Raw genomic sequence first — 72,089 nt, 5'->3', positions numbered from 1 at the left:
TTAGTCTATGGGCAATGTTAGTCTATGGGTAATGTTAGTCTATGGGTAACGTTAGTCTACGAGCAATGTTAGACTATGGGTAATGTTAGTCTATGGGTAATGTTAGTCTATGGGCAATGTTAGTATATGAGTAATGTTAGTCTATGGGCAATGTTTGTCTATGGGTAATGTTAGTCTATGGGTAATGTTAGTCTATGGGTAATGTTAGTCTATGGGGAATGTTATTATATGAGTAATGTTAGTCTATGGGCAATGTTTGTCTATGGGTAATGTCAGTCTATGGGTAATGTTAGACTATGGGCAATGGTAGACTATGGGTAATGTTAATCTATGGGCAATTTCAGTATATGGGCAATGTTAGTCTATGAGCAATGTTAGTCTATTTGTAATGTTAGTCTATGGGTAATGTTAGTATATTGGCAATGTTAGTCTATGGGCAATGTGAGTATATGGACAATGTTAGTCTATTGGCAACGTTAGTATATGGGCAATGTTAGTCTATGGGTAATGTTAGTCTATGGACAATGTTAGTCTATGGGTAATGTTAGTCTATGGGTAATGTTAGACTATGGGCAATGTTAGACTATGGGTAATGTTAATCTATGGGCAATTTCAGTATATGGGCAATGTTAGTCTATGAGCAATGTTAGTCTATGGGTAATGTTAGTCTATGGGTAATGTTAGTATATGGGTACTGTTAGTCTATGGGCAATGTTAGACTATGGGCAATGTTGGACTATAGGCAATGTTAGACTATGGGCAATGTTAATCTATGGGCAATGTTAGTCTATGGGCAATGTTAGTCTATGGGCAATGTTAGTCTATGGGTAATGTTAGACTATGGGTAATGTTAGACTATGGGCAATGTTAGACAATGGGCAATGTTAGACTTTGGGCAATGTTAGACTATGGGCAATGTTAGACTATGGGCAATGTTAGACTATGGGCAACGTTAGACTATGGGCAATGTTAGACTATGGGCAATGTTAGACTTGGGCAATGTTAGACTATGGGCAATGTTAGACTATTGGCAATGTTAGACTATGGGTAATGTTAGACTTTGGGCAATGTTAGACTATGGGCAATGTTAGACTATGGGCAATGTTAGACTATTGGCAATGTTAGACTATTGGCAATGTTATACTATGGGTAATGTTAGACTATGGGTAATGTTAGACTATGGGCAATGTTAGACTATGGGTAATGTTAGACTATGGGCAATGTTAGACTATTGGCAATGTTAGACTATTGGCAATGTTATACTATGGGTAATGTTAGACTATGGGTAATGTTAGACTATGGGCAATGTTAGACTATGGGTAATGTTAGACTTTGGGCAATGTTAGACTATGGGCAATGTTAGACTAAGGGTAATGTTAGACTTTGGGCAATGTTAGACTTTGGGCAATGTTAGTCTATGGGTAATCTTAGACTATTGGCAATGTTAGACTATGGGCAATGTTAGACTATTGGCAATGTTAGACTATGGGTAATGTTAAACTATGGGTAATGTTAGTCTATGGGCAATGTTAGTATATGAGTAATGTTAGTCTATGGGCAATGTTAGTCTATGAGCAATGTTAGTCTATGGGTAATGTTAGTCTATGGGTAATGTTAGTCTATGGGTAATGTTAGTCTATGGGCAATGTTAGACTATGGGCAATGTTAGACTATGGGCAATGTTAGACTATGGGCAATGTTAGACTATAGGCAATGTTAGACTATGGGCAATGTTAATCTATGGGCAATGTTAGTCTATGGGCAATGTTAGTCTGTGGGCAATGTAAGTCTATGGGTAATGTTAGATTATGGGTAATGTTAGTCTATGGGTAACGTTAGTCTACGAGCAATGTTAGACTATGGGTAATGTTAGTCTATGGGTAATGTTAGTCTATGGGCGATGTTAGTATATGAGTAATGTTAGTCTATGGGCAATGTTTGTCTATGGGTAATGTTAGTCTATGGGTAATGTTAGTCTATGGGCAATGTTAGTCTATGGGTAATGTTAGTCTATGGGTAACGTTAGTCTACGAGCAATGTTAGACTATGGGTAATGTTAGTCTATGGGTAATGTTAGTCTATGGGCAATGTTAGTATATGAGTAATGTTAGTCTATGGGCAATGTTTGTCTATGGGTAATGTTAGTCTATGGGTAATGTTAGTCTATGGGTAATGTTAGTCTATGGGGAATGTTATTATATGAGTAATGTTAGTCTATGGGCAATGTTTGTCTATGGGTAATGTCAGTCTATGGGTAATGTTAGACTATGGGCAATGGTAGACTATGGGTAATGTTAATCTATGGGCAATTTCAGTATATGGGCAATGTTAGTCTATGAGCAATGTTAGTCTATTTGTAATGTTAGTCTATGGGTAATGTTAGTATATGGGCAATGTTAGTCTATGGGCAATGTGAGTATATGGACAATGTTAGTCTATTGGCAACGTTAGTATATGGGCAATGTTAGTCTATGGGTAATGTTAGTCTATGGACAATGTTAGTCTATGGGTAATGTTAGTCTATGGGTAATGTTAGACTATGGGCAATGTTAGACTATGGGTAATGTTAATCTATGGGCAATTTCAGTATATGGGCAATGTTAGTCTATGAGCAATGTTAGTCTATGGGTAATGTTAGTCTATGGGTAATGTTAGACTATGGGCAATGTTAGACTTTGGGCAATGTTAGACTATGGGCAATGTTAGTCTTTGGGCAATGTTAGACTATTGGCAATGTTAGACTATAGGCAATGTTAGACTATTGGCAATGTTAGACTATGGGTAATGTTAGACTATGGGCAATGTTAGACTATGGGCAATGTTAATCTATGGGCAATTTCAGTATATGGGCAATGTTAGTCTATGAGCAATGTTAGTCTATGGTAATGTTAGTCTATGGGTAATGTTAGTCTATGGGTAATGTTAGTCTATGGGTAATGTTAGTCTATGGGTAATGTTAGACTATGGGCAATGTTAGACTATGGGTAATGTTAATCTATGGGCAATTTCAGTATATGGGCAATGTTAGTCTATGAGCAATGTTAGTCTATGGGTAATGTTAGTCTATGGGTAATGTTAGTCTATGGGTAATGTTAGTCTATGGGCAATGTTAGACTATGGACAATGTTAGACTATGGGCAATGTTAGACTATGGGCAATGTTAGACTATAGGCAATGTTAGACTATGGGCAATGTTAATCTATGGGCAATGTTAGTCTATGGGCAATGTTAGTCTATGGGCAATGTTAGTCTATGGGTAATGTTAGACTATGGGTAATGTTAGACTATGGTCAATGTTAGACAATGGGCAATGTTAGACTTTGGGCAATGTTAGACTATGGGCAATGTTAGACTATGGGCAATGTTAGACTATGGGCAATGTTAGACTATGGGCAATGTTAGACTATGGGCAATGTTAGACTTTGGGCAATGTTAGACTATGGGCAATGTTAGACTATGGGCAATGTTAGACTATGGGTAATGTTAGACTTTGGGCAATGTTAGACTTTGGGCAATGTTAGACTATGGGCAATGTTAGACTATGGGTAATGTTAGACTTTGGGCAATGTTAGACTTTGGGCAATGTTAGTCTATGGGTAATGTTAGACTATGGGCAATGTTAGACTTTGGACAATGTTAGACTATGGGCAATGTTAGTCTTTGGGCAATGTTAGACTATTGGCAATGTTAGACTATGGGCAATGTTAGACTATTGGCAATGTTAGACTATGGGTAATGTTAAACTATGGGCAATGTTAGACTATGGGCAATGTTAATCTATGGGCAATTTCAGTATATGGGCAATGTTAGTCTATGAGCAATGTTAGTCTATGGGTAATGTTAGTCTATGGGTAATGTTAGTCTATGGGTAATGTTAGTCTATGGGCAATGTTAGACTATGGGCAATGTTAGACTATGGGCAATGTTAGACTATGGGCAATGTTAGACTATAGGCAATGTTAGACTATGGGCAATGTTAATCTATGGGCAATGTTAGTCTATGGGCAATGTTAGTCTGTGGGCAATGTAAGTCTATGGGTAATATTAGATTATGGGTAATGTTAGTCTATGGGTAACGTTAGTCTACGAGCAATGTTAGACTATGGGTAATGTTAGTCTATGGGTAATGTTAGTCTATGGGCGATGTTAGTATATGAGTAATGTTAGTCTATGGGCAATGTTTGTCTATGGGTAATGTTAGTCTATGGGTAATGTTAGTCTATGGGCAATGTTAGTCTATGGGTAATGTTAGTCTATGGGTAACGTTAGTCTACGAGCAATGTTAGACTATGGGTAATGTTAGTCTATGGGTAATGTTAGTCTATGGGCAATGTTAGTATATGAGTAATGTTAGTCTATGGGCAATGTTTGTCTATGGGTAATGTTAGTCTATGGGTAATGTTAGTCTATGGGTAATGTTAGTCTATGGGGAATGTTATTATATGAGTAATGTTAGTCTATGGGCAATGTTTGTCTATGGGTAATGTCAGTCTATGGGTAATGTTAGACTATGGGCAATGGTAGACTATGGGTAATGTTAATCTATGGGCAATTTCAGTATATGGGCAATGTTAGTCTATGAGCAATGTTAGTCTATTTGTAATGTTAGTCTATGGGTAATGTTAGTATATTGGCAATGTTAGTCTATGGGCAATGTGAGTATATGGACAATGTTAGTCTATTGGCAACGTTAGTATATGGGCAATGTTAGTCTATGGGTAATGTTAGTCTATGGACAATGTTAGTCTATGGGTAATGTTAGTCTATGGGTAATGTTAGACTATGGGCAATGTTAGACTATGGGTAATGTTAATCTATGGGCAATTTCAGTATATGGGCAATGTTAGTCTATGAGCAATGTTAGTCTATGGGTAATGTTAGTCTATGGGTAATGTTAGTATATGGGTACTGTTAGTCTATGGGCAATGTTAGACTATGGGCAATGTTGGACTATAGGCAATGTTAGACTATGGGCAATGTTAATCTATGGGCAATGTTAGTCTATGGGCAATGTTAGTCTATGGGCAATGTTAGTCTATGGGTAATGTTAGACTATGGGTAATGTTAGACTATGGGCAATGTTAGACAATGGGCAATGTTAGACTTTGGGCAATGTTAGACTATGGGCAATGTTAGACTATGGGCAATGTTAGACTATGGGCAACGTTAGACTATGGGCAATGTTAGACTATGGGCAATGTTAGACTTGGGCAATGTTAGACTATGGGCAATGTTAGACTATTGGCAATGTTAGACTATGGGTAATGTTAGACTTTGGGCAATGTTAGACTATGGGCAATGTTAGACTATGGGCAATGTTAGACTATTGGCAATGTTAGACTATTGGCAATGTTATACTATGGGTAATGTTAGACTATGGGTAATGTTAGACTATGGGCAATGTTAGACTATGGGTAATGTTAGACTATGGGCAATGTTAGACTATTGGCAATGTTAGACTATTGGCAATGTTATACTATGGGTAATGTTAGACTATGGGTAATGTTAGACTATGGGCAATGATAGACTATGGGTAATGTTAGACTTTGGGCAATGTTAGACTATGGGCAATGTTAGACTAAGGGTAATGTTAGACTTTGGGCAATGTTAGACTTTGGGCAATGTTAGTCTATGGGTAATCTTAGACTATTGGCAATGTTAGACTATGGGTAATGTTAATCTATGGGCAATTTCAGTATATGGGCAATGTTAGTCTATTAGCAATGTTAGTCTATGGGTAATGTTAGTCTATGGGTAATGTTAGTCTATGGGTACTGTTAGTCTATGGGCAATGTTAGACTATGGGCAATGTTGGACTATAGGCAATGTTAGACTATGGGCAATGTTAATCTATGGGCAATGTTAGTCTATGGGCAATGTTAGTCTATGGGCAATGTTAGTCTATGGGTAATGTTAGACTATGGGTAATGTTAGACTATGGGCAATGTTAGACAATGGGCAATGTTAGACTTTGGGCAATGTTAGACTATGGGCAATGTTAGACTATGGGCAATGTTAGACTATGGGCAACGTTAGACTATGGGCAATGTTAGACTATGGGCAATGTTAGACTTTGGACAATGTTAGACTATGGGCAATGTTAGACTATTGGCAATGTTAGACTATGGGTAATGTTAGACTTTGTGCAATGTTAGACTATGGGCAATGTTAGACTATGGGCAATGTTAGACTATTGGCAATGTTAGACTATTGGCAATGTTATACTATGGGTAATGTTATACTATGGGTAATGTTAGACTATGGGCAATGTTAGACTATTGGTAATGTTAGACTATGGGCAATGTTAGACTATTGGCAATGTTAGACTATGGGCAATGTTAGACTATGGGCAATGTTAGACTATGGGTAATGTTAGACTATGGGCAATGTTAGACTATGGGTAATGTTAGACTTTGGGCAATGTTAGACTATGGGCAATGTTAGACTAAGGGTAATGTTAGACTTTGGGCAATGTTAGACTTTGGGCAATGTTAGTCTATGGGTAATCTTAGACTATGGGCAATGTTAGACTTTGGGCAATGTTAGACTATGGGCAATGTTAGTCTTTGGGCAATGTTAGACTATTGGCGATGTTAGACTATGGGAAATGTTAGGCTATGGGCAATGTTAGACTATGGGCAATGTTAGTCTTTGGGCAATGTTAGACTATTTGCAATGTTAGACTATGGGCAATGTTAGACTATGGGCAATGTTAGACTATGGGCAATGTTAGACTATGGGCAATGTTAGTCTTTGGGCAATGTTAGACTTTGGGCAATGTTAGACTATGGGCAATGTTAGACTATTGGCAATGTTAACTATGGGTAATGTTAGACTTTGGGCAATGTTAGACTATGGGCAATGTTAGACTATGGGCAATGTTAGACTATTGGCAATGTTAGACTATTGGCATAGTTATACTATGGGTAATGTTAGACTATGGGTAATGTTAGACTTTGGGCAATGTTAGACTATGGGTAATGTTAGACTTTGGGCAATGTTAGACTATGGGCAATGTAAGACTATGGGTAATGTTAGACTTTGGGCAATGTTAGACTTTGGGCAATGTTAGTCTATGGGTAATGTTAGACTATGGGCAATGTTAGACTTTGGGCAATGTTAGACTATGGGCAATGTTAGTCTTTGGGCAATGTTAGACTATTGGCAATGTTAGACTATGGGCAATGTTAGACTATTGGCAATGTTAGACTATGGGTAATGTTAGACTATGGGCAATGTTAGACTATGGGCAATGTTAATCTATGGGCAATTTCAGTATATGGGCAATGTTAGTCTATGAGCAATGTTAGACTATGGGTAATGTTAGTCTATGGGTAATGTTAGTCTATGGGTAATGTTAGTCTATGGGCAATGTTAGACTATGGGCAATGTTAGACTATGGGCAATGTTAGACTATGGGCAATGTTAGACTATAGGCAATGTTAGACTATGGGCAATGTTAATCTATGAGCAATGTTAGTCTATGGGCAATGTTAGTCTATGGGCAATGTAAGTCTATGGGTTATGTTGGATTATGGGTAATGTTAGTCTATGGGCAATGTTAGACTATGGGTAATGTTAGTCTATGGGTAATGTTAGTCTATGGGTAATGTTAGTCTATGGGCAATGTTAGTCTATGGGTAATGTTAGTCTATGGGCAATGTGAGTCTATGGGTAATGTTAGTCTATGGGTAATGTTAGTCTATGGGCAATGTTAGTATATGAGTAATGTTAGTCTATGGGCAATGTTTGTCTATGGGTAATGTCAGTCTATGGGTAATGTTAGACTATGGGCAATGCTAGGCTATGGGTAATGTTAATCTATGGGCAATTTCAGTATATGGGCAATGTTAGTCTATGAGCAATGTTAGTCTATGGGCAATGTTAGTCTATGGGCAATGTGAGTCTATGGGCAATGTTAGTCTATTGGCAATGTGAGTCTATGGGCAATGTTAGTCTATGGGTAATGTTAGTCTATGGACAATGTTAGTCTATGGGTAATGTTAGTCTATGGGTAATGTTAGACTATGGGCAATGTTAGACTATGGGTAATGTTAATCTATGGGCACTTTCAGTATATGGGCAAAGTTAGTCTATGAGCAATGTTAGTCTATGGGTAATGTTAGTCTATGGGTAATGTTAGTCTATGGGTACTGTTAGTCTATGGGCAATGTTAGACTATGGGCAATGTTAGACTATAGGCAATGTTAGACTATGGGCAATGTTAAACTATGGTACAATGTTAGTCTATGGGCAATGTTAGTCTATGGGCAATGCTAGTCTATGGGAAATGTTAGACTATGGGTAATGTTAGACTCTGGGCAATGTTAGACAATGGGCAATGTTAGACTTTGGGCAATGTTAGACTATGGGCAATGTTAGACTATGGGAAATGTTAGACTATGGGCAATGTTAGACTATGGGCAATGTTAGACTTTGGGCAATGTTAGACTATGGGCAATGTTAGACTATTGGCAATGTTAGACTATGGGTAATGTTAGACTTTGGGCAATGTTAGACTATGGGCAATGTTAGACTATGGGCAATGTTAGACTATTGGCAATGTTAGACTATTGGCATAGTTATACTATGGGTAATGTTAGACTATGGGTAATGTTAGACTTTGGGCAATGTTAGACTATGGGTAATGTTAGACTTTGGGCAATGTTAGACTATGGGCAATGTTAGACTATGGGTAATGTTAGACTTTGGGTAATGTTAGACTATGGGCAATGTTAGACTTTGGGCAATGTTAGACTATGGGCAATGTTAGTCTTTGGGCAATGTTAGACTATTGGCAATGTTAGACTATGGGCAATGTTAGACTATTGGCAATGTTAGACTATGGGCAATGTTAGACTATGGGCAATGTTAGTCTATGAGCAATGTTAGTCTATGGGCAATGTTAGTCTATGGGCAATGTGAGTCTATGGGCAATGTTAGTCTATTGGCAATGTGAGTCTATGGGCAATGTTAGTCTATGGGTAATGTTAGTCTATGGACAATGTTAGTCTATGGGTAATGTTAGTCTATGGGTAATGTTAGACTATGGGCAATGTTAGACTATGGGTAATGTTAATCTATGGGCACTTTCAGTATATGGGCAAAGTTAGTCTATGAGCAATGTTAGTCTATGGGTAATGTTAGTCTATGGGTAATGTTAGTCTATGGGTACTGTTAGTCTATGGGCAATGTTAGACTATGGGCAATGTTAGACTATAGGCAATGTTAGACTATGGGCAATGTTAAACTATGGTACAATGTTAGTCTATGGGCAATGTTAGTCTATGGGCAATGCTAGTCTATGGGAAATGTTAGACTATGGGTAATGTTAGACTCTGGGCAATGTTAGACAATGGGCAATGTTAGACTTTGGGCAATGTTAGACTATGGGCAATGTTAGACTATGGGAAATGTTAGACTATGGGCAATGTTAGACTATGGGCAATGTTAGACTTTGGGCAATGTTAGACTATGGGCAATGTTAGACTATTGGCAATGTTAGACTATGGGTAATGTTAGACTTTGGGCAATGTTAGACTATGGGCAATGTTAGACTATGGGCAATGTTAGACTATTGGCAATGTTAGACTATTGGCATAGTTATACTATGGGTAATGTTAGACTATGGGTAATGTTAGACTTTGGGCAATGTTAGACTATGGGTAATGTTAGACTTTGGGCAATGTTAGACTATGGGCAATGTTAGACTATGGGTAATGTTAGACTTTGGGTAATGTTAGACTATGGGCAATGTTAGACTTTGGGCAATGTTAGACTATGGGCAATGTTAGTCTTTGGGCAATGTTAGACTATTGGCAATGTTAGACTATGGGCAATGTTAGACTATTGGCAATGTTAGACTATGGGCAATGTTAGACTATGGGCAATGTTAGACTATAGGCAATGTTAGACTATGGGCAATGTTAATCTATGAGCAATGTTAGTCTATGGGCAATGTTAGTCTATGGGCAATGTAAGTCTATGGGTAATGTTGGATTATGGGTAATGTTAGTCTATGGGAAATGTTAGACTATGGGTAATGTTAGTCTATGGGTAATGTTAGTCTATGGGTAATGTTAGTCTATGGGCAATGTTAGTCTATGGGTAATGTTAGTCTATGGGCAATGTGAGTCTATGGGTAATGTTAGTCAATGGGTAATGTTAGTCTATGGGCAATGTTAGTATATGAGTAATGTTAGTCTATGGGCAATGTTTGTCTATGGGTAATGTCAATCTACGGGTAATGTTAGACTATGGGCAATGCTAGACTATGGGTAATGTTAATCTATGGGCAATTTCAGTATATGGGCAATGTTAGTCTATGAGCAATGTTAGTCTATTTGTAATGTTAGTCTATGGGTAATGTTAGTCTATGGGCAATGTTAGTCTATGGGCAATGTGAGTCTATGGGCAATGTTAGTCTATGGGTAATGTTAGTCTATGGGCAATGTTAGTCTATGGGTAATGTTAGTCTATGGGTAATGTTAGACTATGGGCAATGTTAGACTATGGGTAATGTTAATCTATGGGCAATTTCAATATATGGGCAATGTTAGTCTATGAGCAATGTTAGTCTATGGGTAATGTTAGTCTATGGGTAATGTTAGTCTATGGGTAACGTTAGTCTATGGGCAATGTTAGACTATGGGCAATGTTAGACTATGGGCAATGTTAGACTATGGGCAATGTTAGACTATAGGCAATGTTAGACTATGGGCAATGTTAATCTATGGGCAATGTTAGTCTATGGGCAATGTTAGTCTATGGGCAATGTTAGTCTATGGGTAATGTTAGACTATGGGTAATGTTAGACTATGGTCAATGTTAGACAATGGGCAATGTTAGACTTTGGGCAATGTTAGACTATGGGCAATGTTAGACTATTGGCAATGTTAGACTATGGGCAATGTTAGACTTTGGGCAATGTTAGACTATGGGCAATGTTAGACTATGAGCAATGTTAGACTATGGGTAATGTTAGACTTTGGGCAATGTTAGGCTATGGGTAATGTTAGACTTTGGGCAATGTTAGACTATGGGCAATGTTAGACTAAGGGTAATGTTAGACTTTGGGCAATGTTAGACTTTGGGCAATGTTAGTCTATGGGTAATCTTAGACTATGGGCAATGTTAGACTTTGGGCAATGTTAGACTATGGGCAATGTTAGTCTTTGGGCAATGTTAGACTATTGGCGATGTTAGACTATGGGAAATGTTAGGCTATGGGCAATGTTAGACTATGGGCAATGTTAGTCTTTGGGCAATGTTAGACTATTTGCAATGTTAGACTATGGGCAATGTTAGACTATGGGCAATGTTAGACTATGGGCAATGTTAGACTATGGGCAATGTTAGTCTTTGGGCAATGTTAGACTTTGGGCAATGTTAGACTATGGGCAATGTTAGACTATTGGCAATGTTAACTATGGGTAATGTTAGACTTTGGGCAATGTTAGACTATGGGCAATGTTAGACTATGGGCAATGTTAGACTATTGGCAATGTTAGACTATTGGCATAGTTATACTATGGGTAATGTTAGACTATGGGTAATGTTAGACTTTGGGCAATGTTAGACTATGGGTAATGTTAGACTTTGGGCAATGTTAGACTATGGGCAATGTAAGACTATGGGTAATGTTAGACTTTGGGCAATGTTAGACTTTGGGCAATGTTAGTCTATGGGTAATGTTAGACTATGGGCAATGTTAGACTTTGGGCAATGTTAGACTATGGGCAATGTTAGTCTTTGGGCAATGTTAGACTATTGGCAATGTTAGACTATGGGCAATGTTAGACTATTGGCAATGTTAGACTATGGGTAATGTTAGACTATGGGCAATGTTAGACTATGGGCAATGTTAATCTATGGGCAATTTCAGTATATGGGCAATGTTAGTCTATGAGCAATGTTAGACTATGGGTAATGTTAGTCTATGGGTAATGTTAGTCTATGGGTAATGTTAGTCTATGGGCAATGTTAGACTATGGGCAATGTTAGACTATGGGCAATGTTAGACTATGGGCAATGTTAGACTATAGGCAATGTTAGACTATGGGCAATGTTAATCTATGAGCAATGTTAGTCTATGGGCAATGTTAGTCTATGGGCAATGTAAGTCTATGGGTTATGTTGGATTATGGGTAATGTTAGTCTATGGGCAATGTTAGACTATGGGTAATGTTAGTCTATGGGTAATGTTAGTCTATGGGTAATGTTAGTCTATGGGCAATGTTAGTCTATGGGTAATGTTAGTCTATGGGCAATGTGAGTCTATGGGTAATGTTAGTCTATGGGTAATGTTAGTCTATGGGCAATGTTAGTATATGAGTAATGTTAGTCTATGGGCAATGTTTGTCTATGGGTAATGTCAGTCTATGGGTAATGTTAGACTATGGGCAATGCTAGGCTATGGGTAATGTTAATCTATGGGCAATTTCAGTATATGGGCAATGTTAGTCTATGAGCAATGTTAGTCTATGGGCAATGTTAGTCTATGGGCAATGTGAGTCTATGGGCAATGTTAGTCTATTGGCAATGTGAGTCTATGGGCAATGTTAGTCTATGGGTAATGTTAGTCTATGGACAATGTTAGTCTATGGGTAATGTTAGTCTATGGGTAATGTTAGACTATGGGCAATGTTAGACTATGGGTAATGTTAATCTATGGGCAATTTCAGTATATGGGCAAAGTTAGTCTATGAGCAATGTTAGTCTATGGGTAATGTTAGTCTATGGGTAATGTTAGTCTATGGGTACTGTTAGTCTATGGGCAATGTTAGACTATGGGCAATGTTAGACTATAGGCAATGTTAGACTATGGGCAATGTTAAACTATGGGCAATGTTAGTCTATGGGCAATGTTAGTCTATGGGCAATGCTAGTCTATGGGAAATGTTAGACTATGGGTAATGTTAGACTCTGGGCAATGTTAGACAATGGGCAATGTTAGACTTTGGGCAATGTTAGACTATGGGCAATGTTAGACTATGGGAAATGTTAGACTATGGGCAATGTTAGACTATGGGCAATGTTAGACTTTGGGCAATGTTAGACTATGGGCAATGTTAGACTATTGGCAATGTTAAACTATGGGTAATGTTAGACTTTGGGCAATGTTAGACTATGGGCAATGTTAGACTATGGGCAATGTTAGACTATTGGCAATGTTAGACTATTGGCATAGTTATACTATGGGTAATGTTAGACTATGGGTAATGTTAGACTTTGGGCAATGTTAGACTATGGGTAATGTTAGACTTTGGGCAATGTTAGACTATGGGCAATGTTAGACTATGGGTAATGTTAGACTTTGGGCAATGTTAGACTTTGGGCAATGTTAGTCTATGGGTAATGTTAGACTATGGGCAATGTTAGACTTTGGGCAATGTTAGACTATGGGCAATGTTAGTCTTTGGGCAATGTTAGACTATTGGCAATGTTAGACTATGGGCAATGTTAGACTATTGGCAATGTTAGACTATGGGCAATGTTAGACTATGGGCAATGTTAGACTATAGGCAATGTTAGACTATGGGCAATGTTAATCTATGAGCAATGTTAGTCTATGGGCAATGTTAGTCTATGGGCAATGTAAGTCTATGGGTAATGTTGGATTATGGGTAATGTTAGTCTATGGGAAATGTTAGACTATGGGTAATGTTAGTCTATGGGTAATGTTAGTCTATGGGTAATGTTAGTCTATGGGCAATGTTAGTCTATGGGTAATGTTAGTCTATGGGCAATGTGAGTCTATGGGTAATGTTAGTCAATGGGTAATGTTAGTCTATGGGCAATGTTAGTATATGAGTAATGTTAGTCTATGGGCAATGTTTGTCTATGGGTAATGTCAATCTACGGGTAATGTTAGACTATGGGCAATGCTAGACTATGGGTAATGTTAATCTATGGGCAATTTCAGTATATGGGCAATGTTAGTCTATGAGCAATGTTAGTCTATTTGTAATGTTAGTCTATGGGTAATGTTAGTCTATGGGCAATGTTAGTCTATGGGCAATGTGAGTCTATGGGCAATGTTAGTCTATGGGTAATGATAGTCTATGGGCAATGTTAGTCTATGGGTAATGTTAGTCTATGGGTAATGTTAGACTATGGGCAATGTTAGACTATGGGTAATGTTAATCTATGGGCAATTTCAATATATGGGCAATGTTAGTCTATGAGCAATGTTAGTCTATGGGTAATGTTAGTCTATGGGTAATGTTAGTCTATGGGTAACGTTAGTCTATGGGCAATGTTAGACTATGGGCAATGTTAGACTATGGGCAATGTTAGACTATGGGCAATGTTAGACTATAGGCAATGTTAGACTATGGGCAATGTTAATCTATGGGCAATGTTAGTCTATGGGCAATGTTAGTCTATGGGCAATGTTAGTCTATGGGTAATGTTAGACTATGGGTAATGTTAGACTATGGTCAATGTTAGACAATGGGCAATGTTAGACTTTGGGCAATGTTAGACTATGGGCAATGTTAGACTATTGGCAATGTTAGACTATGGGCAATGTTAGACTTTGGGCAATGTTAGACTATGGGCAATGTTAGACTATGAGCAATGTTAGACTATGGGTAATGTTAGACTTTGGGCAATGTTAGGCTATGGGCAATGTTAGACTATGGGCAATGTTAGACTATTGGCAATGTTAGACTATTGGCATAGTTATACTATGGGTAATGTTCTGACTATGGGTAATGTTAGACTTTGGGCAATGTTAGACTATGGGTAATGTTAGACTTTGGGCAATGTTAGACTATGGGCAATGTTAGACTATGGGTAATGTTAGACTTTGGGCAATGTTAGACTTTGGGCAATGTTAGTCTATGGGTAATGTTAGACTATGGGCAATGTTAGACTTTGGGCAATGTTAGACTATGGGCAATGTTAGTCTTTGGGCAATGTTGGACTATTGGCAATGTTAGACTATGGGCAATGTTAGACTATTGGCAATGTTAGACTATGGGTAATGTTAGACTATGGGCAATGTTAGAATATGGGCAATGTTAATCTATGGGCAATTTCAGTATATGGGCAATGTTAGTCTATGAGCAATGTTAGTCTATGGGTAATGTTAGTCTATGGGTAATGTTAGTCTATGGGTAATGTTAGTCTATGGGCAATGTTAGACTATGGGCAATGTTAGACTATGGGCAATGTTAGACTATGGGCAATGTTAGACTATAGGCAATGTTAGACTATGGGCAATGTTAATCTATGGGCAATGTTAGTCTATGGGCAATGTTAGTCTATGGGCAATGTAAGTCTATGGGTAATGTTAGATTATGGGTAATGTTAGTCTATGGGTAACGTTAGTCTACGAGCAATGTTAGACTATGGGTAATGTTAGTCTATGGGTAATGTTAGTCTATGGGCAATGTTTGTCTATGGGAAATGTCAGTCTATGGGTAATGTTAGACTATGGGCAATGCTAGACTATGGGTGATGTTAATCTGTGGGCAATTTCAGTATATGGGCAATGTTAGTCTATGAGCAATGTTAGTCTATGGGCAATGTTAGTCTATTGGCAATGTTAGTATATGGGTAATGTTAGTCTATGGGTACTGTTAGTCTATGGACAATGTTAGTCTATGTGTAATGTTAGTCTATGGGTAATGTTAGACTATGGGCAATGTTAGACTATGGGTAATGTTAATCTATGGGCAATTTCAGTATACGGGCAATGTTAGTCTATGAGCAATGTTAGTCTATGGGTAATGTTAGACTATGGGTAATGTTAGACTATGGGCAATGTTAGCCAATGGGCAATGTTAGACTTTGGGCAATGTTAGACTATGGGCAATGTTAGACTATGGGCAATGTTAGACTATGGGCAATGTTAGACTATAGGCAATGTTAGACTATGGGCAATGTTAATCTATGGGCAATGTTAGTCTATGGGTAATGTTAGACTATGGGTAATGTTAGACTATGGTCAATGTTAGACAATGGTCAATGTTAGACTTTGGGCAATGTTAGACTATGGACAATGTTAGACTATGGGCAATGTTAGACTATGGGCAATGTTAGACTATGGGCAATGTTAGACTATGGGCAATGTTAGACTTTGGGCAATGTTAGACTATGGGCAATGTTAGACTATGGGCAATGTTAGACTTTGGGTAATGTTAGACTATGGTCAATGTTAGACAATGGTCAATGTTAGTCTATGAGCAATGTTAGTCTATGGGTAATGTTAGTCTATGGGCAATGTTAGTCTATGGGCAATGTTAGTCTATGGGTAATGTTAGACTATGGGTAATGTTAGACTTTGGGCAATGTTAGACTATGGGCAATGTTAGACTATTGGCAATGTTAACTATGGGTAATGTTAGACTTTGGGCAATGTTAGACTATGGGCAATGTTAGACTATGGGCAATGTTAGACTATTGGCAATGTTAGAATATTGGCATAGTTATACTATGGGTAATGTTAGACTATGGGTAATGTTAGACTTTGGGCAATGTTAGACTATGGGTAATGTTAGACTTTGGGCAATGTTAGACTATGGGCAATGTTAGACTATGGGTAATGTTAGACTTTGGGCAATGTTAGACTTTGGGCAATGTTAGTCTATGGGTAATGTTAGACTATGGGCAATGTTAGACTTTGGGCAATGTTAGACTATGGGCAATGTTAGTCTTTGGGCAATGTTAGACTATTGGCAATGTTAGACTATGGGCAATGTTAGACTATTGGCAATGTTAGACTATAGGTAATGTTAGACTATGGGCAATGTTAGACTATGGGCAATGTTAATCTATGGGCAATTTCAGTATATGGGCAATGTTAGTCTATGAGCAATGTTAGTCTATGGGTAATGTTAGTCTATGGGTAATGTTAGTCTATGGGTAATGTTAGTCTATGGGCAATGTTAGACTATGGGCAATGTTAGACTATGGGCAATGTTAGACTATGGGCAATGTTAGACTATAGGCAATGTTAGACTATGGGCAATGTTAATCTATGAGCAATGTTAGTCTATGGGCAATGTTAGTCTATGGGCAATGTAAGTCTATGGGTAATGTTGGATTATGGGTAATGTTAGTCTATGGGCAATGTTAGACTATGGGTAATGTTAGTCTATGGGTAATGTTAGTCTATGGGTAATGTTAGTCTATGGGCAATGTTAGTCTATGGGTAATGTTAGTCTATGGGCAATGTGAGTCTATGGGTAATGTTAGTCTATGGGTAATGTTAGTCTATGGGCAATGTTAGTATATGAGTAATGTTAGTCTATGGGCAATGTTTGTCTATGGGTAATGTCAGTCTATGGGTAATGTTAGACTATGGGCAATGCTAGACTATGGGTAATGTTAATCTATGGGCAATTTCAGTATATGGGCAATGTTAGTCTATGAGCAATGTTAGTCTATTTGTAATGTTAGTCTATGGGTAATGTTAGTCTATGGGCAATGTTAGTCTATGGGCAATGTGAGTCTATGGGCAATGTTAGTCTATGGGTAATGTTAGTCTATGGGCAATGTTAGTCTATGGGTAATGTTAGTCGATGGGTAATGTTAGACTATGGGCAATGTTAGACTATGGGTAATGTTAATCTATGGGCAATTTCAGTATATGGGCAATGTTAGTCTATGAGCAATGTTAGTCTATGGGTAATGTTAGTCTATGGGTAATGTTAGTCTATGGGTAATGTTAGTCTATGGGCAATGTTAGACTATGGACAATGTTAGACTATGGGCAATGTTAGACTATGGGCAATGTTAGACTATAGGCAATGTTAGACTATGGGCAATGTTAATCTATGGGCAATGTTAGTCTATGGGTAATGTTAGACTATGGGTAATGTTAGACTATGGTCAATGTTAGACAATGGTCAATGTTAGACTTTGGGCAATGTTAGACTATGGGCAATGTTAGACTATGGGCAATGTTAGACTATGGGCAATGTTAGACTATGGGCAATGTTAGACTATGGGCAATGTTAGACTTTGGGCAATGTTAGACTATGGGCAATGTTAGACTATGGGCAATGTTAGACTTTGGGTAATGTTAGACTATGGTCAATGTTAGACAATGGTCAATGTTAGACTTTGGGCAATGTTAGACTATGGGCAATGTTAGACTATGGGCAATGTTAGACTATGGGCAATGTTAGTCTATGAGCAATGTTAGTCTATGGGTAATGTTAGTCTATGGGCAATGTTAGTCTATGGGCAATGTTAGTCTATGGGTAATGTTAGACTATGGGTAATGTTAGACTATGGTCAATGTTAGACAATGGTCAATGTTAGACTTTGGGCAATGTTAGGCTATGGGCAATGTTAGACTATGGGCAATGTTAGACTATGGGCAATGTTAGACTATGGGCAATGTTAGACTATGGGCAATGTTAGACTTTGGGCAATGTTAGACTATGGGCAATGTTAGACTATGGGCAATGTTAGACTATGGGTAATGTTAGACTTTGGGCAATGTTAGACTTTGGGCAATGTTAGACTATGGGCAATGTTAGACTATGGGTAATGTTAGACTTTGGGCAATGTTAGACTTTGGGCAATGTTAGTCTTTGGGCAATGTTAGACTATTGGCAATGTTAGACTGTGGGTAATGTTAGACTATGGGCAATGTTAGACTATGGGCAATGTTAATCTATGGGCAATTTCAGTATATGGGCAATGTTAGTCTATGAGCAATGTTAGTCTATGGGTAATGTTAGTCTATGGGTAATGTTAGTCTATGGGTAATGTTAGTCTATGGGCAATGTTAGACTATGGGCAATGTTAGACTATGAGCAATGTTAGACTATGGGCAATGTTAGACTATAGGCAATGTTAGACTATGGGCAATGTTAATCTATGGGCAATGTTAGTCTATGGGCAATGTTAGTCTATGGGCAATGTAAGTCTATGGGTAATGTTAGATTATGGGTAATGTTTAGTCTATGGGTAACGTTAGTCTACGAGCAATGTTAGACTATGGGTAATGTTAGTCTATGGGTAATGTTAGTCTATGGGCAATGTTAGTATATGAGTAATGTTAGTCTATGGGCAATGTTTGTCTATGGGCAATGTTAGTCTATGGGTAATGTTAGACTATGGGTAATGTTAGACTTTGGGCAATGTTAGACTTTGGGCAATGTTAGTCTATGGGTAATGTTAGACTATGGGCAATGTTAGACTTTGGGCAATGTTAGACTATGGGCAATGTTAGTCTTTGGGCAATGTTAGACTATTGGCAATGTTAGACTATGGGCAATGTTAGACTATTGGCAATGTTAGACTATGGGTAATGTTAGACTATGGGCAATGTTAGACTATGGGCAATGTTAATCTATGGGCAATTTCAGTATATGGGCAATGTTAGTCTATGAGCAATGTTAGTCTATGGGTAATGTTAGTCTATGGGTAATGTTAGTCTATGGGTAATGTTAGTCTATGGGCAATGTTAGACTATGGGCAATGTTAGACTATGGGCAATGTTAGACTATGGGCAATGTTAGACTATGGGCAATGTTAGACTATGGGCAATGTTAATCTATGAGCAATGTTAGTCTATGGGCAATGTTAGTCTATGGGCAATGTAAGTCTATGGGTAATGTTGGATTATGGGTAATGTTAGTCTATGGGCAATGTTAGACTATGGGTAATGTTAGTCTATGGGTAATGTTAGTCTATGGGTAATGTTAGTCTATGGGCAATGTTAGTCTATGGGTAATGTTAGTCTATGGGCAATGTGAGTCTATGGGTAATGTTAGTCTATGGGTAATGTTAGTCTATGGGCAATGTTAGTATTTGAGTAATGTTAGTCTATGGGCAATGTTTGTCTATGGGTAATGTCAGTCTATGGGTAATGTTAGACTATGGGCAATGCTAGACTATGGGTAATGTTAATCTCTGGGCAATTTCAGTATATGGGCAATGTTAGTCTATGAGCAATGTTAGTCTATTTTTAATGTTAGTCTATGGGTAATGTTAGTCTATGGGCAATGTTAGTCTATGGGCAATGTGAGTCTATGGGCAATGTTAGTCTATGGGCAATGTTAGTCTATGGGTAATGTTAGACTATGGGTAATGTTAGACTATGGTCAATGTTAGACTATAGGCAATGTTAGACTATGGGCAATGTTAATCTATGGGCAATGTTAGTCTATGGGCAATGTTAGTCTATGGGCAATGTTAGTCTATGGGTAATGTTAGACTATGGGTAATGTTAGACTATGGTCAATGTTAGACAATGGTCAATGTTAGACTTTGGGCAATGTTAGACTATGGGCAATGTTAGACTATGGGCAATGTTAGACTATGGGCAATGTTCGACTATGGGCAATGTTAGACTATGGGCAATGTTAGACTTTGGGCAATGTTAGACTATGGGCAATGTTAGACTATGGGCAATGTTAGACTATGGGTAATGTTAGACTTTGGGCAATGTTAGACTTTGGGCAATGTTAGACTATGGGCAATGTTAGACTATGGGTAATGTTAGACTTTGGGCAATGTTAGACTTTGGGCAATGTTAGTCTATGGGTAATGTTAGACTATGGGCAATGTTAGACTTTGGCCAATGTTAGACTATGGGCAATGTTAGTCTTTGGGCAATGTTAGACTATTGGCAATGTTAGACTATGGGCAATGTTAGGCTATTGGCAATGTTAGACTGTGGGTAATGTTAGACTATGGGCAATGTTAGACTATGGGCAATGTTAATCTATGGGCAATTTCAGTATATGGGCAATGTTAGTCTATGAGCAATGTTAGTCTATGGGTAATGTTAGTCTATGGGTAATGTTAGTCTATGGGTAATGTTAGTCTATGGGCAATGTTAGACCATGGGCAATGTTAGACTATGGGCAATGTTAGACTATGGGCAATGTTAGACTATAGGCAATGTTAGACTATGGGCAATGTTAATCTATGGGCAATGTTAGTCTATGGGCAATGTTAGTCTATGGGCAATGTAAGTCTATGGGTAATGTTAGATTATGGGTAATGTTAGTCTATGGGTAACGTTAGTCTACGAGCAATGTTAGACTATGGGTAATGTTAGTCTATGGGTAATGTTAGTCTATGGGCAATGTTAGTATATGAGTAATGTTAGTCTATGGGCAATGTTTGTCTATGGGTAATGTTAGTCTATGGGTAATGTTAGTCTATGGGCAATGTTAGTCTATGGGTAATGTTAGTCTATGGGTAACGTTAGTCTGCGAGCAATGTTAGACTATGGGTAATGTTAGTCTATGGGTAATGTTAGTCTATGGGCAATGTTAGTATATGAGTAATGTTAGTCTATGGGCAATGTTTGTCTATGGGTAATGTTAGTCTATGGGTAATGTTAGTCTATGGGTAATGTTAGTCTATGGGCAATGTTATTATATGAGTAATGTTAGTCTATGGGTAATGTTAATCTATGGGCAATTTCAGTATATGGGCAATGTTAGTCTATGAGCAATGTTAGTCTATTTGTAATGTTAGTCTATGGGTAATGTTAGTCTATGGGCAATGTTAGTCTATGGGCAATGTGAGTATATGGACAATGTTAGTCTATTGGCAACGTTAGTATATAGGCAATGTTAGTCTATGGGTAATGTTAGTCTATGGACAATGTTAGTCTATGGGTAATGTTAGTCTATGGGTAATGTTAGACTATGGGCAATGTTAGACTATGGGTAATGTTAATCTATGGGCAATTTCAGTATATGGGCAATGTTAGTCTATTAGCAATGTTAGTCTATGGGTAATGTTAGTCTATGGGTAATGTTAGTCTATGGGTACTGTTAGTCTATGGGCAATGTTAGACTATGGGCAATGTTGGACTATAGGCAATGTTAGACTATGGGCAATGTTAATCTATGGGCAATGTTAGTCTATGGGCAATGTTAGTCTATGGGCAATGTTAGTCTATGGGTAATGTTAGACTATGGGTAATGTTAGACTATGGGCAATGTTAGACAATGGGCAATGTTAGACTTTGGGCAATGTTAGACTATGGGCAATGTTAGACTATGGGCAATGTTAGACTATGGGCAACGTTAGACTATGGGCAATGTTAGACTATGGGCAATGTTAGACTATGGGCAATGTTAGACTATGGGCAATGTTAGACTATGGGCAACGTTAGACTATGGGCAATGTTAGACTATGGGCAATGTTAGACTTTGGGCAATGTTAGACTATTGGCAATGTTAGACTATGGGCAATGTTAGACTATTGGCAATGTTAGACTATGGGTAATGTTAGACTATGGGCAATGTTAGACTATGGGCAATGTTAATCTATGGGCAATTTCAGTATATGGGCAATGTTAGTCTATGAGCAATGTTAGTCTATGGGTAATGTTAGTCTATGGGTAATGTTAGTCTATGGGTAATGTTAGTCTATGGGCAATGTTAGACTATGGGCAATGTTAGACTATGGGCAATGTTAGACTATGGGCAATGTTAGACTATGGGCAATGTTAGACTATGGGCAATGTTAATCTATGAGCAATGTTAGTCTATGGGCAATGTTAGTCTATGGGCAATGTAAGTCTATGGGTAATGTTGGATTATGGGTAATGTTAGTCTATGGGCAATGTTAGACTATGGGTAATGTTAGTCTATGGGTAATGTTAGTCTATGGGTAATGTTAGTCTATGGGCAATGTTAGTCTATGGGTAATGTTAGTCTATGGGCAATGTGAGTCTATGGGTAATGCTAGTCTATGGGTAATGTTAGTCTATGGGCAATGTTAGTATTTGAGTAATGTTAGTCTATGGGCAATGTTTGTCTATGGGTAATGTCAGTCTATGGGTAATGTTAGACTATGGGCAATGCTAGACTATGGGTAATGTTAATCTCTGGGCAATTTCAGTATATGGGCAATGTTAGTCTATGAGCAATGTTAGTCTATTTTTAATGTTAGTCTATGGGTAATGTTAGTCTATGGGCAATGTTAGTCTATGGGCAATGTGAGTCTATGGGCAATGTTAGTCTATGGGTAATGTTAGTCTATGGGCAATGTTAGTCTATGGGTAATGTTAGTCTATGGGTAATGTTAGACTATGGGCAATGTTAGACTATGGGTAATGTTAATCTATGGGCAATTTCAGTATATGGGCAATGTTAGTCTATGAGCAATGTTAGTCTATGGGTAATGTTAGTCTATGGGTAATGTTAGTCTATGGGTAATGTTAGTCTATGGGCAATGTTAGACTATGGACAATGTTAGACTATGGGCAATGTTAGACTATGGGCAATGTTAGACTATAGGCAATGTTAGACTATGGGCAATGTTAATCTATGGGCAATGTTAGTCTATGGGCAATGTTAGTCTATGGGCAATGTTAGTCTATGGGTAATGTTAGACTATGGGTAATGTTAGACTATGGTCAATGTTAGACAATGGTCAATGTTAGACTTTGGGCAATGTTAGACTATGGGCAATGTTAGACTATGGGCAATGTTAGACTATGGGCAATGTTCGACTATGGGCAATGTTAGACTATGGGCAATGTTAGACTTTGGGCAATGTTAGACTATGGGCAATGTTAGACTATGGGCAATGTTAGACTATGGGTAATGTTAGACTTTGGGCAATGTTAGACTTTGGGCAATGTTAGACTATGGGCAATGTTAGACTATGGGTAATGTTAGACTTTGGGCAATGTTAGACTTTGGGCAATGTTAGTCTATGGGTAATGTTAGACTATGGGCAATGTTAGACTTTGGGCAATGTTAGACTATGGGCAATGTTAGTCTTTGGGCAATGTTAGACTATTGGCAATGTTAGACTATGGGCAATGTTAGGCTATTGGCAATGTTAGACTGTGGGTAATGTTAGACTATGGGCAATGTTAGACTATGGGCAATGTTAATCTATGGGCAATTTCAGTATATGGGCAATGTTAGTCTATGAGCAATGTTAGTCTATGGGTAATGTTAGTCTATGGGTAATGTTAGTCTATGGGTAATGTTAGTCTATGGGCAATGTTAGACCATGGGCAATGTTAGACTATGGGCAATGTTAGACTATGGGCAATGTTAGACTATAGGCAATGTTAGACTATGGGCAATGTTAATCTATGGGCAATGTTAGTCTATGGGCAATGTTAGTCTATGGGCAATGTAAGTCTATGGGTAATGTTAGATTATGGGTAATGTTAGTCTATGGGTAACGTTAGTCTACGAGCAATGTTAGACTATGGGTAATGTTAGTCTATGGGTAATGTTAGTCTATGGGCAATGTTAGTATATGAGTAATGTTAGTCTATGGGCAATGTTTGTCTATGGGTAATGTTAGTCTATGGGTAATGTTAGTCTATGGGCAATGTTAGTCTATGGGTAATGTTAGTCTATGGGTAACGTTAGTCTGCGAGCAATGTTAGACTATGGGTAATGTTAGTCTATGGGTAATGTTAGTCTATGGGCAATGTTAGTATATGAGTAATGTTAGTCTATGGGCAATGTTTGTCTATGGGTAATGTTAGTCTATGGGTAATGTTAGTCTATGGGTAATGTTAGTCTATGGGCAATGTTATTATATGAGTAATGTTAGTCTATGGGTAATGTTAATCTATGGGCAATTTCAGTATATGGGCAATGTTAGTCTATGAGCAATGTTAGTCTATTTGTAATGTTAGTCTATGGGTAATGTTAGTCTATGGGCAATGTTAGTCTATGGGCAATGTGAGTATATGGACAATGTTAGTCTATTGGCAACGTTAGTATATGGGCAATGTTAGTCTATGGGTAATGTTAGTCTATGGACAATGTTAGTCTATGGGTAATGTTAGTCTATGGGTAATGTTAGACTATGGGCAATGTTAGACTATGGGTAATGTTAATCTATGGGCAATTTCAGTATATGGGCAATGTTAGTCTATTAGCAATGTTAGTCTATGGGTAATGTTAGTCTATGGGTAATGTTAGTCTATGGGTACTGTTAGTCTATGGGCAATGTTAGACTATGGGCAATGTTGGACTATAGGCAATGTTAGACTATGGGCAATGTTAATCTATGGGCAATGTTAGTCTATGGGCAATGTTAGTCTATGGGCAATGTTAGTCTATGGGTAATGTTAGACTATGGGTAATGTTAGACTATGGGCAATGTTAGACAATGGGCAATGTTAGACTTTGGGCAATGTTAGACTATGGGCAATGTTAGACTATGGGCAATGTTAGACTATGGGCAACGTTAGACTATGGGCAATGTTAGACTATGGGCAATGTTAGACTTTGGGCAATGTTAGACTATGGGCAATGTTAGACTATTGGCAATTTTAGACTATGGGTAATGTTAGACTTTGGGCAATGTTAGACTATGGGCAATGTTAGACTATGGGCAATGTTAGACTATTGGCAATGTTAGACTATTGGCAATGTTATACTATGGGTAATGTTATACTATGGGTAATGTTAGACTATGGGCAATGTTAGACTATTGGTAATGTTAGACTATGGGCAATGTTAGACTATTGGCAATGTTAGACTATTGGCAATGTTATACTATGGGAAATGTTAGACTATGGGTAATGTTAGACTATGGGCAATGTTAGACTATGGGTAATGTTAGACTTTGGGCAATGTTAGACTATGGGCAATGTTAGACTAAGGGTAATGTTAGACTTTGGGCAATGTTAGACTTTGAGCAATGTTAGTCTATGGGTAATCTTAGACTATGGGCAATGTTAGACTTTGGGCAATGTTAGACTATGGGCAATGTTAGTCTTTGGGCAATGTTAGACTATTGGCGATGTTAGACTATGGGAAATGTTAGGCTATGGGCAATGTTAGACTATGGGCAATGTTAGTCTTTGGGCAATGTTAGACTATTTGCAATGTTAGACTATGGGCAATGTTAGACTATGGGCAATGTTAGACTATGGGCAATGTTAGACTATGGGCAATGTTAGTCTTTGGGCAATGTTAGACTTTGGGCAATGTTAGACTATGGGCAATGTTAGACTATTGGCAATGTTAACTATGGGTAATGTTAGACTTTGGGCAATGTTAGACTATGGGCAATGTTAGACTATGGGCAATGTTAGACTATTGGCAATGTTAGACTATTGGCATAGTTATACTATGGGTAATGTTAGACTATGGGTAATGTTAGACTTTGGGCAATGTTAGACTATGGGTAATGTTAGACTTTGGGCAATGTTAGACTATGGGCAATGTAAGACTATGGGTAATGTTAGACTTTGGGCAATGTTAGACTTTGGGCAATGTTAGTCTATGGGTAATGTTAGACTATGGGCAATGTTAGACTTTGGGCAATGTTAGACTATGGGCAATGTTAGTCTTTGGGCAATGTTAGACTATTGGCAATGTTAGACTATGGGCAATGTTAGACTATTGGCAATGTTAGACTATGGGTAATGTTAGACTATGGGCAATGTTAGACTATGGGCAATGTTAATCTATGGGCAATTTCAGTATATGGGCAATGTTAGTCTATGAGCAATGTTAGACTATGGGTAATGTTAGTCTATGGGTAATGTTAGTCTATGGGTAATGTTAGTCTATGGGCAATGTTAGACTATGGGCAATGTTAGACTATGGGCAATGTTAGACTATGGGCAATGTTAGACTATAGGCAATGTTAGACTATGGGCAATGTTAATCTATGAGCAATGTTAGTCTATGGGCAATGTTAGTCTATGGGCAATGTAAGTCTATGGGTTATGTTGGATTATGGGTAATGTTAGTCTATGGGCAATGTTAGACTATGGGTAATGTTAGTCTATGGGTAATGTTAGTCTATGGGTAATGTTAGTCTATGGGCAATGTTAGTCTATGGGTAATGTTAGTCTATGGGCAATGTGAGTCTATGGGTAATGTTAGTCTATGGGTAATGTTAGTCTATGGGCAATGTTAGTATATGAGTAATGTTAGTCTATGGGCAATGGTTGTCTATGGGTAATGTCAGTCTATGGGTAATGTTAGACTATGGGCAATGCTAGGCTATGGGTAATGTTAATCTATGGGCAATTTCAGTATATGGGCAATGTTAGTCTATGAGCAATGTTAGTCTATGGGCAATGTTAGTCTATGGGCAATGTGAGTCTATGGGCAATGTTAGTCTATTGGCAACGTTAGTATATGGGCAATGTTAGTCTATGGGTAATGTTAGTCTATGGACAATGTTAGTCTATGGGTAATGTTAGTCTATGGGTAATGTTAGACTATGGGCAATGTTAGACTATGGGTAATGTTAATCTATGGGCAATTTCAGTATATGGGCAATGTTAGTCTATTAGCAATGTTAGTCTATGGGTAATGTTAGTCTATGGGTAATGTTAGTCTATGGGTACTGTTAGTCTATGGGCAATGTTAGACTATGGGCAATGTTGGACTATAGGCAATGTTAGACTATGGGCAATGTTAATCTATGGGCAATGTTAGTCTATGGGCAATGTTAGTCTATGGGCAATGTTAGTCTATGGGTAATGTTAGACTATGGGTAATGTTAGACTATGGGCAATGTTAGACAATGGGCAATGTTAGACTTTGGGCAATGTTAGACTATGGGCAATGTTAGACTATGGGCAATGTTAGACTATGGGCAACGTTAGACTATGGGCAATGTTAGACTATGGGCAATGTTAGACTTTGGGCAATGTTAGACTATGGGCAATGTTAGACTATTGGCAATGTTAGACTATGGGTAATGTTAGACTTTGGGCAATGTTAGACTATGGGCAATGTTAGACTATGGGCAATGTTAGACTATTGGCAATGTTAGACTATTGGCAATGTTATACTATGGGTAATGTTATACTATGGGTAATGTTAGACTATGGGCAATGTTAGACTATTGGTAATGTTAGACTATGGGCAATGTTAGACTATTGGCAATGTTAGACTATTGGCAATGTTATACTATGGGAAATGTTAGACTATGGGTAATGTTAGACTATGGGCAATGTTAGACTATGGGTAATGTTAGACTTTGGGCAATGTTAGACTATGGGCAATGTTAGACTAAGGGTAATGTTAGACTTTGGGCAATGTTAGACTTTGGGCAATGTTAGTCTATGGGTAATCTTAGACTATGGGCAATGTTAGACTTTGGGCAATGTTAGACTATGGGCAATGTTAGTCTTTGGGCAATGTTAGACTATTGGCGATGTTAGACTATGGGAAATGTTAGGCTATGGGCAATGTTAGACTATGGGCAATGTTAGTCTTTGGGCAATGTTAGACTATTTGCAATGTTAGACTATGGGCAATGTTAGACTATGGGCAATGTTAGACTATGGGCAATGTTAGACTATGGGCAATGTTAGTCTTTGGGCAATGTTAGACTTTGGGCAATGTTAGACTATGGGCAATGTTAGACTATTGGCAATGTTAACTATGGGTAATGTTAGACTTTGGGCAATGTTAGACTATGGGCAATGTTAGACTATGGGCAATGTTAGACTATTGGCAATGTTAGACTATTGGCATAGTTATACTATGGGTAATGTTAGACTATGGGTAATGTTAGACTTTGGGCAATGTTAGACTATGGGTAATGTTAGACTTTGGGCAATGTTAGACTATGGGCAATGTAAGACTATGGGTAATGTTAGACTTTGGGCAATGTTAGACTTTGGGCAATGTTAGTCTATGGGTAATGTTAGACTATGGGCAATGTTAGACTTTGGGCAATGTTAGACTATGGGCAATGTTAGTCTTTGGGCAATGTTAGACTATTGGCAATGTTAGACTATGGGCAATGTTAGACTATTGGCAATGTTAGACTATGGGTAATGTTAGACTATGGGCAATGTTAGACTATGGGCAATGTTAATCTATGGGCAATTTCAGTATATGGGCAATGTTAGTCTATGAGCAATGTTAGACTATGGGTAATGTTAGTCTATGGGTAATGTTAGTCTATGGGTAATGTTAGTCTATGGGCAATGTTAGACTATGGGCAATGTTAGACTATGGGCAATGTTAGACTATGGGCAATGTTAGACTATAGGCAATGTTAGACTATGGGCAATGTTAATCTATGAGCAATGTTAGTCTATGGGCAATGTTAGTCTATGGGCAATGTAAGTCTATGGGTTATGTTGGATTATGGGTAATGTTAGTCTATGGGCAATGTTAGACTATGGGTAATGTTAGTCTATGGGTAATGTTAGTCTATGGGTAATGTTAGTCTATGGGCAATGTTAGTCTATGGGTAATGTTAGTCTATGGGCAATGTGAGTCTATGGGTAATGTTAGTCTATGGGTAATGTTAGTCTATGGGCAATGTTAGTATATGAGTAATGTTAGTCTATGGGCAATGTTTGTCTATGGGTAATGTCAGTCTATGGGTAATGTTAGACTATGGGCAATGCTAGGCTATGGGTAATGTTAATCTATGGGCAATTTCAGTATATGGGCAATGTTAGTCTATGAGCAATGTTAGTCTATGGGCAATGTTAGTCTATGGGCAATGTGAGTCTATGGGCAATGTTAGTCTATTGGCAATGTGAGTCTATGGGCAATGTTAGTCTATGGGTAATGTTAGTCTATGGACAATGTTAGTCTATGGGTAATGTTAGTCTATGGGTAATGTTAGACTATGGGCAATGTTAGACTATGGGTAATGTTAATCTATGGGCAATTTCAGTATATGGGCAAAGTTAGTCTATGAGCAATGTTAGTCTATGGGTAATGTTAGTCTATGGGTAATGTTAGTCTATGGGTACTGTTAGTCTATGGGCAATGTTAGACTATGGGCAATGTTAGACTATAGGCAATGTTAGACTATGGGCAATGTTAAACTATGGGCAATGTTAGTCTATGGGCAATGTTAGTCTATGGGCAATGCTAGTCTATGGGTAATGTTAGACTATGGGTAATGTTAGACTCTGGGCAATGTTAGACAATGGGCAATGTTAGACTTTGGGCAATGTTAGACTATGGGCAATGTTAGACTATGGGAAATGTTAGACTATGGGCAATGTTAGACTATGGGCAATGTTAGACTTTGGGCAATGTTAGACTATGGGCAATGTTAGACTATTGGCAATGTTAGACTATGGGTAATGTTAGACTTTGGGCAATGTTAGACTATGGGCAATGTTAGACTATGGGCAATGTTAGACTATTGGCAATGTTAGACTATTGGCATAGTTATACTATGGGTAATGTTAGACTATGGGTAATGTTAGACTTTGGGCAATGTTAGACTATGGGTAATGTTAGACTTTGGGCAATGTTAGACTATGGGCAATGTTAGACTATGGGTAATGTTAGACTTTGGGCAATGTTAGACTTTGGGCAATGTTAGTCTATGGGTAATGTTAGACTATGGGCAATGTTAGACTTTGGGCAATGTTAGACTATGGGCAATGTTAGTCTTTGGGCAATGTTAGACTATTGGCAATGTTAGACTATGGGCAATGTTAGACTATTGGCAATGTTAGACTATGGGCAATGTTAGACTATGGGCAATGTTAGACTATAGGCAATGTTAGACTATGGGCAATGTTAATCTATGAGCAATGTTAGTCTATGGGCAATGTTAGTCTATGGGCAATGTAAGTCTATGGGTAATGTTGGATTATGGGTAATGTTAGTCTATGGGAAATGTTAGACTATGGGTAATGTTAGTCTATGGGTAATGTTAGTCTATGGGTAATGTTAGTCTATGGGCAATGTTAGTCTATGGGTAATGTTAGTCTATGGGCAATGTGAGTCTATGGGTAATGTTAGTCAATGGGTAATGTTAGTCTATGGGCAATGTTAGTATATGAGTAATGTTAGTCTATGGGCAATGTTTGTCTATGGGTAATGTCAATCTATGGGTAATGTTAGACTATGGGCAATGCTAGACTATGGGTAATGTTAATCTATGGGCAATTTCAGTATATGGGCAATGTTAGTCTATGAGCAATGTTAGTCTATTTGTAATGTTAGTCTATGGGTAATGTTAGTCTATGGGCAATGTTAGTCTATGGGCAATGTGAGTCTATGGGCAATGTTAGTCTATGGGTAATGTTAGTCTATGGGCAATGTTAGTCTATGGGTAATGTTAGTCTATGGGTAATGTTAGACTATGGGCAATGTTAGACTATGGGTAATGTTAATCTATGGGCAATTTCAGTATATGGGCAATGTTAGTCTATGAGCAATGTTAGTCTATGGGTAATGTTAGTCTATGGGTAATGTTAGTCTATGGGTAACGTTAGTCTATGGGCAATGTTAGACTATGGGCAATGTTAGACTATGGGCACTGTTAGACTATGGGCAATGTTAGTCTATGGGCAATGTTAGTCTATGGGCAATGTTAGTCTATGGGTAATGTTAGAATATGGGTAATGTTAGACTATGGTCAATGTTAGACAATGGGCAATGTTAGACTTTGGGCAATGTTAGACTATGGGCAATGTTAGACTATTGGCAATGTTAGACTATGGGCAATGTTAGACTTTGGGCAATGTTAGACTATGGGCAATGTTAGACTATGAGCAATGTTAGACTATGGGTAATGTTAGACTTTGGGCAATGTTAGGCTATGGGCAATGTTAGACTATGGGCAATGTTAGACTATTGGCAATGTTAGACTATTGGCATAGTTATACTATGGGTAATGTTCTGACTATGGGTAATGTTAGACTTTGGGCAATGTTAGACTATGGGTAATGTTAGACTTTGGGCAATGTTAGACTATGGGCAATGTTAGACTATGGGTAATGTTAGACTTTGGGCAATGTTAGACTTTGGGCAATGTTAGTCTATGGGTAATGTTAGACTATGGGCAATGTTAGACTTTGGGCAATGTTAGACTATGGGCAATGTTAGTCTTTGGGCAATGTTGGACTATTGGCAATGTTAGACTATGGGCAATGTTAGACTATTGGCAATGTTAGACTATGGGTAATGTTAGACTATGGGCAATGTTAGAATATGGGCAATGTTAATCTATGGGCAATTTCAGTATATGGGCAATGTTAGTCTATGAGCAATGTTAGTCTATGGGTAATGTTAGTCTATGGGTAATGTTAGTCTATGGGAAATGTTAGTCTATGGGCAATGTTAGACTATGGGCAATGTTAGACTATGGGCAATGTTAGACTATGGGCAATGTTAGACTATAGGCAATGTTAGACTATGGGCAATGTTAATCTATGGGCAATGTTAGTCTATGGGCAATGTTAGTCTATGGGCAATGTAAGTCTATGGGTAATGTTAGATTATGGGTAATGTTAGTCTATGGGTAACGTTAGTCTACGAGCAATGTTAGACTATGGGTAATGTTAGTCTATGGGTAATGTTAGTCTATGGGCAATGTTTGTCTATGGGTAATGTCAGTCTATGGGTAATGTTAGACTATGGGCAATGCTAGACTATGGGTGATGTTAATCTGTGGGCAATTTCAGTATATGGGCAATGTTAGTCTATGAGCAATGTTAGTCTATGGGCAATGTTAGTCTATTGGCAATGTTAGTATATGGGTAATGTTAGTCTATGGGTACTGTTAGTCTATGGACAATGTTAGTCTATGGGTAATGTTAGTCTATGGGTAATGTTAGACTATGGGCAATGTTAGACTATGGGTAATGTTAATCTATGGGCAATTTCAGTATACGGGCAATGTTAGTCTATGAGCAATGTTAGTCTATGGGTAATGTTAGACTATGGGTAATGTTAGACTATGGGCAATGTTAGCCAATGGGCAATGTTAGACTTTGGGCAATGTTAGACTATGGGCAATGTTAGACTATGGGCAATGTTAGACTATGGGCAATGTTAGACTATGGGCAATGTTAGACTATGGGCAATGTTAGACTTTGGGCAATGTTAGACTATGGGCAATGTTAGACTATTGGCAATGTTAGACTATGGGTAATGTTAGACTTTGGGCAATGTTAGACTATGGGCAATGTTAGACTATGGGCAATGTTAGACTATTGGCAATGTTAGACTATTGGCAATGTTATACTATGGGTAATGTTAGACTATGGGTAATGTTAGACTATGGGCAATGTTAGACTATGGGTAATGTTAGACTTTGGGCAATGTTAGACTATGGGCAATGTTAGAATATGGGCAATGTTAATCTATGGGCAATTTCAGTATATGGGCAATGTTAGTCTATGAGCAATGTTAGTCTATGGGTAATGTTAGTCTATGGGTAATGTTAGTCTATGGGCAATGTTAGACTATGGGCAATGTTAGACTATGGGCAATGTTAGACTATGGACAATGTTAGACTATAGGCAATGTTAGACTATGGGCAATGTTAATCTATGGGCAATGTTAGTCTATGGGCAATGTTAGTCTATGGGCAATGTAAGTCTATGGGTAATGTTAGATTATGGGTAATGTTAGTCTATGGGTAACGTTAGTCTACGAGCAATGTTAGACTATGGGTAATGTTAGTCTATGGGTAATGTTAGTCTATGGGCAATGTTAGTATATGAGTAATGTTAGTCTATGGGCAATGTTTGTCTATGGGTAATGTCAGTCTATGGGTAATGTTAGACTATGGGCAATGCTAGACTATGGGTGATGTTAATCTATGGGCAATTTCAGTATATGGGCAATGTTAGTCTATGAGCAATGTTAGTCTATTTGTAATGTTAGTCTATGGGTAATGTTAGTCTATGGGCAATGTTAGTCTATGGGCAATGTGAGTATATGGGCAATGTTAGTCTATTGGCAATGTTAGTATATGGGTAATGTTAGTCTATGGGTAATGTTAGTCTATGGACAATGTTAGTCTATGGGTAATGTTAGTCTATGGGTAATGTTAGACTATGGGCAATGTTAGACTATGGGTAATGTTAATCTATGGGCAATTCCAGTATATGGGCAATGTTAGTCTATGAGCAATGTTAGTCTATGGGTAATGTTAGTCTATGGGTAATGTTAGTCTATGGGTACTGTTAGTCTATGGGCAATGTTAGACTATGGGCAATGTTAGACTATAGGCAATGTTAGACTATGGGCAATGTTAATCTATGGGCAATGTTAGTCTATGGGCAATGTTAGTCTATGGGCAATGTTAGTCTATGGGTAATGTTAGACTATGGGTAATGTTAGACTATGGGCAATGTTAGCCAATGGCCAATGTTAGACTTTGGGCAATGTTAGACTATGGGCAATGTTAGACTATGGGCAATGTTAGACTATGGGCAATGTTAGACTATGGGCAATGTTAGACTATGGGCAATGTTAGACTTTGGGCAATGTTAGACTATGGGCAATGTTAGACTATTGGCAATGTTAGACTATGGGTAATGTTAGACTTTGGGCAATGTTAGACTATGGGCAATGTTAGACTATGGGCAATGTTAGACTATTGGCAATGTTAGACTATTGGCAATGTTATACTATGGGTAATGTTAGACTATGGGTAATGTTAGACTTTGGGCAATGTTAGACTATGGGCAATGTTAGACTATGGGCAATGTTAGACTATTGGCAATGTTAGACTATAGGCAATGTTATACTATGGGTAATGTTAGACTTTGGGTAATGTTAGACTATGGGCAATGTTAGACTATGGGTAATGTTAGACTTTGGGCAATGTTAGACTATGGGCAATGTTAGACTAAGGGTAATGTTAGACTTTGGGCAATGTTAGACTTTGGGCAATGTTAGTCTATGGGTAATCTTAGACTATGGGCAATGTTAGACTTTGGGCAATGTTAGACTATGGGCAATGTTAGTCTTTGGGAAATGTTAGACTATTGGCAATGTTAGACTATGGGCAATGTTAGACTATTGGCAATGTTAGACTTTGGGAAATGTTAGACTATGGGCAATGTTAGACTATGGGCAATGTTAGTCTTTGGGCAATGTTAGATATTTGCAATGTTAGACTATGGGCAATGTTAGACTATGGGCAATGTTAGACTAAGGGCAATGTTAGACTATGGGCAGTGTTAGTCTTTGGGCAATGTTAGACTTTGGGCAATGTTAGACTATGGGCAATGTTAGACTATTGGCAATGTTAGACTATGGGTAATGTTGGACTTTGGGCAATGTTAGACTATGGGCAATGTTAGACTATGGGCAATGTTAGACTATTGGCAATGTTAGACTATTGGCATAGTTATACTATGGGTAATGTTAGACTATGGGTAATGTTAGACTTTGGGCAATGTTAGACTATGGGTAATGTTAGACTTTGGGCAATGTTAGACTATGGGCAATGTTAGACTATGGGTAATGTTAGACTATGGGCAATTTTAGACTTTGGGCAATGTTAGACTATGGGCAATGTTAGTCTTTGGGCAATGTTAGACTATGGGCAATGTTAGACTATGGGCAATGTTAGACTATTGGCAATGTTAGACTATTGGCAATGTTATACTATGGGTAATGTTAGACTATGGGTAATGTTAGACTATGGGCAATGTTAGACTATGGGTAATGTTAGACTTTGGGCAATGTTAGACTATGGGCAATGTTAGACTAAGGGTAATGTTAGACTTTGGGCAATGTTAGACTTTGGGCAATGTTAGTCTATGGGTAATCTTAGACTATGGGCAATGTTAGACTTTGGGCAAAGTTAGACTATGGGCAATGTTAGTCTTTGGGCAATGTTAGACTATTGGCAATGTTAGACTATGGGAAATGTTAGACTATGGGCAATGTTAGACTATGGGCAATGTTAGTCTTTGGGCAATGTTAGACTATTTGCAATGTTAGACTATGGGCAATGTTAGACTATGGGCAATGTTAGACTATGGGCAATGTTAGACTATGGGCAATGTTAGTCTTTGGGCAATGTTAGACTTTGGGCAATGTTGGACTATGGGCAATGTTAGACTATTGGCAATGTTAGACTATGGGCAATGTTAGACTATGGGCAATGTTAGACTATTGGCAATGTTAGACTATTGGCATAGTTATACTATGGGTAATGTTAGACTATGGGTAATGTTAGACTTTGGGCAATGTTAGACTATGGGTAATGTTAGACTTTGGGCAATGTTAGACTATGGGCAATGTTAGACTATGGGTAATGTTAGACTTTGGGCAATGTTAGACTTTGGGCAATGTTAGTCTATGGGTAATGTTAGACTATGGGCAATGTTAGACTTTGGGCAATGTTAGACTATGGGCAATGTTAGTCTTTGGGCAATGTTAGACTTTTGGCAATGTTAGACTATGGGCAATGTCAGACTATTGGCAATGTTAGACTATGGGTAATGTTAGACTATGGGCAATGTTAGACTATGGGCAATGTTAATCTATGGGCAATTTCAGTATATGGGCAATGTTAGTCTATGAGCAATGTTAGTCTATGGTTAATGTTAGTCTATGGGTAATGTTAGTCTATGGGTAATGTTAGTCTATGGGCAATGTTAGACTATGGGCAATGTTAGACTATGGGCAATGTTAGACTATGGGCAATGTTAGACTATAGGCAATGTTAGACTATGGGCAATGTTAATCTATGGGCAATGTTAGTCTATGGGCAATGTTAGTCTATGGGCAATGTAAGTCTATGGGTAATGTTAGATTATGGGTAATGTTAGTCTATGGGTAACGTTAGTCTACGAGCAATGTTAGACTATGGGTAATGTTAGTCTATGGGTAATGTTAGTCTATGGGCAATGTTAGTATATGAGTAATGTTAGTCTATGGGCAATGTTTGTATATGGGTAATGTCAGTCTATGGGTAATGTTAGACTATGGGCAATGCTAGACTATGGGTAATGTTAATCTATGGGAAATTTCAGTATATGGGCAATGTTAGTCTATGAGCAATGTTAGTCTATTGGCAATGTTAGTATATGGGTAATGTTAGTCTATGGGTAATGTTAGACTATGGGCAATGTTAGACTATGGGTAATGTTAATCTATGGGCAATTTCAGTATATGGGCAATGTTAGTCTATGAGCAATGTTATTCTATGGGTAATGTTAGTCTATGGGTAATGTTAGTCTATGGGTACTGTTAGTCTATGGGCAATGTTTGACTATGGGCAATGTTAGACTATAGGCAATGTTAGACTTTGGGCAATGTTAATCTATGGGCAATGTTAGTCTATGGGCAATGTTAGTCTATGGGCAAGGTTAGTCTATGGGTAATGTTAGACTATGGGTAATGTTAGACTATGGGCAATGTTAGACAATGGGCAATGTTAGACTTTGGGCAATGTTAGACTATGGGCAATGTTAGACTATGGGCAATGTTAGACTATGGGCAATGTTAGACTTTGGGCAATGTTAGTCTATGGGTAATGTTAGACTATGGGCAATGTTAGACTTTGGGCAATGTTAGACTATGGGCAATGTTAGTCTTGGGGCAATGTTAGACTATTGGCAATGTTAGACTATGGGCAATGTTAGACTATTGGCAATGTTAGACTATGGGTAATGTTAGACTATGGGCAATGTTAGACTATGGGCAATGTTAATCTATGGGCAATTTCAGTATATGGGCAATGTTAGTCTATGAGCAATGTTAGTCTATGGGTAATGTTAGTCTATGCGTAATGTTAGTCTATGGGTAATGTTAGTCTATGGGCAATGTTAGACTATGGGCAATGTTAGACTATGGGCAATGTTAGACTATGGGCAATGTTAGACTATAGGCAATGTTAGACTATGGGCAATGTTAATCTATGGGCAATGTTAGTCTATGGGCAATGTTAGTCTATGGGCAATGTAAGTCTATGGGTAATGTTAGATTATGGGTAATGTTAGTCTATGGGTAACGTTAGTCTACGAGCAATGTTAGACTATGGGTAATGTTAGTCTATGGGTAATGTTAGTCTATGGGCAATGTTAGTATATGAGTAATGTTAGTCTATGGGCAATGTTTGTCTATGGGTAATGTCAGTCTATGGGTAATGTTAGACTATGGGCAATGCTAGACTATGGGTGATGTTAATCTATGGGCAATTTCAGTATATGGGCAATGTTAGTCTATGAGCAATGTTAGTCTATTTGTAATGTTAGTCTATGGGTAATGTTAGTCTATGGGCAATGTTAGTCTATGGGCAATGTGAGTCTATGGGCAATGTTAGTCTATTGGCAATGTTAGTATATGGGTAATGTTAGTCTATGGGTAATGTTAGTCTATGGACAATGTTAGTCTATGGGTAATGTTAGTCTATGGGTAATGTTAGACTATGGGCAATGTTAGACTATGGGTAATGTTAATCTATGGGCAATTCCAGTATATGGGCAATGTTAGTCTATGAGCAATGTTAGTCTATGGGTAATGTTAGTCTATGGGTAATGTTAGTCTATGGGTACTGTTAGTCTATGGGCAATGTTAGACTATGGGCAATGTTAGACTATAGGCAATGTTAGACTATGGGCAATGTTAATCTATGGGCAATGTTAGTCTATGGGCAATGTTAGTCTATGGGCAATGTTAGTCTATGGGTAATGTTAGACTATGGGTAATGTTAGACTATGGGCAATGTTAGCCAATGGCCAATGTTAGACTTTGGGCAATGTTAGACTATGGGCAATGTTAGACTATGGGCAATGTTAGACTATGGGCAATGTTAGACTATGGGCAATGTTAGACTATGGGCAATGTTAGACTTTGGGCAATGTTAGACTATGGGCAATGTTAGACTATTGGCAATGTTAGACTATGGGTAATGTTAGACTTTGGGCAATGTTAGACTATGGGCAATGTTAGACTATGGGCAATGTTAGACTATTGGCAATGTTAGACTATTGGCAATGTTATACTATGGGTAATGTTAGACTATGGGTAATGTTAGACTTTGGGCAATGTTAGACTATGGGCAATGTTAGACTATGGGCAATGTTAGACTATTGGCAATGTTAGACTATAGGCAATGTTATACTATGGGTAATGTTAGACTTTGGGTAATGTTAGACTATGGGCAATGTTAGACTATGGGTAATGTTAGACTTTGGGCAATGTTAGACTATGGGCAATGTTAGACTAAGGGTAATGTTAGACTTTGGGCAATGTTAGACTTTGGGCAATGTTAGTCTATGGGTAATCTTAGACTATGGGCAATGTTAGACTTTGGGCAATGTTAGACTATGGGCAATGTTAGTCTTTGGGAAATGTTAGACTATTGGCAATGTTAGACTATGGGCAATGTTAGACTATTGGCAATTTTAGACTATGGGAAATGTTAGACTATGGGCAATGTTAGACTATGGGCAATGTTAGTCTTTGGGCAATGTTAGATATTTGCAATGTTAGACTATGGGCAATGTTAGACTATGGGCAATGTTAGACTAAGGGCAATGTTAGACTATGGGCAGTGTTAGTCTTTGGGCAATGTTAGACTTTGGGCAATGTTAGACTATGGGCAATGTTAGACTATTGGCAATGTTAGACTATGGGTAATGTTGGACTTTGGGCAATGTTAGACTATGGGCAATGTTAGACTATGGGCAATGTTAGACTATTGGCAATGTTAGACTATTGGCATAGTTATACTATGGGTAATGTTAGACTATGGGTAATGTTAGACTTTGGGCAATGTTAGACTATGGGTAATGTTAGACTTTGGGCAATGTTAGACTATGGGCAATGTTAGACTATGGGTAATGTTAGACTATGGGCAATTTTAGACTTTGGGCAATGTTAGACTATGGGCAATGTTAGTCTTTGGGCAATGTTAGACTATGGGCAATGTTAGACTATGGGCAATGTTAGACTATTGGCAATGTTAGACTATTGGCAATGTTATACTATGGGTAATGTTAGACTATGGGTAATGTTAGACTATGGGCAATGTTAGACTATGGGTAATGTTAGACTTTGGGCAATGTTAGACTATGGGCAATGTTAGACTAAGGGTAATGTTAGACTTTGGGCAATGTTAGACTTTGGGCAATGTTAGTCTATGGGTAATCTTAGACTATGGGCAATGTTAGACTTTGGGCAAAGTTAGACTATGGGCAATGTTAGTCTTTGGGCAATGTTAGACTATTGGCAATGTTAGACTATGGGAAATGTTAGACTATGGGCAATGTTAGACTATGGGCAATGTTAGTCTTTGGGCAATGTTAGACTATTTGCAATGTTAGACTATGGGCAATGTTAGACTATGGGCAATGTTAGACTATGGGCAATGTTAGACTATGGGCAATGTTAGTCTTTGGGCAATGTTAGACTTTGGGCAATGTTGGACTATGGGCAATGTTAGACTATTGGCAATGTTAGACTATGGGCAATGTTAGACTATGGGCAATGTTAGACTATTGGCAATGTTAGACTATTGGCATAGTTATACTATGGGTAATGTTAGACTATGGGTAATGTTAGACTTTGGGCAATGTTAGACTATGGGTAATGTTAGACTTTGGGCAATGTTAGACTATGGGCAATGTTAGACTATGGGTAATGTTAGACTTTGGGCAATGTTAGACTTTGGGCAATGTTAGTCTATGGGTAATGTTAGACTATGGGCAATGTTAGACTTTGGGCAATGTTAGACTATGGGCAATGTTAGTCTTTGGGCAATGTTAGACTTTTGGCAATGTTAGACTATGGGCAATGTCAGACTATTGGCAATGTTAGACTATGGGTAATGTTAGACTATGGGCAATGTTAGACTATGGGCAATGTTAATCTATGGGCAATTTCAGTATATGGGCAATGTTAGTCTATGAGCAATGTTAGTCTATGGTTAATGTTAGTCTATGGGTAATGTTAGTCTATGGGTAATGTTAGTCTATGGGCAATGTTAGACTATGGGCAATGTTAGACTATGGGCAATGTTAGACTATGGGCAATGTTAGACTATAGGCAATGTTAGACTATGGGCAATGTTAATCTATGGGCAATGTTAGTCTATGGGCAATGTTAGTTTATGGGCAATGTAAGTCTATGGGTAATGTTAGATTATGGGTAATGTTAGTCTATGGGTAACGTTAGTCTACGAGCAATGTTAGACTATGGGTAATGTTAGTCTATGGGTAATGTTAGTCTATGGGCAATGTTAGTATATGAGTAATGTTAGTCTATGGGCAATGTTTGTATATGGGTAATGTCAGTCTATGGGTAATGTTAGACTATGGGCAATGCTAGACTATGGGTAATGTTAATCTATGGGAAATTTCAGTATATGGGCAATGTTAGTCTATGAGCAATGTTAGTCTATTGGCAATGTTAGTATATGGGTAATGTTAGTCTATGGGTAATGTTAGACTATGGGCAATGTTAGACTATGGGTAATGTTAATCTATGGGCAATTTCAGTATATGGGCAATGTTAGTCTATGAGCAATGTTATTCTATGGGTAATGTTAGTCTATGGGTAATGTTAGTCTATGGGTACTGTTAGTCTATGGGCAATGTTAGACTATGGGCAATGTTAGACTATAGGCAATGTTAGACTTTGGGCAATGTTAATCTATGGGCAATGTTAGTCTATGGGCAATGTTAGTCTATGGGCAAGGTTAGTCTATGGGTAATGTTAGACTATGGGTAATGTTAGACTATGGGCAATGTTAGACAATGGGCAATGTTAGACTTTGGTCAATGTTAGACTATGGGCAATGTTAGACTATGGGCAATGTTAGACTATGGGCAATGTTAGACTTTGGGCAATGTTAGTCTATGGGTAATGTTAGACTATGGGCAATGTTAGACTTTGGGCAATGTTAGACTATGGGCAATGTTAGTCTTGGGGCAATGTTAGACTATTGGCAATGTTAGACTATGGGCAATGTTAGACTATTGGCAATGTTAGACTATGGGTAATGTTAGACTATGGGCAATGTTAGACTATGGGCAATGTTAATCTATGGGCAATTTCAGTATATGGGCAATGTTAGTCTATGAGCAATGTTAGTCTATGGGTAATGTTAGTCTATGCGTAATGTTAGTCTATGGGTAATGTTAGTCTATGGGCAATGTTAGACTATGGGCAATGTTAGTCTATGGGCAATGTTAGACTATAGGCAATGTAAGTCTATGGGTAATGTTAGATTATGGGTAATGTTAGTCTATGGGTAACGTTAGTCTACGAGCAATGTTAGACTATGGGTAATGTTAGTCTATGGGTAATGTTAGTCTATGGGCAATGTTAGTATATGAGTAATGTTAGTCTATGGGCAATGTTTGTCTATGGGTAATGTCAGTCTATGGGTAATGTTAGACTATGGGCAATGCTAGACTATGGGTAATGTTAATCTATGGGCAATTTCAGTATATGGGCAATGTTAGTCTATGAGCAATGTTAGTCTATTGGCAATGTTAGTATATGGGTAATGTTAGTCTATGGGTAATGTTAGACTATGGGCAATGTTAGACTATGGGTAATGTTAATCTATGGGCAATTTCAGTATATGGGCAATGTTAGTCTATGAGCAATGTTATTCTATGGGTAATGTTAGTCTATGAATAATGTTAGTCTATGGGTACTGTTAGTCTATGGGCAATGTTAGACTATGGGCAATGTTAGACTATAGGCAATGTTAGACTATGGGCAATGTTAATCTATGGGCAATGTTCGTCTATGGGCAATGTTAGTCTATGGGCAATGTTAGTCTATGGGTAATGTTAGACTATGGGTAATGTTAGACTATGGGCAATGTTAGACTTTGGGCAATGTTAGACTATGGGCAATGTTAGTCTTTGGGCAATGTTAGACTTTTGGCAATGTTAGACTATGGGCAATGTCAGACTATTGGCAATGTTAGACTATGGGTAATGTTAGACTATGGGCAATGTTAGACTATGGGCAATGTTAATCTATGGGCAATTTCAGTATATGGGCAATGTTAGTCTATGAGCAATGTTAGTCTATGGTTAATGTTAGTCTATGGGTAATGTTAGTCTATGGGTAATGTTAGTCTATGGGCAATGTTAGACTATGGGCAATGTTAGACTATGGGCAATGTTAGACTATGGGCAATGTTAGACTATAGGCAATGTTAGACTATGGGCAATGTTAATCTATGGGCAATGTTAGTCTATGGGCAATGTTAGTCTATGGGCAATGTAAGTCTATGGGTAATGTTAGATTATGGGTAATGTTAGTCTATGGGTAACGTTAGTCTACGAGCAATGTTAGACTATGGGTAATGTTAGTCTATGGGTAATGTTAGTCTATGGGCAATGTTAGTATATGAGTAATGTTAGTCTATGGGCAATGTTTGTATATGGGTAATGCCAGTCTATGGGTAATGTTAGACTATGGGCAATGCTAGACTATGGGTAATGTTAATCTATGGGAAATTTCAGTATATGGGCAATGTTAGTCTATGAGCAATGTTAGTCTATTGGCAATGTTAGTATATGGGTAATGTTAGTCTATGGGTAATGTTAGACTATGGGCAATGTTAGACTATGGGTAATGTTAATCTATGGGCAATTTCAGTATATGGGCAATGTTAGTCTATGAGCAATGTTATTCTATGGGTAATGTTAGTCTATGGGTAATGTTAGTCTATGGGTACTGTTAGTCTATGGGCAATGTTAGACTATGGGCAATGTTAGACTATAGGCAATGTTAGACTTTGGGCAATGTTAATCTATGGGCAATGTTAGTCTATGGGCAATGTTAGTCTATGGGCAAGGTTAGTCTATGGGTAATGTTAGACTATGGGTAATGTTAGACTATGGGCAATGTTAGACAATGGGCAATGTTAGACTTTGGGCAATGTTAGACTATGGGCAATGTTAGACTATGGGCAATGTTAGACTATGGGCAATGTTAGACTTTGGGCAATGTTAGTCTATGGGTAATGTTAGACTATGGGCAATGTTAGACTTTGGGCAATGTTAGACTATGGGCAATGTTAGTCTTGGGGCAATGTTAGACTATTGGCAATGTTAGACTATGGGCAATGTTAGACTATTGGCAATGTTAGACTATGGGTAATGTTAGTCTATGGGCAATGTTAGACTATGGGCAATGTTAATCTATGGGCAATTTCAGTATATGGGCAATGTTAGTCTATGAGCAATGTTAGTCTATGGGTAATGTTAGTCTATGCGTAATGTTAGTCTATGGGTAATGTTAGTCTATGGGCAATGTTAGACTATGGGCAATGTTAGACTATGGGCAATGTTAGACTATAGGCAATGTTAGACTATGGGCAATGTTAATCTATGGGCAATGTTAGTCTATGGGCAATGTTAGTCTATGGGCAATGTAAGTCTATGGGTAATGTTAGATTATGGGTAATGTTAGTCTATGGGTAACGTTAGTCTACGAGCAATGTTAGACTATGGGTAATGTTAGTCTATGGGTAATGTTAGTCTATGGGCAATGTTAGTATATGAGTAATGTTAGTCTATGGGCAATGTTTGTCTATGGGTAATGTCAGTCTATGGGTAATGTTAGACTATGGGCAATGCTAGACTATGGGTAATGTTAATCTATGGGCAATTTCAGTATATGGGCAATGTTAGTCTATGAGCAATGTTAGTCTATTGGCAATGTTAGTATATGGGTAATGTTAGTCTATGGGTAATGTTAGACTATGGGCAATGTTAGACTATGGGTAATGTTAATCTATGGGCAATTTCAGTATATGGGCAATGTTAGTCTATGAGCAATGTTATTCTATGGGTAATGTTAGTCTATGAATAATGTTAGTCTATGGGTACTGTTAGTCTATGGGCAATGTTAGACTATGGGCAATGTTAGACTATAGGCAATGTTAGACTATGGGCAATGTTAATCTATGGGCAATGTTCGTCTATGGGCAATGTTAGTCTATGGGCAATGTTAGTCTATGGGTAATGTTAGACTATGGGTAATGTTAGACTATGGGCAATGTTAGACAATGGGCAATGTTAGACTATTGGCAATGTTAGACTATGGGCAATGTTAGACTATTGGCAATGTTAGACTATGGGTAATGTTAGACTATGGGCAATGTTAGACTATGGGCAATGTTAATCTATGGGCAATTTCAGTATATGGGCAATGTTAGTCTATGAGCAATGTTAGTCTATGGGTAATGTTAGTCTATGGGTAATGTTAGTCTATGGGTAATGTTAGTCTATGGGCAATGTTAGACTATGGGCAATGTTAGACTATGGGCAATGTTAGACTATGGGCAATGTTAGACTATAGGCAATGTTAGACTATGGGCAATGTTAATCTATGGGCAATGTTAGTCTATGGGCAATGTTAGTCTATGGGCAATGTAAGTCTATGGGTAATGTTAGATTATGGGTAATGTTAGTCTATGGGTAACGTTAGTCTACGAGCAATGTTAGACTATGGGTAATGTTAGTCTATGGGTAATGTTAGTCTATGGGCAATGTTAGTATATGAGTAATGTTAGTCTATGGGCAATGTTTGTCTATGGGTAATGTCAGTCTATGGGTAATGTTAGACTATGGGCAATGCTAGACTATGGGTAATGTTAATCTATGGGCAATTTCAGTATATGGGCAATGTTAGTCTATGAGCAATGTTAGTCTATTGGCAATGTTAGTATATGGGTAATCTTAGTCTATGGGTAATGTTAGACTATGGGCAATGTTAGACTATGGGTAATGTTAATCTATGGGCAATTTCAGTATATGGGCAATGTTAGTCTATGAGCAATGTTATTCTATGGGTAATGTTAGTCTATGAATAATGTTAGTCTATGGGTACTGTTAGTCTATGGGCAATGTTAGACTATGGGCAATGTTAGACTATAGGCAATGTTAGACTATGGGCAATGTTAATCTATGGGCAATGTTGTCTATGGGCAATGTTAGTCTATGGGCAATGTTAGTCTATGGGTAATGTTAGACTATGGGTAATGTTAGACTATGGGCAATGTTAGACAATGGGCAATGTTAGACTTTGGGCAATGTTAGACTATGGGCAATGTTAGACTATGGGCAATGTTAGACTATGGGCAATGTTAGACTATGGGCAATGTTAGACTTTGGGCAATGTTAGACTATGGGCAATGTTAGACTATTGGCAATGTTAGACTATGGGTAATGTTAGACTTTGGGCAATGTTAGACTATGGGCAATGTTAGACTATGGACAATGTTAGACTATTGGCAATGTTAGACTATTGGCAATCTTATACTATGGGTAATGTTAGACTATGGGTAATGTTAGACTATGGGCAATGTTAGACTATGGGTAATGTTAGACTTTGGGCAATGTTAGACTATGGGCAATGTTAGACTATTGGCAATGTTAGACTATGGGCAATGTTAGACTATGGGCAATGTTAGACTATTGGCAATGTTAGACTATTGGCATAGTTATACTATGGGTAATGTTAGACTATGGGTAATGTTAGACTTTGGGCAATGTTAGACTATGGGTAATGTTAGACTTTGGGCAATGTTAGACTATGGGCAATGTTAGACTATGGGTAATGTTAGACTTTGGGCAATGTTAGACTTTGGGCAATGTTAGTCTATGGGTAATGTTAGACTATGGGCAATGTTAGACTTTGGGCAATGTTAGACTATGGGCAATGTTAGACTATGGGCAATGTTAGTCTTTGGGCAATGTTAGACTTTGGGCAATGTTAGTCTATGGGTAATGTTAGACTATGGGCAATGTTAGACTATGGGCAATGTTAGACTTTGGGCAATGTTAGACTATGGGCAATGTTAGTCTTTGGGCAATGTTAGACTTTTGGCAATGTTAGACTATGGGCAATGTCAGACTATTGGCAATGTTAGACTATGGGTAATGTTAGACTATGGGCAATGTTAGACTATGGGCAATGTTAATCTATGGGCAATTTCAGTATATGGGCAATGTTAGTCTATGAGCAATGTTAGTCTATGGGTAATGTTAGTCTATGGGTAATGTTAGTCTATGGGTAATGTTAGTCTATGGGCAATGTTAGACTATGGGCAATGGTAGACTATGGGCAATGTTAGACTATGGGCAATGTTAGACTATAGGCAATGTTAGACTATGGGCAATGTTAATCTATGGGCAATGTTAGTCTATGGGCAATGTTAGTCTATGGGCAATGTAAGTCTATGGGTAATGTTAGATTATGGGTAATGTTAGTCTATGGGTAACGTTAGTCTACGAGCAATGTTAGACTATGGGTAATGTTAGTCTATGGGTAATGTTAGTCTATGGGCAATGTTAGTATATGAGTAATGTTAGTCTATGGGCAATGTTTGTCTATGGGTAATGTCAGTCTATGGGTAATGTTAGACTATGGGCAATGCTAGACTATGGGTAATGTTAATCTATGGGCAATTTCAGTATATGGGCAATGTTAGTCTATGAGCAATGTTAGTCTATTGGCAATGTTAGTATATGGGTAATCTTAGTCTATGGGTAATGTTAGACTATGGGCAATGTTAGACTATGGGTAATGTTAATCTATGGGCAATTTCAGTATATGGGCAATGTTAGTCTATGAGCAATGTTATTCTATGGGTAATGTTAGTCTATGAATAATGTTAGTCTATGGGTACTGTTAGTCTATGGGCAATGTTAGACTATGGGCAATGTTAGACTATAGGCAATGTTAGACTATGGGCAATGTTAATCTATGGGCAATGTTGTCTATGGGCAATGTTAGTCTATGGGCAATGTTAGTCTATGGGTAATGTTAGACTATGGGTAATGTTAGACTATGGGCAATGTTAGACAATGGGCAATGTTAGACTTTGGGCAATGTTAGACTATGGGCAATGTTAGACTATGGGCAATGTTAGACTATGGGCAATGTTAGACTATGGGCAATGTTAGACTATGGGCAATGTTAGACTTTGGGCAATGTTAGACTATGGGCAATGTTAGACTATTGGCAATGTTAGACTATGGGTAATGTTAGACTTTGGGCAATGTTAGACTATGGGCAATGTTAGACTATGGACAATGTTAGACTATTGGCAATGTTAGACTATTGGCAATCTTATACTATGGGTAATGTTAGACTATGGGTAATGTTAGACTATGGGCAATGTTAGACTATGGGTAATGTTAGACTTTGGGCAATGTTAGACTATGGGCAATGTTAGACTAAGGGCAATGTTAGACTTTGGGCAATGTTAGACTTTGGGCAATGTTAGTCTATGGGTAATCTTAGACTATGGGCAATGTTAGACTTTGGGCAATGTTAGACTATGGGCAATGTTAGTCTTTGGGCAATGTTAGACTATTGTCAATGTTAGACTATGGGCAATGTTAGACTATTGGCAATGTTAGACTATGGGTAATGTTAGTCTATGGGCAATGATAGTATATGAGTAATGTTAGTCTATGGGCAATGTTTGTCTATGGGTAATGTTAGACTATGGGTAATGTTAGACTTTGGGCAATGTTAGACTATGGGTAATGTTAGACTTTGGGCAATGTTAGACTATGGGGAATGTTAGACTATGGGTAATGTTAGACTATGGGCAATTTTAGACTTTGGGCAATGTTAGACTATGGGCAATGTTAGTCTTTGGGCAATGTTAGACTATGGGCAATGTTAGACTATGGGCAATGTTAGACTATTGGCAATGTTAGACTATTGGCAATGTTATACTATGGGTAATGTTAGACTATGGGTAATGTTAGACTATGGGCAATGTTAGACTATGGGTAATGTTAGACTTTGGGCAATGTTAGACTATGGGCAATGTTAGACTAAGGGTAATGTTAGACTTTGGGCAATGTTAGACTTTGGGCAATGTTAGTCTATGGGTAATCTTAGACTATGGGCAATGTTAGACTTTGGGCAATGTTAGACTATGGGCAATGTTAGTCTTTGGGCAATGTTAGACTATTGGCAATGTTAGACTATGGGAAATGTTAGACTATGGGCAATGTTAGACTATGGGCAATGTTAGTCTTTGGGCAATGTTAGACTATTTGCAATGTTAGACTATGGGCAATGTTAGACTATGGGCAATGTTAGACTATGGGCAATGTTAGACTATGGGCAATGTTAGTCTTTGGGCAATGTTAGACTTTGGGCAATGTTGGACTATGGGCAATGTTAGACTATTGGCAATGTTAGACTATGGGCAATGTTAGACTATGGGCAATGTTAGACTATTGGCAATGTTAGACTATTGGCATAGTTATACTATGGGTAATGTTAGACTATGGGTAATGTTAGACTTTGGGCAATGTTAGACTATGGGTAATGTTAGACTTTGGGCAATGTTAGACTATGGGCAATGTTAGACTATGGGTAATGTTAGACTTTGGGCAATGTTAGACTTTGGGCAATGTTAGTCTATGGGTAATGTTAGACTATGGGCAATGTTAGACTTTGGGCAATGTTAGACTATGGGCAATGTTAGTCTTTGGGCAATGTTAGACTTTTGGCAATGTTAGACTATGGGCAATGTCAGACTATTGGCAATGTTAGACTATGGGTAATGTTAGACTATGGGCAATGTTAGACTATGGGCAATGTTAATCTATGGGCAATTTCAGTATATGGGCAATGTTAGTCTATGAGCAATGTTAGTCTATGGGTAATGTTAGTCTATGGGTAATGTTAGTCTATGGGTAATGTTAGTCTATGGGCAATGTTAGACTATGGGCAATGTTAGACTATGGGCAATGTTAGACTATGGGCAATGTTAGACTATAGGCAATGTTAGACTATGGGCAATGTTAATCTATGGGCAATGTTAGTCTATGGGCAATGTTAGTCTATGGGCAATGTAAGTCTATGGGTAATGTTAGATTATGGGCAATGTTAGTCTTTGGGCAATGTTAGACTATGGGCAATGTTAGACTATGGGCAATGTTAGACTATTGGCAATGTTAGACTATTGGCAATGTTATACTATGGGTAATGTTAGACTATGGGTAATGTTAGACTATGGGCAATGTTAGACTATGGGTAATGTTAGACTTTGGGCAATGTTAGACTATGGGCAATGTTAGACTAAGGGTAATGTTAGACTTTGGGCAATGTTAGACTTTGGGCAATGTTAGTCTATGGGTAATCTTAGACTATGGGCAATGTTAGACTTTGGGCAATGTTAGACTATGGGCAATGTTAGTCTTTGGGCAATGTTAGACTATTGGCAATGTTAGACTATGGGAAATGTTAGACTATGGGCAATGTTAGACTATGGGCAATGTTAGTCTTTGGGCAATGTTAGACTATTTGCAATGTTAGACTATGGGCAATGTTAGACTATGGGCAATGTTAGACTATGGGCAATGTTAGACTATGGGCAATGTTAGTCTTTGGGCAATGTTAGACTTTGGGCAATGTTGGACTATGGGCAATGTTAGACTATTGGCAATGTTAGACTATGGGCAATGTTAGACTATGGGCAATGTTAGACTATTGGCAATGTTAGACTATTGGCATAGTTATACTATGGGTAATGTTAGACTATGGGTAATGTTAGACTTTGGGCAATGTTAGACTATGGGTAATGTTAGACTTTGGGCAATGTTAGACTATGGGCAATGTTAGACTATGGGTAATGTTAGACTTTGGGCAATGTTAGACTTTGGGCAATGTTAGTCTATGGGTAATGTTAGACTATGGGCAATGTTAGACTATGGGTAATGTTAGACTTTGGGCAATGTTAGACTATGGGCAATGTTAGACTAAGGGTAATGTTAGACTTTGGGCAATGTTAGACTTTGGGCAATGTTAGTCTATGGGTAATCTTAGACTATGGGCAATGTTAGACTTTGGGCAATGTTAGACTATGGGCAATGTTAGTCTTTGGGCAATGTTAGACTATTGGCAATGTTAGACTATGGGAAATGTTAGACTATGGGCAATGTTAGACTATGGGCAATGTTAGTCTTTGGGCAATGTTAGACTATTTGCAATGTTAGACTATGGGCAATGTTAGACTATGGGCAATGTTAGACTATGGGCAATGTTAGACTATGGGCAATGTTAGTCTTTGGGCAATGTTAGACTTTGGGCAATGTTGGACTATGGGCAATGTTAGACTATTGGCAATGTTAGACTATGGGCAATGTTAGACTATGGGCAATGTTAGACTATTGGCAATGTTAGACTATTGGCATAGTTATACTATGGGTAATGTTAGACTATGGGTAATGTTAGACTTTGGGCAATGTTAGACTATGGGTAATGTTAGACTTTGGGCAATGTTAGACTATGGGCAATGTTAGACTATGGGTAATGTTAGACTTTGGGCAATGTTAGACTTTGGGCAATGTTAGTCTATGGGTAATGTTAGACTATGGGCAATGTTAGACTTTGGGCAATGTTAGACTATGGGCAATGTTAGTCTTTGGGCAATGTTAGACTTTTGGCAATGTTAGACTATGGGCAATGTCAGACTATTGGCAATGTTAGACTATGGGTAATGTTAGACTATGGGCAATGTTAGACTATGGGCAATGTTAATCTATGGGCAATTTCAGTATATGGGCAATGTTAGTCTATGAGCAATGTTAGTCTATGGGTAATGTTAGTCTATGGGTAATGTTAGTCTATGGGTAATGTTAGTCTATGGGCAATGTTAGACTATGGGCAATGTTAGACTATGGGCAATGTTAGACTATGGGCAATGTTAGACTATAGGCAATGTTAGACTATGGGCAATGTTAATCTATGGGCAATGTTAGTCTATGGGCAATGTTAGTCTATGGGCAATGTAAGTCTATGGGTAATGTTAGATTATGGGCAATGTTAGTCTTTGGGCAATGTTAGACTATGGGCAATGTTAGACTATGGGCAATGTTAGACTATTGGCAATGTTAGACTATTGGCAATGTTATACTATGGGTAATGTTAGACTATGGGAAATGTTAGACTATGGGCAATGTTAGACTATTGGCAATGTTAGTCTTTGGGCAATGTTAGACTATTTGCAATGTTAGACTATGGGCAATGTTAGACTATGGGCAATGTTAGACTATGGGCAATGTTAGACTATGGGCAATGTTAGTCTTTGGGCAATGTTAGACTTTGGGCAATGTTGGACTATGGGCAATGTTAGACTATTGGCAATGTTAGACTATGGGCAATGTTAGACTAGGGGCAATGTTAGACTATTGGCAATGTTAGACTATTGGCATAGTTATACTATGGGTAATGTTAGACTATGGGTAATGTTAGACTTTGGGCAATGTTAGACTATGGGTAATGTTAGACTTTGGGCAATGTTAGACTATGGGCAATGTTAGACTATGGGCAATGTTAGACTATGGGCAATGTTAGTCTTTGGGCAATGTTAGACTTTGGGCAATGTTGGACTATGGGCAATGTTAGACTATTGGCAATGTTAGACTATGGGCAATGTTAGACTATGGGCAATGTTAGACTATTGGCAATGTTAGACTATTGGCATAGTTATACTATGGGTAATGTTAGACTATGGGTAATGTTAGACTTTGGGCAATGTTAGACTATGGGTAATGTTAGACTTTGGGCAATGTTAGACTATGGGCAATGTTAGACTATGGGTAATGTTAGACTTTGGGCAATGTTAGACTTTGGGCAATGTTAGTCTATGGGTAATGTTAGACTATGGGCAATGTTAGACTTTGGGCAATGTTAGACTATGGGCAATGTTAGTCTTTGGGCAATGTTAGACTTTTGGCAATGTTAGACTATGGGCAATGTCAGACTATTGGCAATGTTAGACTATGGGTAATGTTAGACTATGGGCAATGTTAGACTATGGGCAATGTTAATCTATGGGCAATTTCAGTATATGGGCAATGTTAGTCTATGAGCAATGTTAGTCTATGGGTATTGTTAGTCTATGGGTAATGTTAGTCTATGGGTAATGTTAGTCTATGGGCAATGTTAGACTATGGGCAATGTTAGACTATGGGCAATGTTAGACTATGGGCAATGTTAGACTATAGGCAATGTTAGACTATGGGCAATGTTAATCTATGGGCAATGTTAGTCTATGGGCAATGTTAGTCTATGGGCAATGTAAGTCTATGGGTAATGTTAGATTATGGGCAATGTTAGTCTTTGGGCAATGTTAGACTATGGGCAATGTTAGACTATGGGCAATGTTAGACTATTGGCAATGTTAGACTATTGGCAATGTTATACTATGGGTAATGTTAGACTATGGGTAATGTTAGACTATGGGCAATGTTAGACTATGGGTAATGTTAGACTTTGGGCAATGTTAGACTATGGGCAATGTTAGACTAAGGGTAATGTTAGACTTTGGGCAATGTTAGACTTTGGGCAATGTTAGTCTATGGGTAATCTTAGACTATGGGCAATGTTAGACTTTGGGCAATGTTAGACTATGGGCAATGTTAGTCTTTGGGCAATGTTAGACTATTGGCAATGTTAGACTATGGGAAATGTTAGACTATGGGCAATGTTAGACTATGGGCAATGTTAGTCTTTGGGCAATGTTAGACTATTTGCAATGTTAGACTATGGGCAATGTTAGACTATGGGCAATGTTAGACTATGGGCAATGTTAGACTATGGGCAATGTTAGTCTTTGGGCAATGTTAGACTTTGGGCAATGTTGGACTATGGGCAATGTTAGACTATTGGCAATGTTAGACTATGGGCAATGTTAGACTATGGGCAATGTTAGACTATTGGCAATGTTAGACTATTGGCATAGTTATACTATGGGTAATGTTAGACTATGGGTAATGTTAGACTTTGGGCAATGTTAGACTATGGGTAATGTTAGACTTTGGGCAATGTTAGACTATGGTCAATGTTAGACTATGGGTAATGTTAGACTTTGGGCAATGTTAGACTTTGGGCAATGTTAGTCTATGGGTAATGTTAGACTATGGGCAATGTTAGACTTTGGGCAATGTTAGACTATGGGCAATGTTAGTCTTTGGGCAATGTTAGACTTTTGGCAATGTTAGACTATGGGCAATGTCAGACTATTGGCAATGTTAGACTATGGGTAATGTTAGACTATGGGCAATGTTAGACTATGGGCAATGTTAATCTATGGGCAATTTCAGTATATGGGCAATGTTAGTCTATGAGCAATGTTAGTCTATGGGTAATGTTAGTCTATGGGTAATGTTAGTCTATGGGTAATGTTAGTCTATGGGCAATGTTAGACTATGGGCAATGTTAGACTATGGGCAATGTTAGACTATGGGCAATGTTAGACTATAGGCAATGTTAGACTATGGGCAATGTTAATCTATGGGCAATGTTAGTCTATGGGCAATGTTAGTCTATGGGCAATGTAAGTCTATGGGTAATGTTAGATTATGGGTAATGTTAGTCTATGGGTAACGTTAGTCTACGAGCAATGTTAGACTATGGGTAATGTTAGTCTATGGGTAATGTTAGTCTATGGGCAATGTTAGTATATGAGTAATGTTAGTCTATGGGCAATGTTTGTATATGGGTAATGTCAGTCTATGGGTAATGTTAGACTATGGGCAATGCTAGACTATGGGTAATGTTAATCTATGGGAAATTTCAGTATATGGGCAATGTTAGTCTATGAGCAATGTTAGTCTATTGGCAATGTTAGTATATGGGTAATGTTAGTCTATGGGTAATGTTAGACTATGGGCAATGTTAGACTATGTGTAATGTTAATCTATGGGCAATTTCAGTATATGGGCAATGTTAGTCTATGAGCAATGTTATTCTATGGGTAATGTTAGTCTATGGGTAATGTTAGTCTATGGGTACTGTTAGTCTATGGGCAATGTTAGACTATGGGCAATGTTAGACTATAGGCAATGTTAGACTTTGGGCAATGTTAATCTATGGGCAATGTTAGTCTATGGGCAATGTTAGTCTATGGGCAATGTTAGTCTATGGGTAATGTTAGACTATGGGTAATGTTAGACTATGGGCAATGTTAGACAATGGGCAATGTTAGACTTTGGGCAATGTTAGACTATGGGCAATGTTAGACTATGGGCAATGTTAGACTATGGGCAATGTTAGACTTTGGGCAATGTTAGTCTATGGGTAATGTTAGACTATGGGCAATGTTAGACTTTGGGCAATGTTAGACTATGGGCAATGTTAGTCTTTGGGCAATGTTAGACTTTTGGCAATGTTAGACTATGGGCAATGTCAGACTATTGGCAATGTTAGACTATGGGTAATGTTAGACTATGGGCAATGTTAGACTATGGGCAATGTTAATCTATGGGCAATTTCAGTATATGGGCAATGTTAGTCTATGAGCAATGTTAGTCTATGGGTAATGTTAGTCTATGGGTAATGTTAGTCTATGGGTAATGTTAGTCTATGGGCAATGTTAGACTATGGGCAATGGTAGACTATGGGCAATGTTAGACTATGGGCAATGTTAGACTATAGGCAATGTTAGACTATGGGCAATGTTAATCTATGGGCAATGTTAGTCTATGGGCAATGTTAGTCTATGGGCAATGTAAGTCTATGGGTAATGTTAGATTATGGGTAATGTTAGTCTATGGGTAACGTTAGTCTACGAGCAATGTTAGACTATGGGTAATGTTAGTCTATGGGTAATGTTAGTCTATGGGCAATGTTAGTATATGAGTAATGTTAGTCTATGGGCAATGTTTGTCTATGGGTAATGTCAGTCTATGGGTAATGTTAGACTATGGGCAATGCTAGACTATGGGTAATGTTAATCTATGGGCAATTTCAGTATATGGGCAATGTTAGTCTATGAGCAATGTTAGTCTATTGGCAATGTTAGTATATGGGTAATGTTAGTCTATGGGTAATGTTAGACTATGGGCAATGTTAGACTATGGGTAATGTTAATCTATGGGCAATTTCAGTATATGGGCAATGTTAGTCTATGAGCAATGTTATTCTATGGGTAATGTTAGTCTATGAATAATGTTAGTCTATGGGTACTGTTAGTCTATGGGCAATGTTAGACTATGGGCAATGTTAGACTATAGGCAATGTTAGACTATGGGCAATGTTAATCTATGGGCAATGTTAGTCTATGGGCAATGTTAGTCTATGGGCAATGTTAGTCTATGGGTAATGTTAGACTATGGGTAATGTTAGACTATGGGCAATGTTAGACAATGGGCAATGTTAGACTATTGGCAATGTTAGACTATGGGCAATGTTAGACTATTGGCAATGTTAGACTATGGGTAATGTTAGACTATGGGCAATGTTAGACTATGGGCAATGTTAATCTATGGGCAATTTCAGTATATGGGCAATGTTAGTCTATGAGCAATGTTAGTCTATGGGTAATGTTAGTCTATGGGTAATGTTAGTCTATGGGTAATGTTAGTCTATGGGCAATGTTAGTATATGAGTAATGTTAGTCTATGGGCAATGTTTGTCTATGGGTAATGTCAGTCTATGGGTAATGTTAGACTATGGGCAATGCTAGACTATGGGTAATGTTAATCTATGGGCAATTTCAGTATATGGGCAATGTTAGTCTATGAGCAATGTTAGTCTATTGGCAATGTTAGTATATGGGTAATCTTAGTCTATGGGTAATGTTAGACTATGGGCAATGTTAGACTATGGGTAATGTTAATCTATGGGCAATTTCAGTATATGGGCAATGTTAGTCTATGAGCAATGTTATTCTATGGGTAATGTTAGTCTATGAATAATGTTAGTCTATGGGTACTGTTAGTCTATGGGCAATGTTAGACTATGGGCAATGTTAGACTATAGGCAATGTTAGACTATGGGCAATGTTAATCTATGGGCAATGTTGTCTATGGGCAATGTTAGTCTATGGGCAATGTTAGTCTATGGGTAATGTTAGACTATGGGTAATGTTAGACTATGGGCAATGTTAGACAATGGGCAATGTTAGACTTTGGGCAATGCTAGACTATGGGCAATGTTAGACTATGGGCAATGTTAGACTATGGGCAATGTTAGACTATGGGCAATGTTAGACTATGGGCAATGTTAGACTTTGGGCAATGTTAGACTATGGGCAATGTTAGACTATTGGCAATGTTAGACTATGGGTAATATTAGACTTTGGGCAATGTTAGACTATGGGCAATGTTAGACTAAGGGCAATGTTAGACTTTGGGCAATGTTAGACTTTGGGCAATGTTAGTCTATGGGTAATCTTAGATTATGGGCAATGTTAGACTTTGGGCAATGTTAGACTATGGGCAATGTTAGTCTTTGGGCAATGTTAGACTATTGGCAATGTTAGACTATGGGCAATGTTAGACTATTGGCAATGTTAGACTATGGGTAATGTTAGTCTATGGGCAATGATAGTATATGAGTAATGTTAGTCTATGGGCAATGTTTGTCTATGGGTAATGTCAGTCTATGGGTAATGTTAGACTATGGGCAATGCTAGACTATGGGTAATGTTAATCTATGGGCAATTTCAGTATATGGGCAATGTTAGTCTATGAGCAATGTTAGTCTATTGGCAATGTTAGTATATGGGTAATGTTAGTCTATGGGTAATGTTAGACTATGGGCAATGTTAGACTATGGGTAATGTTAATCTATGGGCAATTTCAGTATATGGGCAATGTTAGTCTATGAGCAATGTTATTCTATGGGTAATGTTAGTCTATGGGCAATGTTAGTCTATGGGTAATGTTAGACTATGGGTAATGTTAGACTATGGGCAATGTTAGACAATGGGCAATGTTAGACTTTGGGCAATGTTAGACTATGGGCAATGTTATACTATGGGCAATGTTAGACTATGGGCAATGTTAGACTATGGGCAATGTTAGACTATGGGCAATGTTAGACTTTGGGCAATGTTAGACTATGGGCAATGTTATACTATTGGCAATGTTAGACTATGGGTAATGTTAGACTTTGGGCAATGTTAGACTATGGGCAATGTTAGACTATGGACAATGTTAGACTATTGGCAATGTTAGACTATTGGCAATCTTATACTATGGGTAATGTTAGACTATGGGTAATGTTAGACTATGGGCAATGTTAGACTATGGGTAATGTTAGACTTTGGGCAATGTTAGACTATGGGCAATGTTAGACTAAGGGTAATGTTAGACTTTGGGCAATGTTAGACTTTGGGCAATGTTAGTCTATGGGTAATGTCAGTCTATGGGTAATGTTAGACTATGGGCAATGCTAGACTATGGGTGATGTTAATCTGTGGGCAATTTCAGTATATGGGCAATGTTAGTCTATGAGCAATGTTAGTCTATTTGTAATGTTAGTCTATGGGTAATGTTAGTCTATGGGCAATGTTAGTCTATGGGCAATGTGAGTCTATGGGCAATGTTAGTCTATTGGCAATGTTAGTATATGGGTAATGTTAGTCTATGGGTAATGTTAGTCTATGGACAATGTTAGTCTATGGGTAATGTTAGTCTATGGGTAATGTTAGCCAATGGGCAATGTTAGACTTTGGGCAATGTTAGACTATGGGCAATGTTAGACTATGGGCAATGTTAGACTATGGGCAATGTTAGACTATGGGCAATGTTAGACTATGGGCAATGTTAGACTATGGGTAATGTTAATCTATGGGCAATTTCAGTATACGGGCAATGTTAGTCTGTGAGCAATGTTAGTCTATGGGTAATGTTAGACTATGGGTAATGTTAGACTATGGGCAATGTTAGCCAATGGGCAATGTTAGACTTTGGGCAATGTTAGACTATGGGCAATGTTAGACTATGGGCAATGTTAGACTATGGGCAATGTTAGACTATGGGCAATGTTAGACTATGGGCAATGTTAGACTTTGGGCAATGTTAGACTATGGGCAATGTTAGACTATTGGCAATGTTAGACTATGGGTAATGTTAGACTTTGGGCAATGTTAGACTATGGGCAATGTTAGACTATTGGCAATGTTAGACTATTGGCAATGTTATACTATGGGTAATGTTAGACTATGGGTAATGTTAGACTATGGGCAATGTTAGACTATGGGTAATGTTAGACTTTGGGCAATGTTAGACTATGGGCAATGTTAGAATATGGGCAATGTTAATCTATGGGCAATTTCAGTATATGGGCAATGTTAGTCTATGAGCAATGTTAGTCTATGGGTAATGTTAGTCTATGGGTAATGTTAGTCTATGGGTAATGTTAGTCTACGGGCAATGTTAGACTATGGGCAATGTTAGACTATGGGCAATGTTAGACTATGGGCAATGTTAGACTATAGGCAATGTTAGACTATGGGCAATGTTAATCTATGGGCAATGTTAGTCTATGGGCAATGTTAGTCTATGGGCAATGTAAGTCTATGGGTAATGTTAGATTATGGGTAATGTTAGTCTATGGGTAACGTTAGTCTACGAGCAATGTTAGACTATGGGTAATGTTAGTCTATGGGTAATGTTAGTCTATGGGCAATGTTAGTATATGAGTAATGTTAGTCTATGGGCAATGTTTGTCTATGGGTAATGTCAGTCTATGGGTAATGTTAGACTATGGGCAATGTTAGACTATGGGCAATGTTAGACTATGGGCAATGTTAGACTATGGGCAATGTTAGACTTTGGGCAATGTTAGACTATAGGCAATGTTAGACTATTGGCAATGTTAGACTATGGGTAATGTTAGACTTTGGGCAATGTTAGACTATGGGCAATGTTAGACTATTGGCAATGTTAGACTATTGGCAATGTTATACTATGGGTAATGTTAGACTATGGGTAATGTTAGACTATGGGCAATGTTAGACTATGGGTAATGTTAGACTTTGGGCAATGTTAGACTATGGGCAATGTTAGAATATGGGCAATGTTAATCTATGGGCAATTTCAGTATATGGGCAATGTTAGTCTATGAGCAATGTTAGTCTATGGGTAATGTTAGTCTATGGGTAATGTTAGTCTATGGGTAATGTTAGTCTATGGGCAATGTTAGACTATGGGCAATGTTAGACTATGGGCAATGTTAGACTATGGGCAATGTTAGACTATAGGCAATGTTAGACTATGGGCAATGTTAATCTATGGGCAATGTTAGTCTATGGGCAATGTTAGTCTATGGGCAATGTAAGTCTATGGGTAATGTTAGATTATGGGTAATGTTAGTCTATGGGTAACGTTAGTCTACGAGCAATGTTAGACTATGGGTAATGTTAGTCTATGGGTAATGTTAGTCTATGGGCAATGTTAGTATATGAGTAATGTTAGTCTATGGGCAATGTTTGTCTATGGGTAATGTCAGTCTATGGGTAATGTTAGACTATGGGCAATGCTAGACTATGGGTGATGTTAATCTATGGGCAATTTCAGTATATGGGCAATGTTAGTCTATGAGCAATGTTAGTCTATTTGTAATGTTAGTCTATGGGTAATGTTAGTCTATGGGCAATGTTAGTCTATGGGCAATGTGAGTCTATGGGCAATGTTAGTCTATTGGCAATGTTAGTATATGGGTAATGTTAGTCTATGGGTAATGTTAGTCTATGGACAATGTTAGTCTATGGGTAATGTTAGTCTATGGGTAATGTTAGACTATGGGCAATGTTAGACTATGGGTAATGTTAATCTATGGGCAATTCCAGTATATGGGCAATGTTAGTCTATGAGCAATGTTAGTCTATGGGTAATGTTAGTCTATGGGTAATGTTAGTCTATGGGTACTGTTAGTCTATGGGCAATGTTAGACTATGGGCAATGTTAGACTATAGGCAATGTTAGACTATGGGCAATGTTAATCTATGGGCAATGTTAGTCTATGGGCAATGTTAGTCTATGGGCAATGTTAGTCTATGGGTAATGTTAGACTATGGGTAATGTTAGACTATGGGCAATGTTAGCCAATGGCCAATGTTAGACTTTGAGCAATGTTAGACTATGGGCAATGTTAGACTATGGGCAATGTTAGACTATGGGCAATGTTAGACTATGGGCAATGTTAGACTATGGGCAATGTTAGACTTTGGGCAATGTTAGACTATGGGCAATGTTAGACTATTGGCAATGTTAGACTATGGGCAATGTTAGACTATGGGTAATGTTAATCTATGGGCAATTTCAGTATACGGGCAATGTTAGTCTGTGAGCAATGTTAGTCTATGGGTAATGTTAGACTATGGGTAATGTTAGACTATGGGCAATGTTAGCCAATGGGCAATGTTAGACTTTGGGCAATGTTAGACTATGGGAAATGTTAGACTATGGGCAATGTTAGACTATGGGCAATGTTAGACTATGGGCAATGTTAGACTATGGGCAATGTTAGAATTTGGGCAATGTTAGACTATGGGCAATGTTAGACTATTGGCAATGTTAGACTATGGGTAATGTTAGACTTTGGGCAATGTTAGACTATGGGCAATGTTAGACTATTGGCAATGTTAGACTATTGGCAATGTTATACTATGGGTAATGTTAGACTATGGGTAATGTTAGACTATGGGCAATGTTAGACTATGGGTAATGTTAGACTTTGGGCAATGTTAGACTATGGGCAATGTTAGAATATGGGCAATGTTAATCTATGGGCAATTTCAGTATATGGGCAATGTTAGTCTATGAGCAATGTTAGTCTATGGGTAATGTTAGTCTATGGGTAATGTTAGTCTATGGGTAATGTTAGTCTATGGGCAATGTTAGACTATGGGCAATGTTAGACTATGGGCAATGTTAGACTATGGGCAATGTTAGACTATAGGCAATGTTAGACTATGGGCAATGTTAATCTATGGGCAATGTTAGTCTATGGGCAATGTTAGTCTATGGGCAATGTAAGTCTATGGGTAATGTTAGATTATGGGTAATGTTAGTCTATGGGTAACGTTAGTCTACGAGCAATGTTAGACTATGGGTAATGTTAGTCTATGGGTAATGTTAGTCTATGGGCAATGTTAGTATATGAGTAATGTTAGTCTATGGGCAATGTTTGTCTATGGGTAATGTCAGTCTATGGGTAATGTTAGACTATGGGCAATGCTAGACTATGGGTGATGTTAATCTATGGGCAATTTCAGTATATGGGCAATGTTAGTCTATGAGCAATGTTAGTCTATTTGTAATGTTAGTCTATGGGTAAAGTTAGTCTATGGGCAATGTTAGTCTATGGGCAATGTGAGTCTATGGGCAATGTTAGTCTATTGGCAATGTTAGTATATGGGTAATGTTAGTCTATGGGTAATGTTAGTCTATGGACAATGTTAGTCTATGGGTAATGTTAGTCTATGGGTAATGTTAGACTATGGGCAATGTTAGACTATGGGTAATGTTAATCTATGGGCAATTCCAGTATATGGGCAATGTTAGTCTATGAGCAATGTTAGTCTATGGGTAATGTTAGTCTATGGGTAATGTTAGTCTATGGGTACTGTTAGTCTATGGGCAATGTTAGACTATGGGCAATGTTAGACTATAGGCAATGTTAGACTATGGGCAATGTTAATCTATGGGCAATGTTAGTCTATGGGCAATGTTAGTCTATGGGCAATGTTAGTCTATGGGTAATGTTAGACTATGGGTAATGTTAGACTATGGGCAATGTTAGCCAATGGCCAATGTTAGACTTTGAGCAATGTTAGACTATGGGCAATGTTAGACTATGGGCAATGTTAGACTATGGGCAATGTTAGACTATGGGCAATGTTAGACTATGGGCAATGTTAGACTTTGGGCAATGTTAGACTATGGGCAATGTTAGACTATTGGCAATGTTAGACTATGGGTAATGTTAGACTTTGGGCAATGTTAGACTATGGGCAATGTTAGACTATGGGCAATGTTAGACTATTGGCAATGTTAGACTATTGGCAATGTTATACTATGGGTAATGTTAGACTATGGGTAATGTTAGACTTTGGGCAATGTTAGACTATGGGCAATGTTAGACTATGGGCAATGTTAGACTATTGGCAATGTTAGACTATTGGCAATGTTATACTATGGGTAATGTTAGACTATGGGTAATGTTAGACTATGGGCAATGTTAGACTATGGGTAATGTTATACTATGGGTAATGTTAGACTATGGGTAATGTTAGACTATGGGCAATGTTAGACTATGGGCAATGTTAGACTAAGGGTAATGTTAGACTTTGGGCAATGTTAAACTTTGGGCAATGTTAGTCTATGGGTAATCTTAGACTATGGGCAATGTTAGACTTTGGGCAATGTTAGACTATGGGCAATGTTAGTCTTTGGGCAATGTTAGACTATTGGCAATGTTAGACTATGGGCAATGTTAGACTATTGGCAATGTTAGACTATGGGAAATGTTAGACTATGGGCAATGTTAGACTATAGGCAATGTTAGTCTTTGGGCAATGTTAGAATATTTGCAATGTTAGACTATGGGCAATGTTAGACTATGGGCAATGTTAGACTAAGGGCAATGTTAGACTATGGGCAGTGTTAGTCTTTGGGCAATGTTAGACTTTGGGCAATGTTAGACTATGGGCAATGTTAGACTATTGGCAATGTTAGACTATGGGTAATGTTGGACTTTGGGCAATGTTAGACTATGGGCAATGTTAGACTATGGGCAATGTTAGACTATTGGCAATGTTAGACTATTGGCATAGTTATACTATGGGTAATGTTAGACTATGGGTAATGTTAGACTTTGGGCAATGTTAGACTATGGGTAATGTTAGACTTTGGGCAATGTTAGACTATGGGCAATGTTAGACTATGGGTAATGTTAGACTATGGGCAATTTTAGACTTTGGGCAATGTTAGACTATGGGCAATGTTAGTCTTTGGGCAATGTTAGACTATGGGCAATGTTAGACTATGGGCAATGTTAGACTATTGGCAATGTTAGACTATTGGCAATGTTATACTATGGGTAATGTTAGACTATGGGTAATGTTAGACTATGGGCAATGTTAGACTATGGGTAATGTTAGACTTTGGGCAATGTTAGACTATGGGCAATGTTAGACTATGGGCAATGTTAATCTATGGGCAATTTCAGTATATGGGCAATGTTAGTCTATGAGCAATGTTAGTCTATGGGTAATGTTAGTCTATGGGTAATGTTAGTCTATGGGTAATGTTAGACTATGGGCAATGTTAGACTATGGGCAATGTTAGACTATGGGCAATGTTAGACTATAGGCAATGTTAGACTATGGGCAATGTTAATCTATGGGCAATGTTAGTCTATGGGCAATGTTAGTCTATGGGCAATGTAAGTCTATGGGTAATGTTAGATTATGGGTAATGTTAGTCTATGGGTAACGTTAGTCTACGAGCAATGTTAGACTATGGGTAATGTTAGTCTATGGGTAATGTTAATCTATGGGCAATTTCAGTATACGGGCAATGTTAGTCTATGAGCAATGTTAGTCTATTGGCAATGTTAGTATATGGGTAATCTTAGTCTATGGGTAATGTTAGACTATGGGCAATGTTAGACTATGGGTAATGTTAATCTATGGGCAATTTCAGTATATGGGCAATGTTAGTCTATGAGCAATGTTATTCTATGGGTAATGTTAGTCTATGAATAATGTTAGTCTATGGGTACTGTTAGTCTATGGGCAATGTTAGACTATGGGCAATGTTAGACTATGGGTAATGTTAAACTATGGGCAATTTTAGACTTTGGGCAATGTTAGACTATGGGCAATGTTAGTCTTTGGGCAATGTTAGACTATGGGCAATGTTAGACTATGGGCAATGTTAGACTATTGGCAATGTTAGACTATTGGCAATGTTATACTATGGGTAATGTTAGACTATGGGTAATGTTAGACTATGGGCAATGTTAGACTATGGGTAATGTTAGACTTTGGGCAATGTTAGACTATGGGCAATGTTAGACTATGGGCAATGTTAATCTATGGGCAATTTCAGTATATGGGCAATGTTAGTCTATGAGCAATGTTAGTCTATGGGTAATGTTAGTCTATGGGTAATGTTAGTCTATGGGTAATGTTAGTCTATGGGCAATGTTAGACTATGGGCAATGTTAGACTATGGGCAATGTTAGACTATGGGCAATGTTAGACTATAGGCAATGTTAGACTATGGGCAATGTGAATCTATGGGCAATGTTAGTCTATGGGCAATGTTAGTCTATGGGCAATGTTAGACTATTGGCAATGTTAGACTATGGGTAATGTTAGACTTTGGGCAATGTTAGACTATGCGCAATGTTAGACTATGGGCAATGTTAGACTATTGGCAATGTTAGACTATTGGCAATGTTATACTATGGGTAATGTTAGACTATGGGTAATGTTAGACTTTGGGCAATGTTAGACTATGGGCAATGTTAGACTATGGGCAATGTTAGACTATTGGCAATGTTAGACTATTGGCAATGTTATACTATGGGTAATGTTAGACTATGGGTAATGTTAGACTATGGGCAATGTTAGACTATGGGTAATGTTAGACTTTGTGCAATGTTAGACTATGGGCAATGTTAGACTAAGGGTAATGTTAGACTTTGGGCAATGTTAAACTTTGGGCAATGTTAGTCTATGGGTAATCTTAGACTATGGGCAATGTTAGACTTTGGGCAATGTTAGACTATGGGCAATGTTAGTCTTTGGGCAATGTTAGACTATTGGCAATGTTAGACTATGGGCAATGTTAGACTATTGGCAATGTTAGACTATGGGAAATGTTAGACTATGGGCAATGTTAGACTATAGGCAATGTTAGTCTTTGGGCAATGTTAGAATATTTGCAATGTTAGACTATGGGCAATGTTAGACTATGGGCAATGTTAGACTAAGGGCAATGTTAGACTATGGGCAGTGTTAGTCTTTGGGCAATGTTAGACTTTGGGCAATGTTAGACTATGGGCAATGTTAGACTATTGGCAATGTTAGACTATGGGTAATGTTGGACTTTGGGCAATGTTAGACTATGGGCAATGTTAGACTATGGGCAATGTTAGACTATTGGCAATGTTAGACTATTGGCATAGTTATACTATGGGTAATGTTAGACTATGGGTAATGTTAGACTTTGGGCAATGTTAGACTATGGGTAATGTTAGACTTTGGGCAATGTTAGACTATGGGCAATGTTAGACTATGGGTAATGTTAGACTATGGGCAATTTTAGACTTTGGGCAATGTTAGACTATGGGCAATGTTAGTCTTTGGGCAATGTTAGACTATGGGCAATGTTAGACTATGGGCAATGTTAGACTATTGGCAATGTTAGACTATTGGCAATGTTATACTATGGGTAATGTTAGACTATGGGTAATGTTAGACTATGGGCAATGTTAGACTATGGGTAATGTTAGACTTTGGGCAATGTTAGACTATGGGCAATGTTAGACTATGGGCAATGTTAATCTATGGGCAATTTCAGTATATGGGCAATGTTAGTCTATGAGCAATGTTAGTCTATGGGTAATGTTAGTCTATGGGTAATGTTAGTCTATGGGTAATGTTAGACTATGGGCAATGTTAGACTATGGGCAATGTTAGACTATGGGCAATGTTAGACTATAGGCAATGTTAGACTATGGGCAATGTTAATCTATGGGCAATGTTAGTCTATGGGCAATGTTAGTCTATGGGCAATGTAAGTCTATGGGTAATGTTAGATTATGGGTAATGTTAGTCTATGGGTAACGTTAGTCTACGAGCAATGTTAGACTATGGGTAATGTTAGTCTATGGGTAATGTTAATCTATGGGCAATTTCAGTATACGGGCAATGTTAGTCTATGAGCAATGTTAGTCTATTGGCAATGTTAGTATATGGGTAATCTTAGTCTATGGGTAATGTTAGACTATGGGCAATGTTAGACTATGGGTAATGTTAATCTATGGGCAATTTCAGTATATGGGCAATGTTAGTCTATGAGCAATGTTATTCTATGGGTAATGTTAGTCTATGAATAATGTTAGTCTATGGGTACTGTTAGTCTATGGGCAATGTTAGACTATGGGCAATGTTAGACTATGGGTAATGTTAAACTATGGGCAATTTTAGACTTTGGGCAATGTTAGACTATGGGCAATGTTAGTCTTTGGGCAATGTTAGACTATGGGCAATGTTAGACTATGGGCAATGTTAGACTATTGGCAATGTTAGACTATTGGCAATGTTATACTATGGGTAATGTTAGACTATGGGTAATGTTAGACTATGGGCAATGTTAGACTATGGGTAATGTTAGACTTTGGGCAATGTTAGACTATGGGCAATGTTAGACTATGGGCAATGTTAATCTATGGGCAATTTCAGTATATGGGCAATGTTAGTCTATGAGCAATGTTAGTCTATGGGTAATGTTAGTCTATGGGTAATGTTAGTCTATGGGTAATGTTAGTCTATGGGCAATGTTAGACTATGGGCAATGTTAGACTATGGGCAATGTTAGACTATGGGCAATGTTAGACTATAGGCAATGTTAGACTATGGGCAATGTTAATCTATGGGCAATGTTAGTCTATGGGCAATGTTAGTCTATGGGCAATGTAAGTCTATGGGTAATGTTAGATTATGGGTAATGTTAGTCTATGGGTAACGTTAGTCTACGAGCAATGTTACACTATGGGTAATGTTAGTCTATGGGTAATGTTAGTCTATGGGCAATGTTAGTATATGAGTAATGTTAGTCTATGGGCAATGTTTGTCTATGGGTAATGTCAGTCTATGGGTAATGTTAGACTATGGGCAATGCTAGACTATGGGTAATGTGAATCTAAGGGCAATTTCAGTATATGGGCAATGTTAGTCTATGAGCAATGTTAGTCTATTGGCAATGTTAGTATATGGGTAATCTTAGTCTATGGGTAATGTTAGACTATGGGCAATGTTAGACTATGGGTAATGTTAATCTATGGGCAATTTCAGTATATGGGCAATGTTAGTCTATGAGCAATGTTATTCTATGGGTAATGTTAGTCTATGAATAATGTTAGTCTATGGGTACTGTTAGTCTATGGGCAATGTTAGACTATGGGCAATGTTAGACTATAGGCAATGTTAGACTATGGGCAATGTAAATCTATGGGCAATGTTGTCTATGGGCAATGTTAGTCTATGGGCAATGTTAGTCTATGGGTAATGTTAGACTATGGGTAATGTTAGACTATGGGCAATGTTAGACAATGGGCAATGTTAGACTTTGGGCAATGTTAGACTATGGGCAATGTTAGACTATGGGCAATGTTAGACTATGGGCAATGTTAGACTATGGGCAATGTTAGACTATGGGCAATGTTAGACTTTGGGCAATGTTAGACTATGGGCAATGTTAGACTATTGGCAATGTTAGACTATGGGTAATGTTAGACTTTGGGCAATGTTAGACTATGGGCAATGTTAGACTATGGACAATGTTAGACTATGGGCAATGTTAGACTATGGGCAATGTTAGACTATGGGCAATGTTAGACTTTGGGCAATGTTAGACTATGGGCAATGTTAGACTATTGGCAATGTTAGACTATGGGTAATGTTAGACTTTGGGCAATGTTAGACTATGGGCAATGTTAGACTATGGGCAATGTTAGACTATTGGCAATGTTAGACTATTGGCAATGTTATACTATGGGTAATGTTAGACTATGGGTAATGTTAGACTTTGGGCAATGTTAGACTATGGGCAATGTTAGACTATGGGCAATGTTAGACTATTGGCAATGTTAGACTATTGGCAATGTTATACTATGGGTAATGTTAGACTATGGGTAATGTTAGACTATGGGCAATGTTAGACTATGGGTAATGTTAGACTTTGTGCAATGTTAGACTATGGGCAATGTTAGACTAAGGGTAATGTTAGACTTTGGGCAATGTTAGACTTTGGGCAATGTTAGTCTATGGGTAATCTTAGACTATGGGCAATGTTAGACTTTGGGCAATGTTAGACTATGGGCAATGTTAGTCTTTGGGCAATGTTAGACTATTGGCAATGTTAGACTATGGGCAATGTTAGACTATTGGCAATGTTAGACTATGGGAAATGTTAGACTATGGGCAATGTTAGACTATAGGCAATGTTAGTCTTTGGGCAATGTTAGAATATTTGCAATGTTAGACTATGGGCAATGTTAGACTATGGGCAATGTTAGACTAAGGGCAATGTTAGACTATGGGCAGTGTTAGTCTTTGGGCAATGTTAGACTTTGGGCAATGTTAGACTATGGGCAATGTTAGACTATTGGCAATGTTAGACTATGGGTAATGTTGGACTTTGGGCAATGTTAGACTATGGGCAATGTTAGACTATGGGCAATGTTAGACTATTGGCAATGTTAGACTATTGGCATAGTTATACTATGGGTAATGTTAGACTATGGGTAATGTTAGACTTTGGGCAATGTTAGACTATGGGTAATGTTAGACTTTGGGCAATGTTAGACTATGGGCAATGTTAGACTATGGGTAATGTTAGACTATGGGCAATTTTAGACTTTGGGCAATGTTAGACTATGGGCAATGTTAGTCTTTGGGCAATGTTAGACTATGGGCAATGTTAGACTATGGGCAATGTTAGACTATTGGCAATGTTAGACTATTGGCAATGTTATACTATGGGTAATGTTAGACTATGGGTAATGTTAGACTATGGGCAATGTTAGACTATGGGTAATGTTAGACTTTGGGCAATGTTAGACTATGGGCAATGTTAGACTATGGGCAATGTTAATCTATGGGCAATTTCAGTATATGGGCAATGTTAGTCTATGAGCAATGTTAGTCTATGGGTAATGTTAGTCTATGGGTAATGTTAGTCTATGGGTAATGTTAGACTATGGGCAATGTTAGACTATGGGCAATGTTAGACTATGGGCAATGTTAGACTATAGGCAATGTTAGACTATGGGCAATGTTAATCTATGGGCAATGTTAGTCTATGGGCAATGTTAGTCTATGGGCAATGTAAGTCTATGGGTAATGTTAGATTATGGGTAATGTTAGTCTATGGGTAACGTTAGTCTACGAGCAATGTTAGACTATGGGTAATGTTAGTCTATGGGTAATGTTAGTCTATGGGCAATGTTAGTATATGAGTAATGTTAGTCTATGGGCAATGTTTGTCTATGGGTAATGTCAGTCTATGGGTAATTTTAGACTATGGGCAATGCTAGACTATGGGTAATGTTAATCTATGGGCAATTTCAGTATACGGGCAATGTTAGTCTATGAGCAATGTTAGTCTATTGGCAATGTTAGTATATGGGTAATCTTAGTCTATGGGTAATGTTAGACTATGGGCAATGTTAGACTATGGGTAATGTTAATCTATGGGCAATTTCAGTATATGGGCAATGTTAGTCTATGAGCAATGTTATTCCATGGGTAATGTTAGTCTATGAATAATGTTAGTCTATGGGTACTGTTAGTCTATGGGCAATGTAAGACTATGGGCAATGTTAGACTATGGGTAATGTTAGCCTATGGGCAATTTTAGACTTTGGGCAATGTTAGACTATGGGCAATGTTAGTCTTTGGGCAATGTTAGACTATGGGCAATGTTAGACTATGGGCAATGTTAGACTATTGGCAATGTTAGACTATTGGCAATGTTATACTATGGGTAATGTTAGACTATGGGTAATGTTAGACTATGGGCAATGTTAGACTATGGGTAATGTTAGACTTTGGGCAATGTTAGACTATGGGCAATGTTAGACTATGGGCAATGTTAATCTATGGGCAATTTCAGTATATGGGCAATGTTAGTCTATGAGCAATGTTAGTCTATGGGTAATGTTAGTCTATGGGTAATGTTAGTCTATGGGTAATGTTAGTCTATGGGCAATGTTAGACTATGGGCAATGTTAGACTATGGGCAATGTTAGACTATGGGCAATGTTAGACTATAGGCAATGTTAGACTATGGGCAATGTTAATCTATGGGCAATGTTAGTCTATGGGCAATGTTAGTCTATGGGCAATGTAAGTCTATGGGTAATGTTAGATTATGGGTAATGTTAGTCTATGGGTAACGTTAGTCTACGAGCAATGTTAGACTATGGGTAATGTTAGTCTATGGGTAATGTTAGTCTATGGGCAATGTTAGTATATGAGTAATGTTAGTCTATGGGCAATGTTTGTCTATGGGTAATGTCAGTCTATGGGTAATGTTAGACTATGGGCAATGCTAGACTATGGGTAATGTTAATCTAAGGGCAATTTCAGTATATGGGCAATGTTAGTCTATGAGCAATGTTAGTCTATTGGCAATGTTAGTATATGGGTAATCTTAGTCTATGGGTAATGTTAGACTATGGGCAATGTTAGACTATGGGTAATGTTAATCTATGGGCAATTTCAGTATATGGGCAATGTTAGTCTATGAGCAATGTTATTCTATGGGTAATGTTAGTCTATGAATAATGTTAGTCTATGGGTACTGTTAGTCTATGGGCAATGTTAGACTATGGGCAATGTTAGACTATAGGCAATGTTAGACTATGGGCAATGTAAATCTATGGGCAATGTTGTCTATGGGCAATGTTAGTCTATGGGCAATGTTAGTCTATGGGTAATGTTAGACTATGGGTAATGTTAGACTATGGGCAATGTTAGACAATGGGCAATGTTAGACTTTGGGCAATGTTAGACTATGGGCAATGTTAGACTATGGGCAATGTTAGACTATGGGCAATGTTAGACTATGGGCAATGTTAGACTATGGGCAATGTTAGACTTTGGGAAATGTTAGACTATGGGCAATGTTAGACTATTGGCAATGTTAGACTATGGGTAATGTTAGACTTTGGGCAATGTTAGACTATGGGCAATGTTAGACTATGGGCAATGTTAATCTATGGGCAATGTTAGTCTATGGGCAATGTTAGTCTATGGGCAATGTAAGTCTATGGGTAATGTTAGATTATGGGTAATGTTAGTCTATGGGTAACGTTAGTCTACGAGCAATGTTAGACTATGGGTAATGTTAGTCTATGGGTAATGTTAGTCTATGGGCAATGTTAGTATATGAGTAATGTTAGTCTATGGGCAATGTTTGTCTATGGGTAATGTCAGTCTATGGGTAATGTTAGACTATGGGCAATGCTAGACTATGGGTGATGTTAATCTATGGGCAATTTCAGTATATGGGCAATGTTAGTCTATGAGCAATGTTAGTCTATTTGTAATGTTAGTCTATGGGTAATGTTAGTCTATGGGCAATGTTAGTCTATGGGCAATGTGAGTCTATGGGCAATGTTAGTCTATTGGCAATGTTAGTATATGGGTAATGTTAGTCTATGGGTAATGCTAGTCTATGGACAATGTTAGTCTATGGGTAATGTTAGTCTATGGGTAATGTTAGACTATGGGCAATGTTAGACTATGGGTAATGTTAATCTATGGGCAATTCCAGTATATGGGCAATGTTAGTCTATGAGCAATGTTAGTCTATGGGTAATGTTAGTCTATGGGTAATGTTAGTCTATGGGTACTGTTAGTCTATGGGCAATGTTAGACTATGGGCAATGTTAGACTATAGGCAATGTTAGACTATGGGCAATGTT

The sequence above is a fragment of the Petromyzon marinus genome, chromosome 42 (genome assembly GCF_048934315.1).
Source record: "Petromyzon marinus isolate PM22_M1 ecotype Great Lakes invasive population chromosome 42, UKy_Petmar_22M1.pri1.0, whole genome shotgun sequence".
NCBI classification, from domain to species: domain Eukaryota; kingdom Metazoa; phylum Chordata; class Hyperoartia; order Petromyzontiformes; family Petromyzontidae; genus Petromyzon; species Petromyzon marinus.
This window is presented reverse-complemented; position numbering follows the sequence as displayed.